We start from the raw sequence: 72,089 nt of genomic DNA on the forward strand, positions 1-72,089 counted from the left end.
TTAACGCTATCGCGTTAAAATGTCTTAAGCAAGTGTTGGAAATAATTTCACAACCCTCCTTTCACTGCTGTTTATTTATGCGACATACAACATTCGTAGTAGTTTCCCCCGGCGTCTTTTGTGACCTAAAAAAAGGCTTTAGCTTTTATATTTGCTTAAATAGCCGAGCTGTTCATGGGTAAATTTGTGATGAATTTAAAAGTCTTTGAACAAATTAAGGCCTTATCAGTAAAAACAAATGCAAGCGTTCCAGAGCATTATGAGTGTGGTTGCGAACAACGCATATTTTTGTCTGTGGCGCTGAGAGAACTGTGAACGCAATCTAGATAAAATTTAGGAAAATAGGGAGAGGAGGGAGGACTATGGCCACTGCTATGGCGAAGTAAACTTTCTGTTGCTTATTTACTGCCTTTGTAATAATCTTTAGCAAGTGCTCAAAAGCATTGTACAGGCCGGACCAGTCATATACGGGCACAGTTTTATTTATCTGATTTAATTACAGGTTGCTCAAATTTTATTGCAACTGGTAGAAAAAAGGTTATTTGCTGCAATTTTGGCTGTGATTCTGCAAAGTTGCAGTTGTATTTTATCCGTTTATATAAGCGTTTCCCTTCCATAAAAAGTTTACTCTCAGTATGGTGGATGTCTGTCTATTTTATTCATCGCTCCTTTATCTGGGTCTCGTGATTTAGCCCAGGCAAGCTGTGAATACATGCCCACTTGATTACCTTTCAGCTATGCTTTGCATGAGAGACTTGCATGTTGAAGGCCTCTTTCTACAGGATAACTGCTGTAAAGAAAGGGTGTCTGAGACAAATTTTTCATGAACCAGATAATTGTCTTTACAGATGGAGAACTAGAGGACCAAAGCTTAGAGGACCAAGATGTACACCACCACCAGAAGAGGGGCCATGTAGGGCTTTGATACCTCGTTGGTATTTTGACGTCAACAATCGCACTTGCAAGCAATTCATGTATGGTGGTTGTCTAGGAAACAGAAATAATTTTGTGTCTGAAATTGATTGCAAGGACCGATGCATTAGTGAGTTTTATTTTCTTCTTCCTGCAGTATCTCCTCGAGTTCCTAAAAACGATTCCTAAATCCCATGCTTCTCATGCAATTATTGCACAATATTATGACTGCTATTATTGCTATACTGTGCCCAGTAATGTGCTATCCATTCACCGCAAAAGCCTCCATCCACATAAACAATAAAAACCTATGTGAATGCTAAAGATTGCTAGGAAACAATCCATGCAGATTCCACGCACTGTGAGAATCGGTGAAAGGATGCTTTGTGTCAGCTCTGCCGTCACCGACCCAACACCGGTGCGTCATCTCACCCCAGACGAGCGTTTTTTACGCAGTGTGCTATTGCCGCATGACGATGTAACTGATGATGTGTGTGGTATTGCTAATACCACGAAGACACATAATCATACAATTAGTAGCATTAAGTCTCATACAATATCTCAGAGGTGACTTACCCAATAACACAATCTTTAGAACAGTGGCTATGGTGTTGGGCTGCTGAGCACGAGGTCGCGCGATCGAATCCCGGCCACGGCGGCCGCATTTCGATGAGGGCGAAACGTCAAAACACCCTGTACTTGGATTTAGGGGCACGTTAAAGAACCCCAGGTGGTCCATATTTCCGGAGTCCCCACTACGGCGTGCCTCATAATCAGATCGTGGTTTTGGCACGTAAAACCACATAGGTGTCAATTATGCATTTAATTTTTTTTGTGCAGGTAATGTCTGCCTCTTCGAGTAGACCAGCTCATGAAATAGAATTGTGCTATCTGTCACAGGCAACCTTCCGGTTTTTTTTTTCAAGCTAATCCTGTATAATCTAGCCTGGGCTAGATTATATCTACTACGCTAAATCTACTACCCGCATATCCAATGCGGGTATGAGCCAGGGACAATAAAGACAAAAGGAAGGAATGAAAGAAAGAACGAAGGAAAGAAAGACAGAAATGAAGGAAGAAAGAGCAGGTGCGGGGAAAGCTGCGCCGGCGCCAGATCACGTGACGCCCACAGACCAATCAGGGTCGTTTAGTGTGTCGCGGGGAAGAAAATGGAAGGAAAGGGGGTTGCCATGGCGCGCGCTCTGCCGGGCTTCCCTCGCCTCAGATCAGTTTCGGCACCCAGATGGGAAGGCCCGTGTAGTGCGCTCCACCGATGAGCTGGCTGAATTTCAGCAACGGCACCGCGAACTCGCTCGAGAAAGTGCTGTTTGTCAACGTGCCGATTTTAGCGTGAGGGGTTCCGAAGGCGACGCGAAACCCCGAATTGCGGACCCAGAGTTGAGGCAGCACGATGTTGAGGCCAAACATCAGCGAAGAGCCGCCTACCCTGAGTTTAGGCCAAATGAAACGGAACGCCGATGACAGCGTCGTCTTACCACAAGGTTCGCTTACCCGATTTCTCGACAGGGCAAGGGCTCCGAATTTTTTTGAAAGTGTTCGCTGAAACACCCTGTATGTACTTAACCGCTCTCTAAAAAATCCACACATGCTAAGTTGAAATACACTATCATCAGCCCTTGCCAGCCGTCGGCATCAAGTTATTGAGCCATTGTTAGCATTGTTCACTGGAGGGACTACCTGCAGCCGAGCGGTTCGTGCATCCGCTGCCAACGGGCTTGAACTAAAGGCGCGGTCACACTAGGGTGACACGACCCTGATTTTTGCCAAATAAGTTGAATGTAGTACAGGTGTAGCCGCAGTAATATGAAATTAACCACTCTTCACATCTTACGATGCGCCCGCATGAAGTGCGAATCGGCGACATGGCACGAAAAGCGAGAGCCCGGTACCAAAATCAGAAGCGACAGCCGTTTGCGCGTAGGCCTTCATTGTACGACCGCGCGTTGCCGGGCGTGCTCACACAACACAATTGTAGCCGCCGCCAGCTATCGCAGTGCATTTCACGCGCGCAGCGTGCCTCTGCAGTGAAAAATAGACACTAAGGTCACTTCATCATTGTCACACACCCCGTTATCGAGGCGCCAACGCCGGACCAAATTCCAAAGCCGACTTATCAGCTTCCGAAAATAATCCCAGGAAAGCAAGGACAATTAGTAAGGGGCACTCTGGTGCGCCAGCGAACGCCGGTTCTTGTCCAAAGACCGAGTCAGAGCCTAGAGTTCTCAAAAACACAAGAAAATCTATTCTTCACACAAGGCAGTTACACACACACGTGCACACTCAGGCTAGACACATCACAATAGAATTAAGATTGATATTCACAAAACACAGGAAAATAACGACAAGCACAAAGAGTCACACACGTAAAGTACAAAATGAATAGGAATGCTAAGTGTCCAATCGTATTCATACGTGCTAGTCTTGAGCCGGACGATCTCGGCGTAGCTCGAGGCAAATCTCGAGGAAGGAACTTCTTCCGGAGATGCAGTGTCTCAATGAACTTGTCGACTAGCTTGCCGGGGAATCCTCTTTTTCCACAGACGGTCAGTCTTCCCGTCACATCTCTTCACCGGCGCGGTCTGAACCCCCTTCTGATTCCCGCACGCCGTTTTTATAGCTATCACAGGCGTTCTCGAACCTTCTTATTGGAGTCGTGCTCCCGTAGCACGAACAAAGCCTGGGAATGTTCTACGTTTTTCTCGCATTTTCAGCTGCGGCCGTCGGAGCGTCGTCGAGGAGGGTGGTGACTGATCCTGTTGGCGCGGTCGGGCTTCTCGCTCTCTCTCTCGACTCGCCGGGTGAGAAGGTGTCTCTACGCTCTCTCTCTCTCTCTCTCTGGTGGTTACTGTACATTTCGCGCAAGTGGTGGAGGCTTCTAGACGGTCGGTCGCGTCGGCTGTTTGAGGCGTATGCGCTCGCCCCCTCTGCTGAAGCTGCCCTGGGGCCGGCGTGCTTCTTTCGCTGGCTTACGTGACACGGTGCGCGCTTTGATTACGCACTCTTTTATGACAATCATCCTCATCAGCCTATATTTATGTCCCCTGCAGGACGAAGGCTCTCCCTGTGATCTCCAATAACGCCTGTCTTGCGCTTAGCTGATTCCAACTTGCGCCTGCAAATTTTCTAACTTCCACATCCCACCTAGTTTTCTGGCATCCTCGACTGCGCTTCCCTTCTCTTGGTTTACACTCTGCAACTCTAATGGTCCACCGGTTATCCATCCTGCGGTTTACATGGCCTGCCCAGGTCCATTTTTTTCCGCTAAATGTCAACTAGAATATTCGCTAACCCCGTTTGTTCTCTGATCCGCCCGTTTTCTTCCTGTCTCTTAACGTTAGGCCTCAATATTTTTCGTTCCATCGCTCTTTGTGCGGTCCTTAACTCGTTATCTAGCTTCTTTGGTAACCTCCAAGTTTCTGTCCCATATGTTGGCACCAGTAAAATGCAATGATTGTACACTTTACTTTTCAACGACAGTGGTAAGCTCCCAGTCAGGATTTGGCAATGCCTGCCGTTTGCACTCCAACCCAATTTTATTCCGTAAATTTCTTTCTAATGATCAGGGCCCCTGTGAGTAATTGACCTAGATAAGCGTACTCCTTTACAGATTCTCGAGGCTTATTGGCGATCCTGAAGTCTTGTTCCCTCGCCAGGCTATTGAACAATATGTTTTTCTTCTGAATCATCATCATCATCATCATCAGCCTATATTTATGTCCACTGCAGGACGAAGTCTTCTCCCTGTGATTTCAAATTACCCTGTCTTGCGCTAGTTCATTCGAACTTGCGATGGAACGCAAGTTGATCTTCAACTCCACTCCTACGCTTTCTCGGTTAAGGTCCTCAATCATTTTCTGTAATTTGTCCCCATTGTTGCTGAATAGGATATTGCCATCTACAAACCGATGGCTGCTGAGATATTCACCTTTGATCCTCACTATAAGCCTTCCCACTCTAAGAGCTTGAATACTTCCTCTAAGCATGTTGATGCATAGTCACTGGCACACCTCCTTGCCACTGCGCACGTTCTCTCCGCACACTTCCAGCGCCTATAAAAAGCCTCTTTACCAATAAGGTTTTTCACTGTTGCATGCTCGTGTCTACACGCTTCAGTGGCGACGAGGGTCGTCGCTCTGCGACCATGGCTGCGCACGGGGGACCACAATGTTTTAATGAGGAGGCGGACAACTGGGAGGCTTACAAGCTGCGTTTGGAAGCATACTTCGAGGTTCACGACAACACGGACGGGAAGAAGCGCAGGGCAATTTTGATCGCAGCTTTGAGCACAAGGACAGTGGATCCATTTGCTGCGCGCTGCGCGCCGGTGAAGATACAGGACCTGAAATATGACGATGCCGTCAAGTTCCTCGGTGAGCGATTTGCTCCGACATGTAACGAAATCGCAGAATCGTACAAGTTCTTTACAAGGATTCAGCTTGTACGAGAGTCTGCAAACGAATTCATAGTGGAGATACGAAAGATTGCAAGCAGGTGTAATTTCGGTGATGCCCTCGACAGGATGCTAAAGGACCGCATTGTCTGTGGGCTGCGCGACGCGAATGTGCGTCGGAAACTGTTGGCAAAAACGGAACTCACGCTGAGGGTGGCGGAAGAGGCAGCACGCGCTGCAGAGATCGCGGCTGCAAACGTAGACGAGATGGCGAGTGCCCAAGATACAGGCAACGTGCGCGCTATGCTTATGATGAAGAGCAAATGCCAGGCAAGCAGATTTCCGTCACTGCGAGAGACTGCGAATAGGCGAGACAGGCGGCACGAAGGGGCGTGCACATGCTGCGGCACAAGCGGTCATACAGCAGGAAAATGCAAGTTCCGTCATGCTATATGTTTTAATTGTAAGTGGTAAGGACACCTAGCTCGGTTGTGCCAGCAGAGCCAGTATTAGCAGCACAGAGTAGCCCACTGTGAAGGACAATGGTCGGACAATGACGAGTATGAACAATTCCTGCTCAACTTGCAAGCGGCGTCTGTGAACATGGTTCCACTACTTTTTTGTACCATGGAATGGAATGGCGTGGGTCTCCGAATGCAAGTGAACACAGGTTCTCCTGTAACGATCATCACATGGCCCACCTACACCAAGTACCGTCACCTCTGGCCTCTGCTCCAGAAGACTATACTTAAAACTGACCTGTTTCCTCGGTCAACATCCCGTGAGGGTCAACTGAACGTCTCAGTAACATACGGCGGGACCACTCTGGAAGCTACCTTGGTAGTACTGGGATTCTCTGGGCCTGATTTGCACGGATGGGACGTCATCAAGGCCTCCGAACAGCATGGAAAGCAGGTGCCCGCCGTCGGAATCAAGACCGCCCCCGGTAAGCCGTCCTCTTCTAAGGACGCGTTATTAGTGCGCCAATTATTAGGCGAGTTTCAAGATTTATTCTATGAGGAGCTAGGTGTAATTAAAGGGCCGCCAGTTGAGTTGCGCTTGTGCGAAGGTGCCGTACCTCGTTTTCTTAAGGCGCTGTGCCGTGCCTTATGCAATGAGAGAAGCCGTGAGCCGAGAAATAGAATGTCTCGTTGAGGCTGGAATTTTGACACCAGTTCCTTGCTCTGACTGGGCAACGCCCCTTGTGCCGGTAGTAAAAGAAATGGGTCAATAAGACTTTGCGGTGACTTTAAGGTCACAGCCAACGCTGCGTACCACACGGAAAAATACCCGCTGCCCAAAACCCAAGACATCTTCGCTAACTTAAGCGGAGGTGAAGTGTTCTCCACACTCGATCTAAAGGACGCTTACAGTCAGCTGCCGCTAGATGATAAAACAAGGAGGTGAGGTGAAGTGTTCTCCACACTCGATCTAAAGGACGCTTACAGTCAGCTGCCGCTAGATGATAAAACAAGGAGGCTTCTATAAATAAATTTCGGGAATACCTACTGGGTAACACTTTCATGCTAATTACAGACCACAAGTCACTGCTGCGACTTTTCAGCCCAAAGAAGCAAGTACCTGTGCTGGCAGCTGCGCTAATTCAACGTTGGTCTTTACTGCTCAGCGGGTACACCTGCAAGATCGAGTACAAGGCAGAAAAGACTCTTCAGGTAGCAGATGCCCTGAGCCGCCTTCCGGCACGCCGCGCGCACGATGCCAGTACCGTGGAGTCCATCAACGACGACGCCCGTCAGTACGTACTTTTCGCTGACCAACTTGACACCACGCTGATGTCATCAAGTGATTTGGCCCGGATGACAAAAGCAGACAGCATCCTGAAACAAGTAGCTGGCTATATTCGCGATGGCTGGCCTAGGAAATTACCGGGCATAAATGCAGTCCTGCGTCCATTCTTTAAAAATAATAAATGTCACAGTTTCGCCCTAAGGGCGAAGAAATGAATGCGATAGCAACACAGCAATGTCATACGAAGTAAGGTGAGCGGCTTTGGTAGCAACAACACGCAGAACTGTTGTCGACGCCATCGGCGTTTTGCCCGCGTTCGCTCAAAATGCGTGCGGCGTTGGTGACTGTTGCCGGAGCCTCTGATATAAATAGGCACTGCGTGCCGCAGCTAAACGTCGCCTCCCTTCCCTCCCCCTCCCCCACGGCCTCTCGCTCGTTGGAAGAAGGCGCGTTTGCTCTACATACATGGTGATTGTGAAGGAGAACAGAGACGCCTACTTCTGCAGCCCTTAAGCGAGCACGGCGCAGAACGCGTGTTTGTTCTCCGCCGTGCGTTCACTCCCCGTGAAAGACGCGCCCCTCGCGCCCTTTCACTCGCACATACAGCGTTCGGCGCGCGGCGACGATTTCTTCTCCAAATGACGTCATACGGAACCTCACGGCGACGGCGACGGCGACGGCAGAAATCTGCTTTTGAGTGTCCATATAATTGCTATCGCAATAAAAAACACGAACTTGTATGCAGAAATGACATTGTCCACTGGGGCCATCGAGCAATAATTCCGGTCGCCGCGCGGAATGCCGTATTACGCATGCTGCACGAGACGCATCAAGGAATGACGCCGATGAAGAAGCTGGCACGGTCAATCTGTTGGTATCTGGGGCTGGACAGGGACATCGAATGGGTACAGTGTAGCAGCATGTCACCTGCCAAGGAGCCTGTGCCGGGGCCGGAAACTGGAGAACAATAATCAAGGGTGCACGTAGACTATGCCGGTCAGATTGTTGCACATCGCTGTTGACTCGCATACGAAATGGATAGAGGTGAGCCCCATGAAGATAGCCAGCACTGCACGTACTATCGAAGCATTACAATCAATGTTTAGTAAGTAGGTTTGGCCTGCCCCGAACCGTGGTTTCGGACAATGGACCAGAGTTCAGTAGTGCGCAATTTCAGTCGTTCATGAAAGAGAACGGGATTTGCCACCTTCGCACCGCGCCTTATCATCCTCATTCAAACGGGTTAGCAGAGAAGGCAGTGCGAAAGATTAAGCTGGGACTGCACAAAAATGCTAGTGGCACACTGCAAGGTCGATTGGACTGAATTCTTCTTCAATTTCGCCGCACCCCTCTGCCCAGTCCAAAAACACCAGCCTTCACGCTGCTTGGTTTCGAGCCTAGATGCAAGTTGGATAACATCGTGTCATGCCGCGCTTAATCGCACGCAGATACCGAGCACCCCGGAACAATCCGCTAAGTGGGAGACTCTGGTACAGGAACTACGGGACTGGAGCCAGACGGAAGGCCGGCGTTGTGCAGGCTCCCGAAGGCCACCGCATGGCAACCATCAAATCTGGAGATGGCGAGCTTCATCGTTGACACTACGACCAGTTAATAGCCAGGAAAGCTAACAACTCGGGTTTCGCCGCCTGTGAAACAGAAATCAAGCAAAAGCCCAGCGTTGACGCACAGCACACTGAACCTGGGGAACACGGTGCACCAGTGATCGAAAGCGAACAACATGAGAGCCCAGGTGCGCCAGACGCGTATAGCAGACCAGATACGGAGTACAATCAAGTTACAAGTGACGTCAGTGGCGCAAATTGTGATGCCAACAAAGATTCCGATCCTGGCGAGAACATGTTACGCAGGTCCACCAGAAACCGCCGCCCGCCAGATTGTTACCAGCCTTGAGGGGGAAGACGGCTGACGCATCGTCACTGGCACACCTCCTTCTCACTGCACAAGGCAGGCTGATGCATCGTCACTGGCACACCTCCTTCCCACTGCCCACGGCAGGCTGATGCATCGTCACCGGCACACCACCTAGCCACTGCGCACGTTCTCTGCGCACTATTTCAGTGCCTATAGAAAGCCTGTTTACCAATAAACGTTGTTCATTGTTGTACGCTGGTGTCTGCACACTTCATAAGCCTTCCCAGTCTAAGAGCGTGAATACTTCCTCTAAGGATGCAGTGAATAGCATTGGAGAGATTATGTCTCCTTGCCTGACCTCTTTCTTGACAGGTAACTTTCTATTGTTTCTGTGGAGAACCAAGGTTGCTGGGCAATCCGTGTAGATATTTGCCAAGATATTCACGTATGGCTCCTGTACTCCTTGATTAAGCAATGCCTCTATGACTGCTGGTATCTCTACTGAATCAAATGCTTTTTTATAATCTATGAAAGGCCACTTACCTGCCTTTGAATCCCGTGCATATCTATGCCTATTCTGAGGGTGAAATCATAGATGCGGCAGGCCATTTGCAGTCGGAGACGACGCGGTGTGCCGACACCATAGCAGCGCCACAGGCTCAACCAGTTCTGCTTTAAGACGCCGTAGAGATCTTCAGGTTTTTGAGATGTCAAGCGGCGGCAGCCATCTGTAAGGTATGGCTAATGAACAGCGTTCTTCCCGTAAACAAGCACCATCTGAAACGCGGTGTAACGCTTGTAACTTCATATCTGCACAAGGCACGCATCCCTGTGGCGTTGCTCCTCAGCGGACAAACATTAAATCACGGTGGCTCATCGGGCTCCATTACTCCAATATTGGGCAATTTGGCCTCAGAATGTGACTTTTCGTAACATAGATTTGGAATTGTGTGTGTAGCACATAATATTGTCACGTATCAGTGACGTTGAAGATAACAGTGCTAAAACTGTGAGTGACGAAGCTGATTTTTTATTGGGCGATCCTGTGCTAAGCAAAGAAACTAACTCACTTTACAACAACAGCGGCGAGCACAATCGTCGATCGTCGAAAAACTGATCAGCGGCGAAACGCGTCGGCTTTTATACATGAGTCATCGAAGGTTCCAGAGTAATGCCTGGTGCCCGCGTGTCTTCCAAAAAGTACTACACAATTCGCGTCGCGCATACAATTAGTATCGGCAGATAATAGGGCGATTTTTATTTCACACTGCACCGAGATGACAATAAAAGACTGAATATGGTGGCACCTTCGAGGCGACAGCTGGCTGCTTTGTATCTACCAAGTCGTCGTCCGGGACTGTTTCGCTCAGGTACCCACCGGTAAAGGTACCAATAGGTACCTATATTTGCTTTTGATTTGAATAATTATGCTTTGACAACAATTTATTGACAACTGCGCGCTGTTTCTGGTATGCGTTCTCGCCTTCCTGGCCTATTAGTTAGAAGCGCCGACATACCATAATTACACATCAACGGCTACACTAACACCTTCGGTTGTTTATAAACGTATTGCTATCGCTCAGGTGCGCGAGGCACTTGCTTTGCACTCCACAAAAAGAAAAAGCCACAGATACCTCAGAAGCCCGAGTCATCGACTGCGATATACAGCAGCTCTTTCCTTGATGTGACTTGCGAAGCCATTACACCGATGAGTCACTCGAATTGGTGCAACTGATACAACATATACCCATGCGAGTGGTAGCATCAAAATGCCGGAATACCGGTGGCGAAGTGAGCAGACGGCGTAATTGTTTACACGCTTGATCGCATACTCGCGACCCGGGAGAGAGACCAATCACGCCTCCAGGGAGCTGGCCGTGAGGTAGGATGCCGTGTTTTTGAGCTTGACGGAGCATATCTCACTGGTTACAGACACTCACGCGTTCGAATCCGGCCTCAAAACTCATCCAATGCTCATCTACTCTGTAACAACCTTCGGACCTTGACAGTATTCCCATAAATAACTAAATACTACTGTAACCATCCATATACGATACACCATTGCTTACATGTCTTTTCGTTTTGTATTTGCAGAGCAAATCAGGAAAAACAGAACGAGGACATCTCGCTCACCAAGGCTATGAGAACAAATTTCAGACAGGACAAAACACAATTCTGAAATTCCTGAAGCGAATAAATTTCATTAAACAGGAGGCCGTTTACAGGGTACTAACACGAGATGCTGGTTTCCCAATGTATACGACTGGATAACCTTGTTGAAAGGTTGTTTACGAAGACAACCAGCAGTCTAATTACTCAGCAGTGACGATCATACTACAATATGGCTATCCGGCAACCGTCTCTTTAAGCATAAACTCAGATTCTGTTACCCAGTCCAACATAAAAACCATCCGCCGTGTAGCATAACTAGTAACTAACCATTAACTGTAAAATACTCCTAATAACGACATCATAAGTTAGAAGTCACCGAAACATTCCCAAGCATGAATGCGGGGCTTCATGTAAAAGGAAACTACGTCTTCATAGTTAAAAATCCCTGATGTAATTTTGGCATACCAAAGATATTCGCATGCAGTAGTGAAACATTTGATTGATTATTTTTTCGTCTGAGAAATACTTGTGACCTGCTTATAAATTATAAAGAAATCGATTAGCAGTACCGACTCCGCGAACTCTATCTGTAGCGATGCAAAATATCCCATGTGTGCACTTCAGACTTTGTGCACTTGCGACACATCAACGATGGAGCACCACCGCAGCAATGGTAGTTGCGACACGACAATGACGTGATGATACAATGGTGCAGAAATCTCACTACGGTTCTCTTCGATGCTGTCACTGAAATTGATGTTACGGTTTCTAGCAAACTTATATCATTCAGGGAGTTTAAAAAAATCCCACCTGACTCATTGTAATGCGCGCGTGCCTGCGTGGTGTAAAAGATCCTGACAGACTTGAGGCAGACCGATTAGGAAAAGGCAATGTGCAAAGAGAGGAAAGTAAGGGCGTGCTACCAAACATAACACACACTGATCATTCGTTATTTGCTGAGAAAGTGGATGCAGTTAATTTCGCTGCTACTATTTGTTGTGCCTTTTCGTATGGCCTTCCGGATTGCATGTCTCCATTCATAGTTCTACTGTAGCCAACTGTTCTAGCGCTACACAAACTCCTTCGAAAGTATCAGCCGCTGTAATACCTAAACTAACTGCTGGTTCTTCGCATTCTGTCGTAACTCCCTCTTAAGCACTTTACAATAGCTCGCTCCTTAATACTTATAACCTTATTTAGTATTATTTCACGTTTTCGACCCTTTACTGGAGCTGCTAAGACAGGTACATATATAGACTATCGTGTACAAAGTGTTTAGGAAGGCAGGAAATAGGAATAACAAGCGGGAATTCTTAAAGAACTGGTGCAAGAATTCCTGCTGTCTCCATCGTTGTCCACGGTTTACGTTAAGTGCGTACAAATATTACTGGAAAACAGTGAAACATATTCTGATTTATTTTAAATTTTTATTGGACAAAGGGTGCAACAGAGTGTCGCTGGTCTGATAGATGCGGACAACATAGTGCTACTAGCGGAAAATGCCAGGGATTTAGAGACACTTGCGGACATATGTCGCACAGAGGTGACATCTAGGCAATAATTCTCACGCGGAGAAATAAGGAAATACGATCTATAATCAGAGACAAAAAGTGACGTATCCTTTCACCAGCAAGTCATACCCATAGTCAAATAGTACTGTATAAGTACCCGGATGAATACGTAAACGAAGAAAAGACTAACTGAAATATCTAGCAAGTTAATTTGAGGATTAAGGACGAGCGAAAATCAGTAATTAAAGAAACATAAAGCACTTTGCAGCTGCAATGAAAGTGAGGTGGGGCGAAGAATTTTTAACCAAGTAATGGCACCAGTGCTAACATTTCCAAAAACCAATCTGTGTTACAGGTCAGATATCTCGGCCCAATTGGAAGTTTATCTAAGGTAGGTAGGCGGCTCGGCATTGGAGGCTCACAGTAAAACTCAAGATGAGGCAGTGCTTATTGGGCCTCTTTCAAAGTCAGGGAAGTGAAGAGCAAAATTACTTTTTAAGAAACACTCAAGAACATAACAATTACGGCAGAACTCATATCGCGGTGAGTGTCGACAGTCATGCGAATGATAATCGAGCAATGTAGCACCAGATCATATTCTTGAAGTCACGTCTATTTACCAAGTGTAGTGGTAATGCTGACACTTTCGTTGCTGCGGCTAAATGTCACATACTCCGACACTATTCCACTTTACTATGGCAGGCACCTGCCAAGGTCGCCCATCAGCAAGGAGGCATGAGGACGACCGTATGACGCTGACGCAGTGACGACGGAATGACGAAGAAGGAGTAATATTGACCAAACGAGAAAGGCGCCTAACAACGATAGCATGACGACAAGGAGATGTTGATTCCTAAATTATGACGATGACATACCCACAACAACGTCACGACGACGACGACGACATCAGGGCAATGAGATGACGATGGTAAGACAACAATGGCGTGACAATGACGGCATGAAGAAGACCGGTTGAAGACGGTGAAATGACGACGATGGCCCGACAAAGAGGGCATGAGATCGAGGCTACGACAACGCGTGCATGATAGCGTCTGCTTGACGATCAAGCAATGACGACGTTTTACCGGAAATTACGGCATAATAACGACTGAATGACGACAGCATCATTACGACAGAATGTCGAACATAGAATGAGGCCCATTGATCGACTAAGGTAGTACGACGACGAAAGCATGACGACGATGCGATGACAGAACTGCAGGGATCGCCATGGTGTAAGGACAGTGTGGCGACAATGGCATGACGGCAACAGTGTGACGACGGCATGACGGGGATCGGGTGTTGAATTTAAAACGATGACAATGCAACGACCGCGATAGCATCCTGACGATAGTATGACAACGGGTGCATGACGACGATGCAGCGACGACGATGGTATGACAATGGGATGACGATGAGTGTATGATGAAAATTGCACGAGGACGACTCTATGATGAAGCCTGTATGAAGAAGCCGTGACAAAAATCGGATGACGAAGCTGGAGTGGCAATAATTGCAGGGCCACTACGGCATTACGATGAGGCTCAGACAATGAAGGCATCACAGGCACTGTCACGGCTATCATCATCATCATCAGCCCATATTTATGTCCACTGCAGGACAAAGGCCTCTCCCTGCGATCTCCAATTACCCTTGTCTTGCGCTAGCTGATTCCAACTTGGGCCTTCAAATTTCCTAATTTCATCACCCAACTTAGTTTTCTGCCATCCTCTACTGCGCTTCCCTTCTCTTGGCACCCATTCTGCAACTCTGATGGTCCACCGGTTATATACCCTACGCATTACATGGTCAGCCCAGCTCGATTTCTTTCTCTTAATGTCAGCTAGAATATCGCCTATCCCCGTTTGCTCTCTGACCCACACCACTCTCTTCCTGTCTCTTAAAGTTAGGCCCAACATTTTGCGTTCCATCGCTCTTTGTGTGGTCTTTAATTTGTTCTCGAGCTTCTTTGTAAAACTCCAAGTTTCTACCGCATGTGTTAGAACCGGTAGAATGCAATGATTGTACACTTCTCTTTTCAACGACAGTGGTAAGCTCCCAGTTAGCATTTGGCAATGCCTGCCGTACAAACCCCAGCCCAATTTTATTCTTCTCTAAGTTTCTTTGTCATGATCAGGGTCCCCTGTGAGTTATTGACCTAGATAAACGTACTGCTTTACATACTCTTGAGCTGAGTGGTGATCCTGATTTCTTCTTCCCCTTGCCAGGCCAATGAACCTTATATATTTCTCTGCATAATAATATTCAAGCCCACTCCTACACTTCATCGGTTAAGGTCCTCAATCATTTGTTGTAATTCGTCCGCATTGTCGCTGAATAGGACAATGTCATCTGCAAACCGAAGGTTGCTGAGATATTTGCCGTTGATCCTGACTCCGAAGCCTTCTCAGTCTAAAAGCTTGAATACTTCGAAACATGCAGTGAATAGCAATATGAGACATTGTGTGTCCTTGCCTGGCCCCTTTCATGATAGGTACCCTTCTACTTTTCTTGTGGAGAACCAATGTAGCTGTGTAATCGTTGTCGCTATTTGCTATGATATTGACGTATGCCTCCTGAACTCTATGATTACGCAATGACTTATGAGTGCTGGTATCTCTACTGAATCAAATGCCTTTTCATAATCAATAAAAGCCGTATAAATCGGTTTATTGTACTCCGTAGATTTCTCGATTACCTGATCTATGACATGGATGTGATCATTGTAGAATATCCTTTGCCGAAGCCAGCCTGTTCTCTTGAATGGCTGAAGTGAAGTGTTGCCCTGATTCTATTCGAAATTATCGTTTTTAATATTTTATGCAGTACTTAAAGCAAGCTAATCAGCCTATAATTTTCAATTCTCTAACGTTTCCCTTCTTATGGATTATTGTAACGTTGGCATTTTTCCAGTTCTCTGGTACACTTGAAGTCATGAGGCATTGCGTGTAAAGGGCCGTAGTCTTATCAAGCATGATTCTCCTCCATATTTTTATCTGTCTTGTCTTGCAAGGCCCTTCTAACTTCATCGCTAGTTACTGAAGGAGTCTCTGTATCCCGTTCTTCACTAGTTTGAATGAAAGTAGCTTGGCTGTACTAGGCACCGTACAGGTCAATATCGAATTCTTACGCTGCTTTTAATATGTCATCGAAATTACAGATCATGTTACCCTGGTTATCTTTCAGTGCATATATCTTGTCTTGCCCTTTGTAACGTTTTCTTCTCACTGATTCAATTCTGCGTCGATATTTTACAGCTTCCTCAAGCTTTCCCCCGTTATAATTCTCAAATACCCCTTACTTTATTCTTGTTGATGAGTTTTGACAGTTAAGCAAATTCCATCTAATCTCTTGCGTTTGAAACTTTCAGGCTTTGTTGTTATTGATTTTCTACATCCTTTGTTACTTGGGAGAGCTTACCTACTGATTGCCTTGGTGCCCTATCTCCCAATTCAATTGCTGCTTCTGAGATCAGCCTAGTTGCGGGTACATTCATTACCTCTATGTTGTCTTCATCTTTTTGTTCTAAAGCTGCATATTTGTTTGCGATCGCCAGCCTGAATTGGTCTGCTTTTACCCTTACTGCGTTTAGGTTGGCCTGTTTCTTCTTGATTAATTTTACTCTTTCTATCTTCAAATTGAGAGAAATCCTAGACCTCACTAACTTATGGTCACTGCACCTTACCCTACCTAACAATTCTACATCCTGCACTATGCTGGGATCGGCAGAGAGTATGAAATCTATTCCATTCCTTGTTTCTCCATTATGGCTTTTCCAATACTAGTGGCATGTATCTTGTTTAATTATGCTCGAATCGCAATTTTATATTATCTATTGTTCTTCTTTTCCAACGCCAATAGTGTCAACTTTAGTATTTAACAAATTGAAGATTAGTTTTTATCAAATTCATACTCTTGTATTTCTAACTTGGTTCCACCTCTCAAACAATAAAACAGGGTCCTACAAAAATTGACCCGCTGGGGTTGCTTAGTGGGTATGGTGCTGGGCTGCTAAGCACGATGTCGGGGGATCGAATGCAGCCCACGGCGACCGCATTTCGACGGGGGCGAAATGCGAAAAACTCCCGTGTACTTAGATTTAGGTGCACGTTAAAGAACCCCAGGTCGTCCACATTATTCCGGAATCTCCCACTACGGCGTGCCTCATAATCAGATCGTGGTTTGGGCATGTAAACCCCATCATTTTTTTTACAAAAGTAAATACAGTCGAACCCGGATATATCGAATCGGAAGGGGATCACAAAAAGTTCGATATATAGGTAATTTGATATTGTAATGAGAGAACAGACAGACAGCCGTCGGCCAGAATGCCTGTTTTACTTCTGCCTCTTCTCTCTGTCCGCGCTCGCAGTATGAGCGCGCGAGCCTAGGTGCGTCTTTCTACTTATTTATAATGTATAAAATAAACATTATATAGAAAAATTCTCAAGGGCATTTTACTTGTGTTCGCTTAGAGAATATTTCGCTATATGTGGGTTCAATATATCCCGTACGACTGTAACTGTGTCTCAACCTTTTTAAAGTGCCCAGGCAAATCTATTGATTAATCAATTATTCGACGAAAAACCCTGCATCGAAAGCGAATAATCGAATAAAGGTTAAGACGAATGATTAATCGTTACTGGAACAAAACAGTTATTGGACAATCCCTCTTCTGCACTCGGTATCCAGGCGTCTTGACATTATTTTCTCTCAACTATTTGCTGTCCTTCGACAGCACAATAGATAAAGCGAAGTGAGTTGACCATATCGGAAGCAAATGTTGTTTACTTGACTTGCCCAACCGTGGTATAACAAGCACAAGGCGCAATGTAGCTCGGCAAAACGTACTAATAAACACTGCAACACCAATTTTATCTAGTACCATTCAATAAAAGTTAGCAGCAATACGAAAGCCTTAGGACGGAAATGTTTATTGAAAAAATCTCCAGCGCATGACTAATACTGGTGTAGCCAGCTGCAAGCCGAAATCATCTTTGAGCTCGCCGGACAGCAAACACGCCGTCCTAGCCGCAATGCTCGTTTACCTCATACGAATCATTTTGTACATTAAGGCTCTGCCTTAACGCACTGTAGCTATATTTATTTATTGGCGTCATAAATGTTCGCGCGTGGACCGACGTCCAGCTTGTACCACCGTCGCGGGTGCTTCAGTGCCTTACGGATCCAAGACCGGTAACCTGATACTTCGGTGTATATTGCTGGATAAGGTATCTCCCCTTCTGACGGACATCTGACACCCATGGATACCAATCCCACTTGTACAGATTTTCCATTGATGTCGGGAAGTGTCAATGGGCCGCCGGAATCTCCCTAGAGTGAAGCACGAGACAAAATTCATACGAATAACTTAGTAAGTTGGGCAATCTCGATTCTGGGCTGTTAATTATGTACAAATATAATGACTGAAAAATAAGGGTTACTGACACCTGCATGGTTATTTGAAGAACTGCGCGTTGCAAAATATAAACTTAATTTCCACGTGTATATATATATATATATATATATATATATATATATACTCTTGAGGAAAGCCAGGCCCCGGCCAAGACGTCCAACTTAAGTGTTTTTCGCTGGCATTAACACAAAAGACGGAGTTCCGCCCAAAAGGCGAAGCATCGATTGCGATAGCAAATTAGTGGACAGCAATACGAAGTAAGGATAGTAGTTTTATCGGCCGTATTAACTTGTAAACATAGGTGTATCGTATCGCACGCATGTACACCAGCAGTGCGCGCAAGCTGTCATCATGCCGCTGTCGGATGTACGGTAGCGAACTCCCCTTCTAAAGGCGCGTGTACACTAGCGGCCTTCAAATCGCGCTAGACTGAACGTCCATCCCATGTTGTTGAAGTGAGTCCTCTGAGCTGTATGAATAGAAAGGGCTGCTTAAGGGTACGGCCACGCTAGCGGCAAAAACGCGCGCGTCATGCCGCGAGCGGCAAGTTGCCGCGCGTCAGCGCCTTGCCGCGAAGGCCACCGTGGCAATCGCGTCTCGCCGTGCGGCCGCGCGATAAGATCTCGCGCGCTCTTGGAACGCGGAATCACCGTGAGCGAAAGGGCACGATCGGACAGAGTCCACAAATCCCTCCATGGAACCGCGAGCGACGATTATCGTCGACTGATAACCCGGCGAAGAGCGGCGGCGGTCTGGTCGTTATGGCTCCGTGATGTCACCCTCGTCGTTCTTGATTGGTCATTCATCTCGCGGCAAGCGGCACTGCTCGTAGATTCTGGCACGTACACACCAGCGACAAAACGCGCGCGGCGCGCCGCAGGCAGCAAAACGCAGCTGAAGCAGAGCGGCCACACTAACCGGCGGCGCGCCACTGCGGCAGTCACGTGACAGCATGGACTCCTCCCCCCTTCTCGATCTATCCGTCAGGAGCTGACGCTTGCAGACGATAGTGCGAAACAAATTTCCGGCTGAAGGCCGTTACACATGCTGCGACTGGAGTGAAAAAAAATTGGTGCGGTCGCACGCGTCGCAATGCGATTTTTTGAGGGCTCATTCACATGACTGCGATTTCAACAATGCGACTGGTGCGACGCCCAGGGTTGCTTGCAGCCAGTTTTTGTCGCACACGATGCATAATCCCTTTATTGTAATGAAAAGGACGTGCGCGTTATAATTGACCTCTCTTTATTAGGACCAAATAATACGTACGTTCTGTAATTTAAAACGTTTCCAAATTTAATTTCTTTTGGAGTGCGCAACAGCGCTTTATGAAGTTCAATACGAGGAGAAATCGCGGATGTAAACAGCTGTTCACAGCTGGTCCTTCAGCGCTGTGTGCTTTCTCGCGTGTGTTTTATGCTCCTGTCTTTCTTCCTGCGGTACAACAAAATACAAGAGGACCTATCAACAAGCCGCTGTACCTGTTGTCATCGCATATGCAGTATTCGGAACTCAGCTGCAGCGAAGTCATCATGTCAACGCAGAGACCCTCGCGCTACCCGTGCTTAACGTCAGCTTCTGAAGAAAGGATGTGTGTATATTGTTCGTAAGTGCACATAAGCCGGTTCCTGCTCCTAGCAATATTCTTGCACCAAACTTAGCATCAAGCACCAACCCAGAAGCTCACGTCTGCCCCTGAAGGAAGCCGCAAATGATCTGTGTGTAATTACTGAACGTGCAATGAAATTTGTGTTGTGAAGGTTAATCTTAGCGCCAGCCTGGTTCGTCAGTCGCGGCGCGTGTGCTGTAATTATTCATACAAGTGCTCTCTGAATATTTCGAAAGGCGTAAAAGCCGACACCACATTTTTTAATAGCTGCAGTCACTTGTGTACGTACTATCATATCATTCTGACAGACATGGGCGTCGTCTATATTCTCGTCCTGTTTCTCGCGATGTCAGTGTGCTGTGAATCTGTATGAAGAAGCTTAAGTTAATATTCTGAAGTACGCGGCGCAGCCCCGTAGCCCCACGGCTAACATTAAATTACGTTGTTAGGACTACGTTTATTTGTTTAATAACAAAATCGAACGCTAAAACTTTGTATGCATAGTGGCAAGTGTAAAGTAAGAAGCTATCGAAAGTATCCGCTAATAGCATGCGTGTGCTTCTACAAGCATCAGCATATTATCTTATAAGTGAGGCTGAGAACCCCAGATAAACAAAAACATATGCAACTGGAGCAGGCGCTTTGGTTCCTTCCCTGGAAATGAAAACCTTCATCCCAGTCTGGTAAGCTAGTCATGTACTTAACCTACATTAGACCAATGTTAGAGCATGCTAATTGAAGCCATTTCAAAGTAGATTATTTGACCAAAATTAGAAAGTGCAAGGAAAGCGTCAAGGCGCAATCTAATCTGGTATTCCCGAACCGATTGTATTAGCAAAACTTTATGCCTCCCTGAATTCCCTGCCTTAACCCAATGCTGAAAACTGGGGAAGCTGATTCCCTTTCTTGCTGGTGAAATGCTGCTAGAATTTCAATAACAGACTACTTATGTTCCGAGGGAAAGTGAGGGGCACTGAAAGTATCTCTAAGCTTTTGTACGAGCTTTCACCTTCAACGAGAATGGAATAAAAATATTTACCTTTGCAAGCCTCAGAATCCAAACATTCTCAAAATTTTGAAGAGCTACATTAAATTTTTCAGATATAGACAACAAAAAGTGTGCCTAAGTACAAGTACACACTGAACACACTTAATTGGTTGAGTGGCCAGCTGCGAATGCAAAAGTGTCCATAGCTGCTACCTCGAGGTAACTGCTAGGTTGCATGTGTGTTTCTCCTATAGCCCATGTACCTGGCAAGGGGAATGGTTATACGTAGTCCCATTGCAGCATTTGTCTGTGCTTTAATTTTTTTTTTGGTGGTGGCTAGCTGATTCCGTCTGTTTATGCATTTAGCATTTGTCGTGCATCTTAAGTGCATGTGTTTTTATCATGTTTTGATTGTTATACTTACAGTGATGCAAGCATTTTTTTAATATATTGCACCACAGTCATTTCTCAAACTTTGCGTTGAAATGTACAAACCGTGGCCACCCAGTAATGGCCAAGACAGCCATCAGGATTGGCAAAAATTATGATGCAAATCCAATGCATTTGCTTGAATCGACATGAGGCGAAGCTTTCACGCAATGGTCAGTTAAACTCCAGAAAACTAACTGCATTGTGTACAGTTGTCCTTACTTCATCCGAAGCAACACGTATTCATATGCAATGTTTGCTTATTCACCGCACAGGTCACATAATGTAATGTATACATAGCTCGGTGAACTCACTCAAACGTCGGCTCACTAAGACTTCGAACTAACCATGAGTATGAGTGCGTGTGAGCCTGGCTGAGTAGAATTTTGGTGAATACGAGTAAGAGCAAGCTCGATTGAGTAAACATTTAGTGAATATTGTCACGTGGTAGTCAGGGCAAGCTCATCTGAGTAGAATTTTGGTGAAGAGGAGTCAAAGCAAGCTCGGCTAAGTAGATTTTTTGTGAATATAACTCAGTGTATGCTCGCCTGAGTGGCATTTTCATGAATGTAAGTCAGAGCAAGCTCATCTGACTATAATTTTGGTGATTATGAGTCAGAGCAAGCTCGGCTAAGTAGATTTTTGGTGAATATTACTCAGTGGAAGCTCGCCTGAGTAGAATTTTGATAAATATAGGTCAGAGCAAGCTCAGTTGAGTAGAATTTTAGTGAATATGAGTTAGAGCAAGCTCGGATAAGTAGAACTTTGTGAATATTACTCTGAGCAAGCTCGCTGAGTAACGATGGGATATGGTTATATGAGTTTATGCAGTAATACATGTAATGGCAGACTCATTAGCAAGACCTATGCCTCGTGATGACTCTGCACACTTTATAAGCTGTGGACATGCAAGAACCACCCATACTTGAAAAGATGCTATCATACACAAGAAGGAATGCAACCGGCTGACTTCACTGCACAATTTTGATCTGCTTTTGTTTAATGCGTTATCTACAGCTCATAAAATCAAGGTGTTTGCCTGATTTTTGCATTATTGCAAGTGTTTTACAGGAAGTAGAGACAGAGAAGCAAGAAAAGGCAAGCATGTTTATGGCGAAGTAGTTTCTTAGAGTACTGCGATATGTTATAACCAGCGTAACCAAAAGTAATTCGATGCACTGAAGTAAGCGAAATATGCAATTACCTTATAATGTGAGAGTTAATACAGATGAAGTAAGGATACAAAGTATGCAACACACTGAAGGTTTATTGGTTTTTGTGCAGGAGAAAAATGATACATCGGAAAAATGAGAAAAAAAAACTGTTTAAATATTGCTTCGAAAACAAATTGACAATACTGTTTATTCCCAGTCAAAGCGTTAAATATGCTATTGTAGAACATTCGTTACGATATACATTTTGTACGTTCGCTTTGTGAGCTCGATAAGCAATCGCGTCGGGCAGCGGAAGCAACAGAACCTTGAAATGTGATAATTCATAGGGGAAAATGCGCATGAAAGCAGAAACCAACCGACTGCAACTAAATGGTGTGACCTATTGACTGTAGCATTTGTCCGTAGTTGCATATTCTTTAACTTGTTCCGTCCGTAAAAGCATACCCTGCTACAACTGGGGCGTGAGGGTTTATACATCTGTATAAACCCTCACATTTAAAGGTAATTGCATATTTCGCCTACTTCAGGGCATCGAATTAATTTTGTTTATGCTGGTTGTAACATATCGCAGTACTCTAAGAAACTACTTCGCCATAAACATAATTGCCTTTTCTTGCTTCTCTGTCTCTACTTCCTGTAAAACACATGCAATAATGCAAAAAGCAGGCAAACACCTTGTTTTTATAAGCACTAGATAAATCATTAAACAAAAGCAGATCAAAATTGTGCTGTGAAGTCAGCCGGTTGCATTCTTTCCTGTGAATAATAGCATCTTTTCAAGTGTGGGTTGTTTTTGCATGTCCACAGGTCATAAAGTGTGTAGACTCATCACGAGGCATAGGTCTTGCTGCATGTATTACTGCATAAACTCGTATAACCATATCCCATCATTACTCAGCCGAGCTTGCTCAGAGTCATATTCACCAAATTCTACTTATCCGAGCTTGCTCTGACTCATATTCACCAAAATTCTACTCAACTGAGCTTGCTTTGACTTATATTTATCAAAATTCTACTCAGGCGAGCTTACACTTAATCATATTCACCAAAAAGCTACTTGCCGAGCTTGCTTTGACTCATATTCACCAAAATTATACTCAGATGAGCTTGCCCTCACGACCACGTGACAATATTCACTAAAAGTTTACTGAACCGAGCTTGTTTGCGTATTTATGAAAATTCTACTCAGCCAGGCTCACATGAACTCAGACTCATGGTTAGTTCGAAGTCTTAGTGAGCCGCCTGTTTGAGTGAGTTCACTGTGCTATGTTTACATTACATTATGCGACCTGTGCGGTGAATAAGCAAACATTGCATATGAGTACGTGTTCCATCGGGTGAAATAAGGACAACCGTACACAGTGCAGTTAGTTTTCTGGAGTTTACCTGACCGTTGCGTGAAAGTTTCGCCTCATGTCGATTCAAACAAGTGCATTGGATCTGCATCATATTTTTTGCCAATCCTACTGGCTGTCCTGGCCATTTACTGGGTGGCACATTTTGTAGATTTCAACACAAAGTTTGATAAATGACCTGTGGTGCAATATATTAAAAAAGATGCTTGCACCACTGCAAGTATAACAACCAGAACATGATGCAAACACATGTACAAAAGATGCACACAAATGATAAATACAAAAACAAACGGAATCAGCTAGCCACCACCTATTGAAAAATAACAGACAAAGCACAGGCCAATGCTGCAATGGGACTACGTATAACCATTCCCCTTCCCAGGTACATGCGCTATAGGAGTAACACACGTGCAACCTAGCAGTTACCTCGAGGTAGCAGCTTTGGACGCTTTTGCATTCGCAGCTGGCCACTCAACCACTGAAGTGTGTTGAGTGTGTACTTAGCACACTTTTTATTGTCTATATCTAAAAAAATTAATGTGGCTCCTCAAAATTTTGAGAATGTTTGGACTCTGAGGCTTGCAAAGGTAAATATTTTGATTCCATTTTCGTTAAACGTGAAAGCTCATACAAAAGCTTAGAGATATTATCAGTGCCCCTCACTTTCCCTAAGAACATAAGTAGTCTGTTAGTGAGATTCTAGCAGCTTTTCAACAGCAAGAAAGGGAATCAGCTTCCCCTGTTTTCAGCATTGGGTTAACACAGACCATTCAGGGACGCATAAAGTTTTTCTAATTCAATCGGTTCGGCAATACCAGATTATAATGTACCTTAATTGACGCCTTCCTTGCACTTTCTTATTTTGGTCAAATAATCTAGTTTGAAATGGCTCCAGTTAGCATGCTCTAACATTGGTCTAATATAGGTTAAGTACATGACTAGCTTAACAGACTGGTATGCTGGCTTTCATTTCCAGGAAAGGAACCACAGTGCCTGCTCCAGTTGCATATGTTTTTGTTTATCTGGGGTTTTCAGACTCACTTTTAAGTTAATGTGCTAAAGCAGGTAGAAGCCCACGAATGCTATTAGCGGATAGTTTCGATAGCTTCTTACTTTACACTTGCTACTATGAATACAAAATTTTAGCGTTCGATTTTGTTGGTAAACAAACTTACTCCTAACAAGGTATTTAATGTTAGCCGTGAGGCTACGCGGCTTTGCTACGTACTGCACCATATTAACTTAATGTTCTTGATACAGATTCACAGCACACTAACAGCGCGAGAAACAGGACGAGAAAATAGACGACGCCCATGTCTGTCATAATGATTTAATACTACGTACACAAGTGACTGCAGCTATTTAAAAAATGCGGTGTCGCCTTTTACGCCTTTCGAAATATTCAGAGAGCACTTGTATGAATAATTACAGCACACGCGCCACGACGGACGAACCAGGCTGGCGCTAAGATTAACGTTCACAACACAAATTCCACTGCACGTTCAGTGATTACACACAGATCATTTGCGGCTTCCTTCAGGGGCAGACGTGAGTTTTGGGTTGGTGCTTGCTGCTAAGTTTGGTGCAAGAATATTGCTAGGAGCAGGAACCACTTATGCGCAATTACGAGCAATATACACACACCCTTTCTTCAGAAGCTGACGTGAAGCACGGGTAGCGCGAGGGTCTCTGCGTTGACATGATGACTTCGCTGCTGCCGAATTCGGAATACTGCATATGCGATGACAACAGGTATAGCGGCTTGTTGATAGGTCCTCTTGTATTTTGTTGTACCGCAGGAAGAAGGACACAAGCATAAAACACACACGAGAAAGCCCACAGCGCTGAAGGACCAGCTGTGAACAGCTGTTTACATCCGCCATTCCTCCTCGTATTGAACTTTATAAACCGCTGTTGCGCACTCCAAAACAAATTAAACTTTGAAGCATTTTAAATTACAAAACGCACGTAATTTTTGGTCCTATTAAAGAGAGGTCAAATATAACGCGCACGTCTTTTTCATTAAAATAAAGGAATTATGCAGCGTGTGCGACAAAACCTGGCAGCAAGCAATCCTGGGCGTCGCACCAGTCGCATTGTTGAAATCGCAGTCATGTGAATGAAGCCTCAAAAAATTGCATTCTTTGGGTCCGTACAGGACGCCAATGGAAACTGAACCAGGCAACGTTCAACACGCGCACCCTCTCGAGTGAAGCTAGCTTAGCAGGTCTATTTGAATATTTATAAGGCATTGCCTGGGATATTATTGGCCTTAGTGAGGTTAGAAGAATTTGTGAGGCTTACACAGTGCTGACTAATGGCCACGTCCACTGCTACAGGGGTCTTCCAGATAAGAGAGAATCCGGGGTAGGATTTCTGGTCCATAACAACACAGCGGGCAACATAGATGCATTCTACAGCATTAATGAGAGGGTAGCAGTCGTCGTAATAAAGCTGAATAGGAGGTACAAAATGAAAGTAGTACAAGCCTACGCCCCAACCTCTAGTCTCGATGATGAAGAAATAGAACAGCTTTATGAAGATGTTGAATTAGCAATGAGAAAGGTGCAAACTCAGTATACTGTAGTCATGGGCGACTTCAATGCAAATTTGGAGAAAAAGCAGTTTGGTGAGCAAGCAATTGGCAACTACAGCATCGATTCTAGGAATGCAAGAGGAGAGATGTTAGTAAAATTCGCGGCAAGGAATAGGCTCAGAATAATGACTGCCTTCTTCAGGAAGCACAGCAACAGGAAGTGGACCTGGAAAAGCCCTAATGGAGAAACAAGGAATGAAATAGATTTCATACTCTCTGCCGATCCAAGCATAGTGCGGTATGTAGAAGGGTTAGGTAAGGTAAAGTGCAGTGACCATAGGTTAGTGAGGTCTAGGATTTCTCTCAATTTGAAGAGAGAAAGAGTGAAATTAGTCAAGAGGAAACAGGCCAACCTAGAGGCAGTAAGAGTAAAAGCAGACCAATTCAGCCTGGTGCTCGCAAACAAATATGCAGCTTTAGAAAAAGAAGATAAAGACAACATAGAGGTAATGAATGAAACCGTAACTAGGTTTATCTCAGAAGCAGCAATTGAAGTGGGAGGTAAGGCACCAAGGCAACCAGTAGTTAAGCTGTCCCAAGAAACAAAGGACCTAATAAAGAAACGACAAAACATGAAAATATCCAACTCAACAGATCAGATAGAATTCGGTGAACTGTCAAAACTGATCAACAAGAAGACCGTAAGGGATATTCGAAATTACAACGTGGGAAAGATTGAGGAAACCGTAAAATATGGACGCAGCATTAAATCAGTAAGAAGAAAGCTTGGCATAGGACAAGGCAAGATGTATGCACTGAAAGATAAGCATGGTAATATCATCAGCAATTTCGATGACATAGTAAAAGCAGCGGAAGAATTCTATACTGACCTGTACAGTGCCCAAAGCAGCCAAGCTACTTTCATTCGAAATAGTGAGGAACGGGATACAGAGGCTCCTTCTATAACTAGCGATGAAGTTAGAAGGGCCTTGAAAGACATGACCAGGGGGAAATCTGCTGGAGAAGATGGAATAACAGTTGATTTAATGAAAGATGGAGGAGATATCATGCTTGAAAAGCTTGCGGCCCTTTATACGCAATGCCTCATAACATCAAGTGTACCAGAGAGTTGGAAGAGCACCAACATTAAACTAATCCATAAGAAGGGAGACGTTAAAGAATTGAAGAATTATAGACCCATTAGCTTGCTTGCAGTATTGTATAAATATTCACCAAGGTAATTTACAATAGAATCAGAGCAGCACATGACTTCAGCCAACCAAGTGAACAGGCTGGCTTCCGGAAGAGATATTCTACGATGGATCATATCCAAGTCATCAATCAGGTAATCGAGAAATCTGCGGAGTACAATCAACCTCTCTACATGGCTTTCATAGATTATGAAAAGGCATTTGATTCAGTAGAAGATACCAGCAGTCATAGAGGCAATGCGTAATCAAGGAGTACATGAGGCATACGTGAATATCTTAGCAAACATCTACAAGGATTCCACAGCTATCTTGGTTCTCCACAAGAAAAGTAGAAAGTTACATATCAAGAAAGGGGTCAGGCAAGGAAACACAATCTTTCAAATGCTATTCACTGCATGGTTAGAAGAAGTATTCAAGCTCTTAGACTGGGAAGGCTTAGGGGTGAGGATCAACGGTGAGTATCTCAGCAACCTTTGGTTTGCAGATGACATTGTCCTATTCAGCAACTATGGAGCCGAATTACAGCAAATGATTCAGGGCCTTAATCGATAAAGTTTAAGAATTGGGTTGTAAGATGAATATGCAGAAGACAAAGATAATGTTGAATAGCCTGGCAAGGGAACGAGAATTCAGGATCGCCAGTCAGCCTCTAGAGTCTGTAAAGGAGTACGTTTATCTAGGTCAATTACTCACAGGGGTCCCTGATCACGAGAAAGAAATTTACAGAAGAATAAAACTGGGTTGGAGTGCATACGGCAGGCATTGCCAAATCCTGACTGGGAGCTTACCACTGTCGTTGAAACGAAAAGTGTACAATCATTGCATTCTACCAGTGCTAACATATGGGGCAGAAACTTGAAGGTTAACAAAGAAGCTCGAGAAGAAGTTAAGGACCGCACAAAGAGCGATGGAACGGAAAATGTTAGGCCTTACGTTAAAAGACAGGAAGAGAGCGGTGTGGATCAGAGAACAAACGGGGATAGCCGATATTCTAGTTGACATTAAGCGGAAGAAATGGAGCTGGGCAGGCCATTTAATGCGTAGGATGGATAACCGGTGGACTATTAGGGTTACAGAATGGATACCAAGAGAAGGGAAGCGCAGTCGAGGTCGACAGAAAACCAGATGGGATGATGAAGTTAGAAAATTTGCAGGCGCAAGTTGGAATACGCTAGCGCAAGACAGGGGTAATTGGATAACGCAGGGAGAGGCCTTCGTCCTGCAGTGGACATAAAATATAGGCTAATGATGATGATGATGAAGAACTACCAAGTCATCTCCAACATTTTCCGACATTTATTGTTTATTGATCGATTATCGATTAGCTATTGATTGGCTATCGCAAGGTGATGCGAGGTGCAGCTGTGCGCAGTGACGTCATCGCTTGGCAAGTTTTTGCGAACACTACGCGGGGAAGAAAAAAGCTTAAACAGCTCCGCTGTTAAAAATTTAATGATGCGTGCACTCAGTTCCTGAAAGCGCAAGGGGCACCCAACACGACTCAGCGTATTCTCTCACAGCTCTTCTAAGATGGCCCAGAACAGCTCACCAAACATCTCTCTGCGTTAGCCTTTTTTTCCCCGGTTGGTTCGACAGATACGAGGGAAGGTTCGGGAACACTTTCGGCACCGCACCCTTGGCAAGTGTCCACTTGTGTCGTGGCACGTCAAGCGTCTCTCCATTGATAATATGCACAAACACTTTAAGACGTCCGGCTCATGAAAGTGTAAATCACAGACCATGGATTTCGCCGAGAGTTCCCGGTCGGCACGAGGAATCGCTCTGTTCAACGCCGAGCGAAGTGTCGCATTGCTGGGAGCACACAAGAAGTGGCGCGCCGAACTGTCAACATCGTTCGACAGCCGCTTGTTGCAGTCAGGAACGCAGCACGTCGGCATCGTCTGCTAATATACTGAACAAACGCCGCGAAGGCTACAGTTTCGCGGAAGGCTACACTTTCGAGCATGACAACCAACCACAGAATACACCAACGCTGCATCGCGTGTTCCGTCCGGCCAGTTCCTGTAGCCGGTTAGTGGGGAAGTGAAGCTGGGTGCGACGGCAGCGCCATGAAGGCGCGGGCGCGTGGCGGTTCCGCGCAGCGCAGCCGAGTTTTACAACTGAAGCTAGTCTGCTAACGTTGGCCCCAGCTGCGTATTGCTGCCGGCGGCGCGCCGCGGGCGTTTTACCGCTAGTGTGTACGTGCCATTACACATTACCTGTCTAAGTTGGTACAAGATGATCTTGAAATAAAAAGCGGTCCCACTTATACTCCTGTGTTTGCGTATTTCAATGCCAGAGAAGCAATACGGTGCTTACAACACTTTAAGCTGGTCAAAAAAAACAAAAAAAACTTCATTGTCGTTGCCTGAAACTTCATTGCGATTTTCTGTTACATTATACGGTGGTCATTCAGATTAGCAATCCATAATTGCTTCACATGACCGACAAAATTTAGATCATAGAGGGTTTAAACCTTTTTCGTTCAACACCTTCATTGAAAACGATGCCATTACATTGCCCAGATACAGAGACACAATAGATAAGATTTCTATTTTATGCACGTGTTGTGACTATATTTTTAGATACATTAGTCCAAAAAGTGCTCGTTGATGTATCCCGTCCGTTTTTTCGTGAATATCCTCGGCGATTTCTGTGCAACTTCATACATAATGAGAAGCTCACATTTATTGAGCACATCTTGGGCAGAGAATACTGCCTTGGGCTTCTCATGAGGTGTCACATTTAAAATAACTACGAAGGCTTCAGTGTTTTTTTAAGAAATGTAGGAAAGTGACAGCGTAGATTTTTTTATGTTCAAATGGAGGCTCTGATCAATTCCTCGGTTCATATCAGCCACGTTCATGACTTGTTTCGTGACACAGTTTCACCTGCGACGTCATTTGCCCATCCCAAGAGCCTACTGCCTCTTGGACAGCTAACCGCATATATCCGCATACGGCGACGTCTACCAATGTGCAAGTGTTAGTGCTTTCCTCCTGCTCTACGGTTGTGGCTTACTAAAGGTGTACCTAGTGCGTGACTTATTGCACACGTCACGTGGTCAAAGACGGGCTCGTACCAAGGCTCGCGCGTTCATCCTAGTCTTCTTCTACAGCTGGCAGGATTTCGCCTTCACGTTTTACAAACGTGTAGCACTTGCTTTCTCTTATTAGAACAGCGGTATCTACCCAGTCCCGCGTCTACAGTGAGCCATGTACACAGGAAAGACGTTCATTGCAGAGGTGCACATATCCCCATATTGCCAATACTAAGTGTCCCTAAGTTGGTCCGAGGGTTTGTTTTGAGCACTATTATTCTAACACAGTAGCCCAATTCGCTGCCCATTAGACCACGGACTACCAGTGAACTAGGTAGGCGGGAAAATGGTTATATACAAACATACATTGATACATAGTTAGCCCCCAGAAACTTCGTGAAGTACCCCATCAATGCCAAATCATTAAAAACCAGCTGTTAAGCTTCAACCTTTGTGGAATACTCACCTTACACGACGTTCCATCTAGCATCTTCGCACACATCATTGGACCGCCACGTACGCCTATCCCCTTTCTTCGAGTTTTGCTTATGAAGCTTTTACATTCATCGGCTGGCATGCCAACCATTTGCGTGAGGAGAAGGAAAGGACTGAATCTGATATCTGTAAGGTTTGGAAATATTAGCCTTCGCCAGCACTTACCCATATTCGCCATACTCGAATACATTACACATTACTCTTATGGAATCTCTGGAAAACGCATGAGAGGCACAAACTTATGAGGATACCTCGACTTATCAAACAAAGGCCACACCATAGGCATTGCGCGCGCTGACATGAAAATCAGGTATGCATGCTTTGCGTCATTAAAGTAAGCCAGTCATTCAATTTCATATTGCACTGCAAGGGTTTGCGCTGAATACCATAAAGTGAAGACGTATGAATATGCTGATAAAAAGAACTGAGTTTTTAAAGAATAAGAACTGTCAAGTTAATGCTACCGAAACACACAATTACAATCGCACAAAACAAACGTGTTGAGAACTAAAACAAGTTCGAGAAGCATCAGATCTTGTTCGAAGGCATACAAAATAGTGAATTTGCGCAATTATCAAATAGAAAGTGCATAAGTACGCCGCGGAACATTTTAATAATGAAATTGACATTAGGTATAGCTGCTTACGTTTATTTGGCCTCCCCCATCCAGCCACAACAAGTGTTTTGTCGGCAACATCAATCTCTCCAGAAGGTAAGCATATTGGTTTCACAAATCTGTCAAACTTCAATCTCCTTCGCAACTGTGGGTGAAAAAAAAGCATACAATTGTATAGAACAAACATGTAAATGAAACAAAAAACAATGAAACAGGAAATGCACAGCCAATAAAAAGCCGTTGCGGTCCGTATTCTGTACAAAATAATTATTTAGATAATGAGAGGGACAGAGGCATCTCGGTTATTTTAAAACTTACAACTGGAATTTTCTACTGCGTAGTAAAATAACTTCATACACATGAACCAATTTTCTGCAAACGAAGGCTCGTAAAAAAATAATAAAGCTCAACGACGCAAGATGAAACATACAGCATTTAAACTTGCAAAGGCACCAACTTTGAAACAGTTAAACACCATTAGCATCGTTTATGCAACCACATTTTTGCCTAACATAGACACCCTTCTGCACGTAACAAATTTATTGCAATTTTAAGTACATACCAAACACGCAAGTACAAAATTAGAAATATGGCTTTTCTGCAGAAAGCCAAATGTGAGAATTTCTTGGCTATCTTGTATGTGTCTTTCAGCAACACTTTTCACAAGAGATTGTTCCTGTGTGTTTCTTTTTTCATTATGAGCTCGCAGCAAAAAAAACTGTTTTTTTTTGCTTGTTATATCATGTCGTTTTCAGTTTAGCGAATGCATAATGTAATGCAGAATAACAAAAATGTTATTTTCTTACGCAGCAAAGCAATAAACCTCATCCATTTCCCCAAATTTTATACACAATTACCTCCTGCCATCAGTAATCTGTTTGACATAAAAATGTTGCATTATTTTTTGTGAAATCCGGATTAATCAGGTTTCATGATAGTTTCCGTTTTTCCACAAGAATGAAAACGCAACCTGCATCGCTACACGAAAGAACAAGGGTACTTTAGAAACAAAACGCTTGCTTAGACATTTACAATTTTTTGCCGTATCGGGTATGTGTGTTTCTAGATAATTTTCGTGGGCTGATCTTAAAAATAGTGCAGTCAACAAATTTGGACTGCATCCAAAAGCATGCCAGTCTAAAACGGCAGGCCCATCCCAAAGATAGCGCCGACAAAATATATGCAGGTCCAACACAAACGTAATTTTCGCGCAGCGCATCTCTTCTAATGCAGGTAAGAAATGCTTCACACATAACCATTGCATGCACAATATTGTTACGTAAAACGACACAAGGCGGGACTACTTACACTGTATTTACAGTATGTGAGCGAGACAGTAGCAATATGGTGGACAGCCACCAGCACCAGAGAGAGCCGTCTTCTTCGTCGCCTGCCCCAGGCGGAATGTCTCTCTCGTAGCATTACCCCCGGCGGTGGAAGCGCCGTCTCGGCGCACTTCAGACATTGTCGCTAGGAGGAGGGCGGTAGGCTTTCAGTCTGCTGACGTGAAAAACGTCACTGGGAGCGAACGCAGGCGGTAAAGTCGGAGAGACGGGAACAATCTCGTAGGTGACGTCCGTGACTTGGCGGACGATTCGGTAAGGACCCGTGTATCGAGATAACAACTTCGCGGACAAGCCAACACGACGGAATGGACACCACAGGAGAACTAAAGCACCGAGTGAGAAGCGAACGTCGTGATGCCGGCTGCCATAGAGGCGCTTCTGGGTCGCTTGCGAGGCCAGCAGCCTAGAGCGGGCGATCTGACGCGCGTGATCGGCACGAGCGATGAGATCACGTGCATATTCGCTATGCGGCGCGGCAGCAGCCGGAAGTAGGGTGTCCATTGGTAACGTCGGTTCACTGCCAAAGATCATATAAAAGGGTGAATAACCGGCGGTATCGTGACGCGATTAATTGTAGGCGAAGGTCACGTAAGGTAGCGCCAGATCCCAGTCATGGTGGTCAGATGAAACATACATTGAGAGCATGTCCGTGAGCGTGCGATTTAGTCGCTCGGTGAGGCCATTTGTTTGGGGATGGTAGGCAGTCGTCAACTTGTGCTGGGTTGAGAAGGACTGCAAAAGATCGTCGATTACTCATGATAAAAATGCGCGGCCTCGATCTGTGAGCAATTGGCTAGGGGTGCCATGATGTAGAATAACATCGTGGAGCAAGAAATCGGTAACGTCAGTAGCAGTGCTGGTGGAGAGCGCTCGAGTGATCGCATACCTAGTCGCATATTCGATAGCAATGGCGACCCACTTGCTGCCGGATCGTGACTCAGGAAAAGGACTGAGAGGGTCCAAACCAACACGGAAGAATGGTTCGGTTGGGATGGAGAGCGGCTGAAGGAATCCAGCTGAGGATGCGGCAGGATGTTTCCGACGTTAGCATTTGTCGCAGGAGGTCACGTAATGTCGATCAGACCAGGTGAGACCGCGCCAAAAGAAGCGGCGCCAGACACGGTCGTACGTGCGGGATACACCAAGGTGACCAGCAGTTGGCTCGTCGTGAAGCTCACGCAGTACCGTTGAACGCAGATGTTTAGGCACAACTGAGAAGCAGCTCAGGGCCGTCTGATTGGACGTTACGACGGTAGAGTGTGCCATTCACGGGGACGAACATGCGCAGTGAGGCGTCGTTAGGTGCTAATTCCAGCCGGTCAATGAGCGATCGCAAAGAAGCATCACGACGTTGTTCGTCACCAATCTGGAGAAACTCAGACATAGACATAACGCAGGGGTTAGGTTCGATTTCCGGTCCGTCTGGTGGGTCAACAGGGTAGCGGGACAAGCAGTCCGCGTCCAGATGGAGGCGGCCAGACTTGTAGGTAACTGAGTAAGAGTACTCCTGAAGGCGCAGCACCCAACGACCAAGTTGTCCAGTAGGGTCCTTCAGTGAAGAAAGCCAACAGAGAGCGTGATAATCAGTGACAACATGGAAAGGGCGGCCATACAAGTAAGGACGGAATTTCGAAACCGCCTAGACAAGGGCAAGACATTCCCGTTTCGTAATAGAGTAATTCCGTTCAGATTTCGATAGGAGACGACTTGCGTACGCAATAACACGATCAACGCATCGTTTGTTTTTGGCTAAAACTGCACCGATGCCGTGACCACTAGCGTCTGTGCGCAGTTCCGTGGGAGCAAGCTGGGTCAAAATGGGCAAGAATAGGTGGAGTCGTTAGGGCGGCGATGAGCTCAGAGAAGGTGTCAACTTGTAGAGGACAGCAACAAAACGGGTCGTCTTGTTTGAGAAGGTCAGTGAGTCGACGTGCGAGCACCGCAAAGTTCTTCCCGAAACGGCGAAAGTAGGAACACAGCCCCACGAAACTACGAACGTCATGGACAGACCGTGGAACGAGGAAGTTCGTGACAGCGCGTAACTTCGCTGGGTCCGGTCGGACACCGGATGCGTCAACGAGGTGACCCAGCACAGCAATTTGAGGAAGAGCGAAGTGGCACTTCGAGGAATTTAGCTGGAGGCCAGCTCATCGGAAAATTGTTAGAATGGTCGAAAGCCGCTCAAGGTGTGTTGCGAAAGGAGGGAGAAAATTACCACGTCGTCCAGGTAACATAAACACGTCGACCATTTAAATCTTTGAAGCGGTGTGTCCATCATTCTCTCAAAATTGGCTGGTGCGTTGCAGAGACCGAAAGGCATTTCCTTGAATTGGTAAATCCCGTCAGGGATCACGAAGGCGGTCTTGTCGCGATCCAGGTCATCTACAGCGATTTGCCAGTAGCCAGATCGAAGGTCCAGGGATGAAAACAAGGTGGCACCATGGAGGCAGTTGAGGGCGTCGTCAATACGTGGAAGAGGGTACACGTTCTTCTTTGTGATTTTGTTGAGGTTTCGATAATCAATGCAAAAACGCCAGGAACCGTCTTTCTTCTTTACTAATACGATGGGAGAGGCCCAAGGACTAGATGATGGTTCGATGATGTCCTTCACAAGAATTTTAGCCACTTCTTTTTTAATCACTTCGCGCTCTGATGCGGACACACGGTACGGTCGACGGCGAATGGGCAAAGAGTCGCCAGTGTTGATTCGGTCGGCGACAATCTTAGTCTGGCCCAGGGGTCGATCACGAATATCGAAAATGTCGCTGTATGAGGCCAAAACCCGGAAAAGAGCGTCGACCTGGTCAGGCGGAAGGTCTGATCCAATAATGTTGCGAAAAACGCTGTCGTCAGAACTTGGTGACGGGGAAACTTCAGCTTCCTCATGTGCAGTTATGGCGACAACCTCGACGTCATGGTCTGTTATAGCGGTGAGATGGGCAAGCGAAATCTCGTGGAGCAACACTTGGGCGGTCAGACCAAAGTTTAGTAGCGGGAGGAACACACAGTTATCAGCTTATGTGGCGATGGTATGTGGCACAGTAACATTGCGCGTCAGGCGGACGTCTGTAATTGGAGAGACGATATAGTCGCCGTCAGGAACGGGAGGGGTCGATGACAAACACACGTACGTGACGGCACGAGGCGGTAGGCGAACAAAAGCGGTGGGGCTTAAGCGGCTGACGGGCGTTTCGCAGGCACCTGATACAAGAGGAAGATCAAGGCAGAGTGTTTCAGAAGAACAATCAATTAAGGCCGAGTGTGCCGAAAGTCAAGGCCAAGGATAAGGTCATGGGGGCAGTGAGCAAGGACGGCACAAAGGACAACAGTGTGACGACCGGCAATGGTGACACGGGCGCTGCACATTCCGATCACTTGAACACCACCACCATTGGCAACACATATTGTCTGTGTCGTACACGGCGTCATAACCTTCTGCAGGCGGCGGCGTAAAGGGGCGCTCATAATAGACAAGTGTGCGCCAGTGTCGATGAGGGCGGTCACAGGAACATCATTCCCGCTCCCATGTGTAGGGTAGCAAACCGGTTGTGCTGAACTGGTTAACCTCCCTGCCTTTCCTTCTCCACTCTTTCCTTCCTTCCTTCCTTGTCGACTTTGACTTCTAGGAGGCTATGGTGAGTGCGGAGCGTCAGTAGAGGATTTGCAGGGGACGATGGCATCGCAGCTTCACCTCCATAAGCTGCACTATCTAGTTTTCCTGCGGAGATCGCCAGAGAAGGACGGCGAGGAAAAGCGGCGAGGCTGCGGAGAGCAGGATTGGCGGCCTTGCGGCGACGGGGAGCGGGAGAAGTGGTGAACAGGAGCTGTGGCGTCAGAGGGAAGAGGCTAGTGGGAGGACGACAAGTAGTAAGTAGGGGAACCCGCGGCTGGACGTCTGAAAGGAGTAGGGTGCATGGAGGACTGGCGAGATGCGTAGGTCCAACGGCGACGGCAATAACGAGCAATGTGCCCGATCTGATGACAGGAGAAGCAAATGGGCTGATCGTCGGGCGTTCTCCATTCCGCAGGATTGCGGAAGGAGATGGGAAAGGTGTAGGAGCGTCGAGCGGGTCCAGAGGAATAAGGCCGAGCGTCAGGACCAGTCAGTGGGCACGCTGATGGAAGGCCAAGATTGGCAAACGCCTGCCTGACGACAGCTTGAATGAGGGACACCGATGGCTGTCACTGACGTGGGTTGTAAACACAGGGGGTTGAATAGGTGCAGGACAGGCGGCTTCAATCTCGCGACGAACAATGCGAGTAACGTTGTCACAGGTGGGCGGCAGGCGAACGGCATCACACGATGAAGTTACAGCCGTATTGGGCAGCCGGGTAAATCTCTAGGTAATACGGCGGCTCTTCGCGTGTTCAAACCGCCGGCTGATTGTGTCGACGGTATCAACGCTGGTATAGACGAGCAGGTTAAAAGCATCGTCGGCGATACCTTTGAGCACATGAGAAACCCTCTCGGACTCAGGCATGCGCTCGTCAACCTGGCGGCAAAGAGCAATAACGTCCTGAATGTAAGAGACGTATGACTCGGAGGATGTGTGTGCACGAGTCGCAAGTTCATTCCGCGCAGCAAGCTGCCGACCGGTGCTGTCACGGAAAAGGTCGCGGATCTTCTCTTTGAAAGAGCCTCAGCTGGTAATGTTCGCCTCGTGCGTCTCGAACCACACCCGTGGTGGGCCATCGAGGTAAAAAAAAAGCACGTTGGCGAGCATAAGGGTCGGGTCCCACCTGCAGCCGGCGCTGATCCGTTCGTAAGGTTGAGCCATTTGTCGACGTCAACCCCATCCTGGCCGGAAAATACGCCAGGATCATGAGCTGGAGGCAGAACGATGTAGGTGGGAGCCACGGGAGGGGCAGGGGGTGAAAACGATGTGCCTGCACCGACTGACATGGTCGCAAGCGTGATGAGGTGGCTGTTGCGCGGCTCCGTGATCGAAACAGGGAACTACCCAGCACCTCCACTACAAAGATGTTACGTAAAACGACACAAGGCGGGACTATTTACACTGTATTTAAGGTATGTGAGAGACACAGTAGCCAAGATGGTGGACAGCCACCAGCACCAGAGAGAGCCGTCTTTTTCGTCGCCTGCCCCAGGCTGAATGTCTCTCTCGTAGCAATACTGTTCAGATTTATGCTGTCAGTGTGATGGTATGTTTTGCCTATCCACCATAAAAGTCGTAACTGTATTGTGCCTCCAACGTTTTTATTGCGATAGCAATTATATGGACACTTAAACCGGATTTCTGCCGTCGCCGTCACCGTCGTCGTCGCCGTGAGGTTCCCTATTGATAAAATCTTCGCCGCGCGCCGTATGCCCGAGCGGAAGCGTGCGGGGACGCGCGCTATCACGGAGAGCGAACGCACTCAATCACCCACGCGCAAGCAAGGAAGCGGGAAGCCAGCGCCGGAGGGAGCGCGGGGGGGGGGGGGGGGGGCGCACTTCTACTCTGCCAACAACCGCGCTCGCCGCTCGCCGGCACCGTCTCTTATCTCCACACGGCTCTGACCTTTATGCGCCGTGCATTCGCCGCTCAGTTTCCGTTGAAGCGATAGACCGCACGTACCTTCGCCCGCTGCGGCGTATGGGCTCGCTGCCAGCGTTTTGACAGTCGTTGTCTGCAGTCATTCAGTGTGATCTATTCATGTTTGTTTGTGCGCGCTCACACCACGCTTTTTCATTCAGGTAGTAATAGTCGGGCCACATTTTCCAACGCACGCTACACATGCAATGCTGCCCGCATCGGCAGTGCAGCACTACAGGTGTGTCCCTTCGCACGCGCTGCCCACGGGAAGCGCTTCTCATCAACACCACCGTTTCACACGCGCCTTCTCATGGTCATCGAGTCTCTCTTCATGTCGGTCTACTTACGCCGCAGCACACCTGCTTACTTAATCAGCTCATGTTTACTACAATTCATATTGCTACCAAAGCCGCTCACCTTACTTCGTATGACATTGCTGTGTTGCGATCGTATTCATTGCTTCGCCCTTAGGGCGAAACTGTGACATTTCTTTATGCGCTACATAGCTGACAAGCTATGCCTAAATACACACTCCAAAGCTGACGAACGCATCGCCTGGGACGCATCCGCAGTAATGTCGCAACGACGAAGAAGATGTATGATGCTGTACGAGGGACGAATGGAGATCACGGGTGTATGCGCAAAAACATTCAGAGCCCTGTCGAGGAAAGGGGGGTACGCGAAGCTTGTGGCAAGACGACGCTGTCGCAGGCATTTCGCTTGATTTGCCCTAAACTCAGGGTAGGCGGCTCTTTGCTGACGTTTGGCCTCAACATGGTGCTCCCGCAACTCGGGGGTTTCGCCTGAGCTTTGGAAGCCCTCACGCTAGAATTGGCACGTCGACGACGAGCCCTTTCGCGAGCATGTTCGCGGTGCCATTGCTGAAACGCAGTCTGCTCCTCGACGGAACGCAGAACGCGCGGCCTTCCCATCCTGTCGCAGAAACTGATCTCAGGCGAGGGAAGCCCCGCGAAGCGCGCGCCAGCCCCCTTTACTTTCCTTTCCCTCTCAGCTACGCTCCAAACGACCCTTATTGGTCGCGTGCGTCACGTGATCCGGCGCCGGCGCAGCATTCCTCACACGTGCGCTCTCTTTCTTCCTTCATTTGTTTCTTTGTCTTTTTTTTTCTTTTACTTTCTTTCCTTCCTTTCCTCTGTCTTTATTTCTTGTCCCTGGCTTAAACCCGAATATCCCTGGCATATCATACCCGCATTGGATATGCGGGTATGAGCCATAGTAGTTTTAACGTTACATCGCCGGCGCAGGCTAGCATATACAAGCTTCGCTTGAAAATTTCCCACACGCACAAAGCAACATTTATGTATTCCGTGCCGCTTGTGTCACAGTTGCACATACCCATTCTGAAAGATTGGTCAAGAAAGGTCCACTTACTGTCACGCAAATGGAATGACTAAATCTAAGAAATTATTATAAATGCTAGAACGCATGAAATATAAGCTATCATTTCATTAACACGTCGGTGTGCTTTAGTGAAATCAATCACCTGACATTTCATGTCAAACTTCTTTGTAGAAATTGTATTAGTACATACCCATTCTGAGGGATTGGCTCTGAACGGGCGCAGGCTATTGATGGAAAACTATCGGTAAATTCACTATACCTGCTATTGAGCTTGATTACGACGACTGCTACCCTCTCACTAATGCTGTAGAATTCATCAGTGTAGCCCGCTATGTCCTTATGGATTGGAATTCCTACCCCGTATTCTCTCTTATCTGGAAAACCTTATCTGACTAACGACGTGGCCGTTAGTCAGCACTGTATAAGCTTCGCCGTTTCTTCGAACGTCAACAAGGCTAATAATTTCTTAGGCAATGCCTGATAATACCTCAAACAGCCCTTTAGCTAGCCTCACTAGAGAGCATTCACCTGTTTAACGTTGCCAGGTTCAGCTTCCAGTGGCGCCCTGTCCGGATGCAGATATTCTTAGCAACCTCTGCAGCGTCGCAAGTCTGAGCCGCCGCCTTGGTCAGATGCTCCGCAACCGCTGGGGACTGAGGGCCATGGGTTAATAGCACGGGTCATGAGTTAGTTAGCGGTTGAATACTGCACCAGGGAGGCCAACTTCTGTTTTGGTAAGAGAGTGCCTTTGTTGAAGTTTAGTGGGCCTTCCTGAATTGGTTGCGCCTGCACTAGTATATCCCCGCTGGTTCTCGGCAACTTTTCTGCCGGTGTCAGGCGTCACTCCAAGCCTGAAAATTTTGTGAACTGGAAGATGATTCGAACCTACGACCCTCGGATTAGAAGCTCGTTGTTCTACCTCTGCTCCACGCCACCACGTTTTGTACATATATGTGCTGCTTATTGTAAGCGATACAACTACGCGGAAAAAAACAGCTTCTTGCCTTGAGAAGTGCAATGTCGTACCATCCACCGTATACAAACGAATATTTCGGATGCAGCTTCACGCTCTCAATGTAGATCTGGTCAGATTTGTCTCGTTTTCCCATTGCTTCCGTTGAGTTGTAAATGGCCTTAATACTTCTCGCCTTTTCTGTCCTGATCAAAGAAAAAAAGAGAAGGGACCACACAAACACAACAAATGCGCAATTATTTTATTACTCGGAAGTCACGGTACATTGTCAATCACTCAGCAATATTTAAACAACTGCTCCTGATATAAAGCAAAGTAATGTCAGAACATACATCACTTAACCGAAAGAAGCACATTCTTATGTTTGCCGTGACCAACAGTTACGATCCCACAAAAAAGCAAGGCAAGTCCTGAGAGCAAGTCCAATGAGCATAAATCCCAGGGAAAAAAGATATGGCATGGTACTTGACGGTTGCAAGGAAGAAGCGACAAGGGCATATTGCAATAAAAACTGTATGTACTGCTCTTTGAAAGCAACAAGTGGTTGCTCAAAAGTGTGTTGCAAGGGCACAGTCTTTGATGTACTATCGACCAAAATAGTTTACGGACCAAGGGATCTGACAAAAAGCTGAATATCTCCGCAGCCTCAAAACGCAGCGTGGTATTCCAATTTCCAGACTCTACTGGTATATGAGAACATCATTGTGATGTACGGTTTTACTGGCTACTTTTAAAGGCTGCTCGGATATTTAGCGTTTCCTGAGATCCCATGGTCTGTAAAATTTTTGGCTGATAGTACATCACCGACGCCATAAACGTCTATCTTAGTTTCTTTTACTTGCATTTCTAAAGTTGCTCTCCTTTTGTGTAATGTCATTATCTTATTCATCTTGATGTTCAGCTTTGTGTGCAGAGGCAAATGTTGTTTCTGGCTAAACTTATTACACTAAATCTAGTCCTAGCTAGAGCAGCTCGTATCGCTTTCAGTGAGATATTGGCGACCAGGCCATGAGTGCTAGGGGGCTTACAACCAGCAGTAAAAGACCGAAATGTTGTGCGGTCAAGGGACAGTTGAGGAACATTTCTTATCTGGCAATCCGCGGGAGTGTTCAACGTAGAGAGACAAAAAATCAGCGAAGGAAACATTCTATGAAAGCTTTTTGAGAACGGGTTTGAACACCTGAACTAAAAGAAAAAGCTTTTCTTGCTCATTATAGCCGGGCTTTTACAAAACTTATTCGAAACAAGCTTTATCGCAAAAACTTTTGCCACCAACACGTCAGTCGAACACCGATCATTTACACGTACCCGTGTACCTAACACTCCGCCTTAAAAACGTTATCCTGCATTTGCGAGATCTTGTTGATCAGTCGGAAAAGTATTGGTTTACTATAACCAACGTGGTAACATGATCTTCATTGGAAGGACTTATTTATGCATCATAAGTGAGTATTTCGCCTGGGAAGACCAAACCCCGAAAGATATCGCTAATCATGTTACTGCACCACTAATAGGACATAGGGCTTTAGTAGATCGTATCTGATTTGGCAGATTAACGGCATACGGATAATAGGTTTCATAAGGGTGTCTGTGGCATGTAGGATTAGATTTTGCAGCATTAGGCTTTATTTGCATGAAACCGCGCCTTTATCCGATGTTCGGAAACGAAAAAGTGGGAAAAGCGAGTAGTACGCAACAGCTACACCATTTAATTCATTGAAACTCTGCTCGTGCAAGGACAATTTAAAAACGTTCGTCACGAAAGATTTGCGAAGAGGTTACCGATAATGCCGAATACATTGGACACCATTCGAGAAAAAAGTTTGAAGTACGATTCCACTGCCCAATCTTCCATCAAGCGTGTGTTGACACGCTACAATTTACTTCGTAGCATTGACATCAAATGAAAGCAGATGTTGTACGAGTCATTAATTTTCACCGGCCACTACGGCCACATTTGCCGCTTTAGCCAGTACTACGCTTAGATGGTTCCAGTGCAAAGTCAAATATGTAAAAACAAACCGAGACAGTGAGGAAAGAAAATGTCCATTGTACACGTTCTATATCACTCCTAAAAAGTCCTACGTGCTTCGTTGGAAACTCCAGACTTCTTCTCCGGGGCACCTAACAACACTCTATACACCTTTCATAACGCTGCCAAGTCATCAATAGCTTACTTTGTTTACTGCCGGTGGACCATTGGAGTTACCGAATGGGTACCAATAGAAGGGAAGCGCAGTCGAGCATGGCAGAAAACTAGATGGGATGATAAAGTTAGGAAAATTGCAGGCGCAAGTTGGAATCAGCTAGCCCAAGACAGTGTTATTGGAGATCGCGGGGAGAGACCTTCGTCCTGCAGTGGACATAAAAATAGCCTGCTGCTGATGATGATGTTTACTGCCACGCAAATTCCTTGATCAGGCGTTGCAGAATAGCCCCTGAAATACACAGGCACACTCGCTTCTAGCTTGCCAATTCCCTTATTTCAAAGTTAGAGCTAGTTCTCTGCGATCCTACATAGAATTTATCCTGGCAGACCAATTCTAATTCCAACAGACCAATGGTTGTCTTATCTAGGTAGTACAGCACCTGCCCAAGTCTATATATTTATCATTACTTAAGCTAGAATATCGGCTACCCCAAATTTGGCTCTTATCCAAACCGTTGTCTTGCTACCTCTCAACATTATTTTTCGTTCCATCGCTAGTTGAACGCTTCTGAAATTTCTTTGTTTTCCTCCCCATATGTCTGCTGTTTGTCCTTGTACGAGTGTAAGGCTGCGATTGTACATTTTTGCTTTCAAGGATATCAGTAAGTTGGGGTCTGGACCAAGCAACTGCCTGCCGTATGCATTCCAACCAATTCTGGTGTGGTGTGACTGAATCGTCGATCCAAACACAGACAGATACGCAGGTTCTAGAGGCTGCCTGCCAATCAAGAACTATCGTTTTCTTTCCAGGCTATTAGCCAGTACGCCGATCTTGTGTACTATATTTTTGAAACCTGTTCTTACACTTCTGTCAACCAAGGTCATCAATCATGTTTTGCAATTTGCTATGTAAAGTTGTGCAACAACACATTATCATGTGCACACATCAGCCTGCTGAGATGCCCGAATGTGCCCTGTTGATTAATGTACTATATTGTTACAGGGAGATCTCAGAAAGGGTTTATGTTCGAGATTTACAAATGACAGCGAGTGGCACCACAACAACAAACATGGCGAGCAGGGACACAGCTCTTCCTCTTTCTCGTTTGCTATGCTCAGTGGTGCACCGAATGGGGGAAGGGAGTTTCGAGTGCGGTAACCGCCCCCTCCCTCCTGAGGCCGAGTTAACCCGCCCCCCCCCCCCCCCCTGCACGCATCCAGCCCCACCAGCCTAACGTGTAGCGTCAGTACTCCGTTCACATTATCATTATAATTCAGGAGGTGGCTCGCGGTCGAATTTGCCTTATTAATAAAAACACTCCATCACTGTCTTGAATTTATTCTTTCACTCTTAAATTACTTTGAGTAAAACACTAATGTAATAAACATCGTCATTATCCTTGGTGTCATCATTATTATAATTCTTAGGCATTTTATTTGTTGTTGGATTCCTTTGGCTAAAGCAAGAAAATTGCATATTATGCAAAGTGCTTGCTTCCCCCTCCCCACCAAAAAAATTAGGTGCGACGGTCAACGCAGAATGTTTAGGTATCCTGTGATCTGTAAACACATGCATGTGTTCCGCAAAAACAAAGAGGACTATCAAGCAAACTTACAGCTTAACCAGCAAAAGATGACTTTTGAATGTTATTAGGCACAACACTATGCAGAGATTAATTGCCACGCAAGACAAGAAAAATTTGTAATTAGTACGCTGAATCAACAGTTTTTTAGCATTCATCCTTGGTACCTTAATCATGAGAAGAAAATTCACAGTGGTCGAATTGAAGAAGCCTTTTTTTCCTTACCCGCTCGTTACCATTATCGGCCACCTTCGATAATAATATTTTCAACGTTAGAACTGGCCCAATGTTTCTCCCACGAATAATTCCAGCGTAAGAATTTTTTGTAAATACAGGCCCAGAAGAATAAAATCGGAGCTGGAATGCATGTGTTTTGTACTTCAAAGGTATAAATAGCAGTTTATTGAACACATTGATCTCTATACAACGGCTTTATTTACCGCATGCATTTGCATCATATTTAAGCAATGTTTGAAACAGCAATCAGAATCTACCACTCATTTGCTAAACTTGATGAAATAGCAGAAAAAAAGACAATAACGCAAGGATATGAGAGTATTATACTTACGGTTTCATCACACAGTGCGCGGCGGTCAGCAACACGTTGCTTGTTATAATGCTTGAGCCGCAGTGCGTAGATTGTCTCCGCCAGTTCACTAAAAGGTGTACCTGACAAGCACAAACTGTTTTTAGTGCACTAACGGCAATGCTTTACAGGCAAGTATGCCTTAACTCTTCTGAATTGCAGTGTATAGTAAAAAAATGTACTAAATGAAGCAAGATCCGTCAAAGAAAAGAAAATGAAAAGAAAAAATCTTCCTCTGCTATAAAATTCAGGTCTCCTCGTTTACAACTCAAGTGAAAGGTAAACGTTATGGTGCTAGAACTTCTCTCACGGCAGGTTCCATCGAATTGGGATATTGGAAATATTACCGAAGGAACCAGGCCAACAGTACCCAGCACATTAGGGCAAACATTTGGTGAATTCGCCCGAGACTACAGCTCAACCTGGATGCCAGGCTGATTAGCGTGCGTATGCTCGGTGGCTCGTATTGTCAACTGTAGGAGCCTAGGTTACGGTAATGGTCATTCAAGTAACTACAGGAGACAACCGATGCGGAATTTTAGTCTCCAAGATGTTCTAGATTTATTGATGCGTGGGACATGGAGTTTTCTTTGGCAGCAGCATAACATCCGATAAAAAATCCTTCTGACTAGTCATGTTTATGTTCTTCTAAAAATGTATTCTCCTTCTGAAATGCGTCTCTATGTGACGTCTCTACCGTTGTCATGGTCTTCTATGAGCAAGAAAGCAACGCTCGCGCGACAATTCTGATGGTTCGTGGGTCAAGCAAGCACCGCTCACGCAGCAATTTTGTTGGTGCGCGGGTCATCGTCGTCATCGTGTTAATTAAGATAGAGTTAATTCAGGCACTCAAACCCACGACTTCTTATGTCAATTAGGGCCAGGTTAATGAAGGAACCGGTAATTAAGGTAGCGTCAATGAAGGCGGTCCAACCCACGCACTTTGGTCGGAAAAAACAAGCAATAAGATTCTCATTCGAATGATAATGTCAAGTAATATAACGAATGTCTCTTGAGCACGCCGGCTATCGCCTTCAACCTCTTTGGTGTATGGTAAGGTGATTGTCAGTTTTTCAGAAGGGATTCAGTCTAACGCGTAGCATAATACCTAAATTTTCAGATGGTAAACAACAGTGGTTCTCGGTTGAACGAAAACAATCATGCAGATCCGAGGTGCTATGAAAGTATTTATGTGAAGCATTTTGCAGGTATCTGGCTTAGAGCACTGCACGGGCTCGGGCTTACCCGAAAGCCAGGGCCCGGCCCGTGGGCCGGGTCGGGCCGGGTAGGGCAGTTTTTTCACGGGCTCGGGCCGGGCTTGGGCACGGCATGGGCTTTTTGACTCGGGCCCGGGCCGGGCTCGGGTATTTCGACACGGGCCCGGCTCAGACTTTCTGGTGGTGTGCATGTAACTTGAGGCGAGTTAGCCTTGCACGTCTCGACTCTGAAATACCTGTTGCCGCGACGCAACTGGAAGCTAGCAGTGCTACTCCTGTGTACATCCCTTCTTCCGTCGTATATTGCGCTGTTTCACCAGAATGCAAAAGGCCACAAAGACCGAAGTCACCTCAAAACAAAGGATGCCAGTGTATTCCTTACCTAAATCAATGTAATTAATGCTTTCTGCGCGGTGTAAGCGCGTTCACGACTTGCTGATTCTTAAAAGGCGAATTTGTAAAACGATGTCTGGTAAGATTAGATAATTCGTCACGCGGCGGAAATAAGGCACTGCGTCTATCCGTGATTAAAGGCATGTTCTCAGCCTGCCTCCTAGCAGCAGCGCATTACGCTGCACCATGAAGGAACGAGAAGCTTTCTTTCTCCATTTACTCTATCGATGCGCTACGCTCACGACCGGTCGTGGCTACAGTTGGGCTATAGTGTACTAGAACGCGGTTGGGTGGGACGAGGGGCTGAGGCGACGCATGCTTTGCAGTGAGGCGCCCGACGTGGAAAAATTCTGTGGCGGCTCTGGGATAGAAGTGGAATGGGCCGCATCAAGGTCACGCCGTTGGAAACTGCTGGCGATAATGCTCGGCAGGGTCATTGGTACTACTTTGCGCGCTGGTATTTGCGTTCAAACTGCTCAAATGGTGTTCATAATTGCATATGGCATACATTTATGCCTTAATAATAAATAATTTCATTCTCTTCTATTCATTTTTAATGCCGCTCGGTGGTCTTTTTCAGTCTCGGGCCGGGTTCGGGCCGGTTTCGAGCAGGGCCGGGCCGGGCTCGGGCCTAAAGTAAAGGGGTGGCGGGCTGGGTCGGGCGGCTAACGTAGATTACTCCCGGGCCCGGGCCGGGCCCGGGTCTCGCCATAAAACTTTTGATCGGGCTCGGGCGGGCAGGCTGATGTGAAATCAGGCCCGGGCCGGGCCCGGACTGAAAAAATCGGCCCGTGCAGTGCTCTAACCTGGCTATTCAGCATTGTTCGGGGCTCCGAAAACAATTTCAGGTGCACCAATGTGTTCCTCTAAGTTGAGTAGTTGTGTGTGCGGCTCCCGATCTACGTGTGTGTGACGACGTCAACACGATGACGACTACGTTGAAGACGATCTAGTGGCGTCACCGACTACACGTTAGAGGGAGAAAGAGACGACATTTATTAAGGCGAAAGCCTTATATGTCTGATGGTTCAGTCGACCTTAAACGCCCTTGAGCGAAAACCGTGTCGTCGACGCGAAATCGTACACGATGACGACTCGGTGTAGTAATTTACTTACTACACCGCCCCGGCATCGTGTCTTAACCATATGAAAACGCTCACGCAACAATTGTAAAGGTGTGCGGGTCACCGTCGTCATCGTGGTTAATAAGATAGAGTTCATTCAGGCACTCGAACCCACGACCCTCGGTGGGAGTCAAACCCTCGATCTTATGTGGGAGTCGAACCCATTGCCTTTGGCGTTAAGACTAAGTTAATTCAGACACATTTAGTCTAATATACAGTTAATTAAGTAACTCCTACCCCCCACCTTTGGTGGGAGTCGCACCCTCAACCTTTGGTGATAATTGGGACGAGGTTAATTAAGGCACAGTTGATTAAGGCAGCGTCAATTAAAGCACTCGAACCCTCTACCTTTGGGCGGAAAACACAAGTAATAAGATGTATTAATGCATTCGATTGATGATGTTAACTAATTTAAATAATGTAATGAGTGCGCAGGCTCTGGCCTTCACCTTCTTTGGCATATGCTAAAGTGACTATAATTTTTTTATGTGGTGGGGTGCCTTTTTCGTAGGGTGGAGCCCTAAGTCCAGGGCCCCATTGGCTCGCGCCACTCGGCGTTTCCGCAGGACCAGCCGTCAGTGCTCTTGCGAGTCCAAGCTGGTCAGCTCTGTCTTCCAGGAGGAAGGTGAAGGTGAAGGAATAGGGGAGTAACCGAGAGGATGGGGAGATTCCAAGGTGCAGTGATATACTGTGGGCTTTGGTCTACAGTAGGGACAGTATGTGGGATATTGAGTGGGGTGGAAGAGGTGAAGGTAAAAGAGACAGGGGAATGAATCAGTTTGAAGCTGTCGCCATGCGACGGAATCTTCTCGCCTAAGAAAATTATGTGGTGGGGGGAAGCATCTCTTGCTATTTCTGTAATGTTGTAGAGTGTCAGTGTAGTTCAGTTCTTCTGACGCGTTAGACAATCTTACGTACATATGGCTATATTGAACGGCAATAGCATTGGTACTTCGGCGAATGAATACTGAAACTCAATTAACTTGGGCAATCATTAAGTCTGTACAGCATCGCAATGTTTCTACGTAGCGTAAGATGCTATGAAGAAAGTACTCGGCAAAGCGGGCCGGTCCCAGAGATCGCACAGTCTAACACAAAGCCTCAAAATGCGAGCAAGGAAGGAAGACGACGAAGTACTGCGGCACGGACGCACCGAGCTAGTGCCGTTTAGAGCTGCCTATTACTAGGAATAAAGGCAACAAAGTGGCACAATTTGCATGCACCAAGTGTTTCAAAGTGCTGGTTGGCTTTGGAATGAGAGAGAGAGAATAAACCTTATACAAAACAGCACGCAAATGAAACGAGCGTAGGTAGGTTCTCCGCTCGGTAGTGTGTGGTCTCCACAGTCCAGGAGTGCAGCGGCCTTATACCCGTGCCACAGGGGCAAAGTAAAGTGCACTTTGAGCGAGTGCACTTTAGCGCGCTGAGTGTCAGTTTGGCGATGCGCTGATACACGAGTAAGAAAAGCGTTCTTTCAAATTGATGATGGCCATAGCGACCGGGAGTAAGGCGGGAAAGCATATATTTATTAATATAAAAATGCGTACAGGAAAAGAGTTCATTATTGTTAGAAACAACATTTACAATCCACCTTTACAAGCGGCGGCCACGACGGCAACTTGACCAGCAACAGTCAAAACGACTCGATCCGCCAAACAACTGCACATCCATTACCCGGCGTGGTCGTGAACAGCCCGAGAGCGAGAGTAGTTTTTTGTTTTTCTTGTTTTTTTTTTGCGGTGTGGCACATTTTATTATCTTGTAACGTTAGCAATTTAAAACAATGTTATTAAAAATTACTCCTGACTCTTCTTTGGGTATCACTTTATGTATCTTCTAAGCATTGCTAACGAGGCTACACACTTCGCCGCCGCCAAGTGAGTTCGCCGAACACACTCACCGGCGAGTGCGCTCTGCAGTGAGTGTGACTAAGCGTTCCCGTGTTGCAGCCTGCGAATCAGACTAGCCGCGAAGTGCACTTGCTCCTTTACTTTGCCCATGTGGCACAGGTATTAGCCATTCTTCTCGCTCAGTGACTAATTAGAGCTTGTCCACTGAGTCGCAGCTGGACTGCGCTGCCTCCCATAAGAGTGTTGTGGGGTGTGTTATGGGTGCGAGCTATGGTTTGCTTGCTCATGCCCATACAATCTGGTTGAGCGTTACGCATTCATGACAGTATGGGCATTTATAATAACACAGCACCGGGTGTATAGCCTGGTAAGGACTCAAGTGTGGATTTCAGTTTGGTTGGGCTTTCCGTCATACTACGGCTTCCGATCCGATGGGACGGTAACAGCGAAATTCGTGACAAGTCGTAGTGTTGTAGGGTGTGCGTGTACATTATCAATATCGGTTCTGAGTGCAACTTCTCGCCGCTCCCTCTCGCGGCTCCCGGTCTGGACACACTCTGGCGCAGACGTGTGTCTGTTGATTGCTACGTAAGGACTCATTCCCAGGATACCGCACGATGTGTTTCTGGTGGGAGTTGGTGTGCTCCACTGGGAATTCGATGTGCGGCCATCAAGATTTTGGCCCAGAAATATATGCATAACGTCGGAGAGTCCTTCTGGACTATGACGCACCTTCACTGCAGTCTCGGTATGATGGCTAACGCTGTCGCTAGTTCCTCTGTCTCCGCAGTGATCGCTCTGGAAACCGACGACGCATTTATTTCGTTCCTGCGATTGTTTACGACGCTGCTGACAGATGCGGAGCTTCTTGCAATGTTGCCCGCGTCTACGTACTAGGCGTTTGTACGGTTATTATACTTCGTTGCGAGCGCCGGCGCTCTGGCTTGGGAAATGTGAAAGGTTCGGTGCTTGATCCTGGGAATCACTGAGGCGTGCATATATTCCTGCACTCGTGTGTGGGTTTTTGATGGTGCGCTGACCTTCCCTACGGAATATCCGAGACATTTTAAGAAGCAGTATCCCACTGTTGTGCGTTATAACATTTCCTTCTGGTTACCAGGTGGGTCTCTATGATTTCCCGTGCCTTCTTGAACAACCCTACCTCCTCGTGGCCGTTCCATTTGAGGGTCTGAGCAGCAGTTTTTCTAAGTTGGCTTCCCACGTTAAGAGTTGCAGTGAATGAAGCCTACTTGCCGTATGCGAACGGCTCCCGATAACGCTATCGCGTTCTACTCTTAAAGGCGAAACTTAAGCGTCCTCCAAGTTTTTTTCGTGGCTCTTCACAAAACACCCGTTTGTTCTGTGGTTTAGCCCTCCAATTTTAACTCTAACTTCGTAGACTGCCAATTAATACCGTCCTGAATGCTACTCCTTCTTAAGTAAGATATGTTATTGGGCTTGTTAGGTGCTCAACTAATGACATAACGTAGCGCAAGGGCACAACCACAAAGAAGACACATGCGCACCTGTGTTTTCTTTGTGGCTGTGCCCTCGTGCTACATATTGTCAATGCTTTTTCTGGTACACCTTTTTTCGCTGATACATATCGTATATCTGTCTGGTGACAACATCACTCAAGAAGTCTGTTTTGTTTGGGCTATTGTTCATAGACTTCTGAATGACTGTTTGGCAGAAAATTGTTGGCAGTAGCCGCCTATAGTGTTCCTGAGTAAGTCTACAAGATACATTAAGCAAACACTGCATACAGAATGCTATACTGAGATTTCACAGAATGCTAACATAGGTGTTCGAGAAAACATCACAGCGAAGGGAAGTTGTATCATAGTTTCGATACACATGTTCACCGTCCTTTTTATGACTCACATCTTTATATACAGGGTGACATTAATTTAGAGCACTTTTTTATGTGACAAATGCACAAAGGGGAAGATTGGACATATTGCAATAACACTGCTTGAGCATATTAAGCCCCCAAGGTACTTACAATCCACGGAATTTGCTCTCTGCTGACTTGCTTGCCTCCGAATATCCTCCCTGTCGGTTCCGACTCACCACAACCTGTGTCAAGAAGTTTACACAGGTGTCGATGAACATTTCACGGCAGTCACTTCTCACAAAGCTTTAAAAAATGTTTTAGTTGCATTTGGGCAGTGTTGAAGTGGCACCATATCCGAATGTTATGTTGGTTTTGCATTTAAAATAGGACGATCAGACAGCACAATAACATACACAGGATCTTTGGAAGGCTAGGCATGCAATATCAGCGCGTCTTATGCTCTTATTAAACCGTCAAAAAGGGTGTGTTCGAATTAACATCTGTGCGATTCTTTCTTTTCAGAAACTGAGGGCATGACGACCTGTTATAAATGTACATTTTCAGACCTCATTGTCAAAATATCAATAAAAGAGCGAATAAATTAGTTGAAAAAAAAGACTGAAGCTGGCGCCGAATCTGCGCAGAGCTGCATCACATTGAACAGATCATTTCCTTTTTCTTATTTTTCAAATGCACTTGATTGCGATTAGTTAAGAACAATAACGTTCAAATATACATTTGTATTCACACATTGCATTTCTAAACACGGTATACATAAACTTTGCGTAGAGTGCTCTCGGTAAAAAAGAGGCTTCTCGCCATATTTACATGGCTTATTTTAAGACAAATTGAAATGTATGTGACGGCAATCGCAAACTAGTCCCTTGTTACATGAGGATCTTGTACATAATTAACAAATGCATTCAGTTTCCTGAAGTATCATGAAAAATACAGTAATATCAAAAAGGAGAACAGTGCGTTACCTAACGCACACATTGTTGATTTCATTCAATGAGAGAAGTGTGATTAATACCGCACCACACATTGTTTTAAAGGCACAAAAACATGGAGCGAAGGGTTAATGAACATTTTCTTTCTATGAATTGAGACAATGAAGTGTTATATCGGCTGCATAAGACTGCAGCATTATTAACAAATGACTAAACCCGATTCAGCAGATGCTATCAGCCCCGTGCGTTTACCCCAGAATACGCGCACCCTCTCAGCAACCACGGGACACATGCAGCAGTGTCGTTCGAAACAATACTCGCTTTGATCTCTCTTTCCTTTGAGACTAGGGTAAGTGTTGTTATCCGTCCCATATCACAAATAAGTGATTAGCTGACAGCATGCAACGATGAATTGTCAAATTGAATAGGCATCAAAAAGCAGACTAGAGAATTCGCCTTCAAAGTTACGATTAGTCGTACATGTCTTCAACCGCTATAGGCCCCTTGCGCCACTTTAACCACACAATCAGTTGGTCGCAATGAAATAATGGGGCGGCAAAAAAAATCGTACAGGTTGCGTTATAAAATGTAATATTACAACTGGAACACTGCGAATAAACCGCGTATCCCATCTCAACTACAACTTACACTTTCTTAGCCCATGCTGCATGACACGTGCAAAACAGTTCGCCTAAATACACGGTAATAATTTCATTGCAATAGCAATAACATTATTACCACTCCAGGCGTCCGTTTGCCGTCGGCTTCGCCGTCGCCGTGAGGTTCCGTATAAAGTCGACGGGCGATAAAATCGTCCCAGCGCGCCGTATGCTCTATGTGTGAGTGAAATCGTGCGAGAGTGAGCCGGCAGTCGCGGCTCAATATCGCGCACACAAGTGCGGCAAGCGGTAAAGAAGCGCCCGGTTTTCCACTCGCGCTCCACGGGAGAACTTTTTTTCACTCCTTTTGCGCAGAAAGTCGATTTCGCATGCGTGACTTTGACAGGGGGGCAATTTGAACTGAGTTGCGACTGCGCCCTCCTCCGTGGGATTTGCCCTGCGGCTCCCTTTCTTCACCCTAGCTTCTTTCTCTAACTCTCGTTCGCAGGCGGAACCGCAGGGCACTTAGCATAACTTTGTGGCGGAGACACCACCTGCTAGTTGTACGCGTGGACCGTGTCTAATCGGAAGCTTTTAAGTTGTATTTGCTGCCCTTCCCATTCAAACGTCTACAAGATTTGTACATCAGTAATGGTTTGAACTGCTATCCGTAACATTGGTTTTCTTTACGGCTGGCCAAATGTGTGCATGTGTATGCGTCCGCACAGGTACCTGTGTATCTGTACATCGACCGTGGTACTCGTGTCGATGCGTGTGCGTGATTATTTGTGACCGAGCATATTGTTTCGTGCTTGGTACGCCTCAACAAGCTTGCTCTTATATGCTTAGCTGCTAATACAGTCCAGTTCAGTAAAGTTGAATTCGCCTTTTATTTCAAGCGTTTTCAGTACCCCGATCAAAAATTGCACAAAACGTATTGGTTAATTTTACTTGCGATGAGGCAATTTAGTTACTGTAACATATTATATTAAGTTTATTTTCCGTGAGCATGAAAGCGTTTCAATGATTAGCTTCTTTTTCATGCGTAAGCATTCCGTGGCGAGTACCCCAACTCCGTCCCGCGAAAAGTATAATGCCTTGTCATCATCATCATCAGCCTATATTTATGTCCACTGCAGATGAAGACCTATCACTGTGATCTCCAATTACCCCTGTCTTCCGCTGGCTGATTCCAACTTGCACCTTCAAATTTCCTAACTTCTTCACCCCACCTAGTTTTTTGCCGTCCTCGACTGCGCCTCCCTTCTCTTGGTATCGATTCTGTAACTCTAATGGTCCACCGGTTATCCGTCCTACGTATTACATGGCCGTGCCCAGCATCATTCTTTCCGCTTAATGTCCACTACAATATCGGCTATCCCCGTTTGTTCTCTGATCCACACCGCTCTCTTCCTGTCTCTTAAAGTTGGGCCTAACATTTTTCGTTCGATCGCTCTTTGTGCTGTCCTTAACTGGTTCTCTAACTTCTTTGTTAACCTCCAAGTTTCTGCCCCATATGTTAGCACCGGTAGAATGTAATGATTGTGCACTTTTCTTTTCAATGACAGTGGTAAGCTCCCGGTCAGGATTTTGCAATGCCTGCCGTATGCACTCCAACCCAATTTTGTTCCTCTATAAATTTCTTTCTCATGATCAGTATCGCCTGTGAGTAATTGACCTAGATAAACGTACTCCTTTACAGACTCTAGAGGCTGCTGGCGATCCTGAATTCTTGTTCCCTTGCCAGGCTATTGAACATTATGTTTGTCTTCTGCATATTAATCTTCAACCCCAGTCTTGCGTTTTCTCGGTTAAGGTCCTAAATAATTTGCTATAATTCGTTGGTGAAATTATTGTATTGTAATTATGGTTCTAATTCGGTGTTCGTTGTTGTAATTATTGCTAATTTTCCAAGCACAGCACCAAGTACAAAATAGTTCAAAGGTGCTCTTAAGAAGCAGGTGAACCTCGTTGCTTGTAATGGCGTGATAAATGGCGCAGTCGTCTTCGCAAAGTCAAATTTTTTTATGGAACATGTAGTTGCATGAAAAATGAAACATTTTACAGCAATAAACATAGTGGAACCAAAACCAAACCCTACGAGCCCCGCTGGGCTCATCATGACCAAACAAATGCGAATACACCCGTGTACTTAGATTTAGGTGCACGTTAAAGAACCCCAGGTGGTCCAAATTTCCGGAGTCCCTCACTACGGCGTGCCTCATAATCAGAACTGGTTTTGGCACAAAAAACACCAAAATTTAAATTTAATTTTTTTAATCATGACCAAACGTGGTCATGTGGAGACCAGCAAGGCTTAGCACCATATTCTTCTCAAAGTCTGTATGGCCTTTTTCGCGCAAACAAACTCTATATGGCACACCACTGCCTGCTTCCCATACTACGTAGAAATGTCAACGCTTCAGGACCTAGATTAACGGGTATTTCCGGTGTTGTCACACCTTGACGAGAAAACATAGATGTCACTCACCAGCACGGTTGAGTTTTTTGTCCAGTTTCTGTAACAAACAAGAGTGAAGCAACCCTTCACCATGGAAAAAATAAGGTGATAGCGCCAGATGCTGTTCATGAATTTCCAGAAATCACTATAGGCACTGATAACGCAATTACTAAAAGCACATCAGACGACGTGCTAAATGTGGCCCCACGAACGAGCAGGTTACGTGGATTTCAGAATTCATTCATGAGGCTGCACGAACTGTGCCCGTCTATTTGCTATTTGTAGAGGTCGATTTTGTATGGGAAAGTCATCCTATTTTACAAGCACCTTGCTTGTGTCCTACGTCTGCAGCAGACGTTTCGCACTGCTTTCTTCATATTTTTGTTTTTCGGAGAACTGCTACATACACGAAGCATTTGGTTTTTTTGGCGGTGAAGATGCAAAACAATTCCTTCTGACAGTTTGTCCCTCGCGCGTAAAATACTAGGACCTGATTTAGTCATTCGTGGCTATGGGGGTGGATCATTTTGGTGTTTGTCAAGGTGTGTAAGAATAGCTCTGGCAAAGCGGATCTTTCTTCGCCTCTTCTCTCAACCTTTCGGGTGCTTGTTGGTGGCGGCTGCTATATTGACGTTTCTGCAACAACATGGGTCACTGGTGATTTGGCACTGATTATTATGCAGTAATATACAACTTGAGCCACTTTGTATATAAAAAAGGCCATTTTCCACTGGGTATGTGGGACGTTCTTGCTCAATCTCCGAGAATGTGCATGTGCGACGGAGTCGGCGCCCGAATAGACATGCAGAACGCGAGGCAAAAATCAAAAAGTCAGCAACAAATGCATCTGAGTGTGAAGGAAGAATAAAAGGGAACAAAATGTGACTAGAGACCGCATGTATCGATGAGCTACATAGCAGTGAAAAAAAAAGACGACAACAGAAACTTGTTGTCGGCTACAGAGAAGTGACCAAGATACACACTAAACATTTTCACACCCTTAAGGGAGTTAAATTGGGTGTTTTCCGCATTTACACCCCTGTGCACACCCTTTTAGCACCCATTTTGTTAAAAACACCCTATCATATGGATGTATACGACACATAAGGTGTGAAGTTGCTCAAAGAAGGGTGTTAAATCGACGTCTGAAGGGTGTTGAACACAAGGATGCATGCATAAATCTGGCCATAAGAACGCGCATACGTCCGCGCAATGAGCCATGTGTCTATGTATGTCATTTTTTTCTAAGATACTGATGTTACTGGCATGACGGGCACTCCAAAACGTATTACCTTGAAAAGTAGACACATTCACTTGCAATTTCATGAAATATCATTAGATTTAGTTCTCACTGTGATACTACAGTGCAATTAGACACTTTTAATACAAACTGCAGTAATTGAATGAAAACGCGAAAGCAACTCGCAAAATTTTGCAGGAATTTAGCGGTGCCTTTAGCAGCCCAACAAAAAGTTGCGAACCACGGTGAGATGTCTTTTTAAGCGATGCAAGGTAGTAATTAGACACGCAGGCATAAAAATTAGGCTAATTCACTTGTCAACCAACCAAGTCAGACAATCCTGCTTACGTAATTGAAGCCCATCATCGATATAGTTCATAAATGGTTCTTTGAATGCCAAGAACTGATGCCGCTAATTGCTTCAGTGTAATGAATTCCGGACTATGGAAATATGGAAAACCGAAACATGTACTGCGGAAGAGCACAACTGTCACTCCTTTGGCAGACGCCACGAGTGATGTGAATGCTTGCGCCTCACACTGTGGCACGACCAATAATGTAGCGCTCTTATCGAGCCACGATCTCGCTGAAACTTCATGCTGTGACCTGGCATGGTCTCCTTGATCGGACGCAGCTGGTATGTTGATCGTACCTGTAGAAGCGCGCTGATCAGATCACTCACGGTCAAGATTTCTGCGATGCACTCAAAGTCATGCAGCCCAGACATCGTAAAAAAAAAAAACCGTAACGCTCGACACGAAACGTATTCGCCACTCCCAGCTCACCGGTACAGCTAGAGACAACAACGAAGTGGCAGCAAGCACGCGGCCACGCCAACAACAAAGCTGTGAGAATAAAGGGGCTACGGCAGAAAATTTTTATAGTTCGACTGAGTTCGGCGCAGCGCGATTTACGCGGCTGCGCCCTCCCGACTGAAAAGCGACCGGAACTAATGCTACGACGCTTTACCGTTGCCTAGACAACCCGGCGCGCGGCAGGGTGGGAAGGCGGAAGCTGCTACGTCACCTCATTGACTCTTGCTTCAAAAGATGCGTTGTCTCTTTTTTGTCTGTGTCCGCGTCTCGCGCTCTGGGAAATAATTTTAAACGTGTGATTGGTTTTATGTGCGGTCTAATCAGAGACGTGGTCCGTGCGTTGTGTATTAATCGTGCCCCACCTCAACTCAAAGCCTTGGCACGCGCTGGAAGATGGATCCACGGAAGCAGATACGAGCAGTTGCAACGTGCCCGGTGTCGGCGGTCGGTATACTACTGTCAGTATGGAAAGTTTCAGGCAAGTGTCCGTTCATTTCAGGGGCGTAGCCAGAAATTTTTTTCGGGGGGGGTTCACCGGCCCGACCGGGGGAGGGGGGGTGGAGGGGGGGGGGGGGCAAGCTTCTGCTTTCCTCAAGGGCACGTGATCGATAATAAATATCGGTAGTTTAAGCAGACTCTATACATGTATATCAAAGACATGGGACCCCCTCGCATGTGCGTGTGCTTGTGAAGAAATTAAGTAAAAAGTAAAGCAAGCTCAGTAAATACAGTAAGTACGACAGACAGGCACAGTGGGCGTTTGGAGCAACGGTCTCTCATCGCGCCGCTGAATGGACCAGTCTTCGAAAACGCATCATTGAGCCGACCCGTGCGATCGGAGAAGCCATCATTAATTGTTAATTTCCGTTAAGCGTAGATGGCGTCGTCCTCGTCGGGGCGAAGTGCGTTTCACAAGTCAAGGACGGCTATACGCGTGAAAATGCACGTGTGACCAGGCTATACCTACTCCCATAGCAATAGCTTGTTCGCTGCGTCTTTGCGCTAGAAAACTTAAATGCGCGCAAAAACGCGTAAGAATTTTTTTTTTCGAAGCTTTCGTCGCCCTGCTCCCTCATACGAGTGGGTTGCATTTCCTGCGGCAAGTGCATGGGCCGCTGTGTCTTCCGCTGTGTGCGAGCGTGCAGCCGTCATTTGCCTTTACGTCAACAGATTCAGAATTCTACAGAATATTTCACCGCACAGCATAGATATGGCATGAGTACGCATTTTAAGTAGTGCGTGCAACTCATTTCTGCTTCACTTACGCCTGGTGCAAACAGGAAGCGGCCTTGTACCTCACAGAATCTCGACTGATTGGTGTACTAGTGATGCAGGAATGAACTCCGGTATTGTTCAGTGCATAGTGCACATAATCAATTTCTCAGGACGCATGAACTCCGACGAGAACTGTCAGCGCCTGCAACAAGAGTTTACTTACGCTGTACTGCGCCCAGCAGTAATTCATGCTTGTCGGCTGTCTGTTTCGTGCATTCTATTGCGAGTCGGTGGAATTTCACTGCTGTCATCAACCCCTTCGTGTGTACATTGCTGGTTTGGGATTCCACAACAAAACAGCAACTACCAGCCTTCCGTAATTGCTGGTTTGGGATTCAACAACACAAGAGTAATTACCAGCCTTCCGTAGGGGCGCAATCGCAAACAAGAGACGTTTCTCGCGCAGACTAAGCCTACGTTCACACTTGGGAAGCGGCAAGCGGGCGGAAAGGCCTAAGCGGCCGGAAAGGCCAAAGCGGCCGGGAAATTTTTTCCGCGCCTGTCCAAATTGTTCACATTTGTTTTGCTACCGCCGCGGCCGCCGCTGCCGTTTTCGTCCAGATCCATCTAGTCTGCGTACGTTTATCGGCGTGGTGGCGCTCATTATCGCATTATTTCGAGCGGTATGTTCATTCTTTCACCCACGTACCGTCATCAAAAGTGATCATGCTACGCAACTTCGCGTGTCATCTGCGACCTTCGGTTCGTAATTCTCCGCATGCGTTCCGTAATTCTCCGCACACGGGCGCGGTAGCGCTGAGTCACAGGTCGGTGCCTAGGCGTGATAATATTTCTTTAATAGCTTTTGTTTACAAGTTGTAATAACATTTCATCATTTCGTAATTGTCGGCGCCTCCAGGACACCAAAGGGGCAACGGGAACACCACAGCTAAAACCCGGGCTGGCCCTTATGTTGGGGCTCGCCAAAGCCTGCGCGTCCTACGTGATACCTACGCTCCCAATCTATCGTCGCGACGAGAAAAGCACCCCGCGACTTCTGCAACATACCCTACACGTGCGAGGAGAATAATGGAGCGCCAACGAGGAATCTGCCTAACTACTGTCTGCCATGGAAGTGGAAGAAGAAATGGCTTTTATACTTCTACCTACTTGTTTTCTAGAAATGGACAATGAATAAACGGAAGACGCGGACACCTCGGAAACGGCGCTGGTGGGTTCGCCTGGCTTTGCAAAAGCGCGAGAAGTTAGGTCACGCCAAGGCTTCGTTGCCGCACCTCCGGTCGCACGACGTTGAATACTATCGCGAGTATTGCTGACAGTACGTTTTTGTGCCACTCTTGTCGTAGAGCAAGGGCTGGTTCTTGATCGCGTCGATCAGCATTACAGCCTACACTTTTGGTGCCATGTTCAATTTTACGACCAGTTGTTTACATGCTAGCTAGTGTAGCTTCCAGTGAAGCAGAACAACTTTCCGCCGCGTGGCCCGAGACCGATTTGGCTCGCAGCCTGTTTTTCTGCCTGTTTTGCCGCCTAGGCGGGCGGATTTTTGCAAGATTTTGCCTCTTCCTACAGCTTCGAGACCAAGTGTGAACGTAGCCTAAGATCCTGCGCGAGCGCGGCCTAATCGGCACCTGAAGGGAAGCGGTGGAAATGTATACCGGAGATTTCGACCACTTGGGGTCTAACTAAATCTAAGTAAACGGGCCTCGAGCGTTTTCGCCATCATCTAAAATGTGGCTGCCGCATTTGTTGCTTCATTTGTTGCGCATTTGTTGCTTCAGAATGCGGCCGCCACATTCTCGCCCAAAACTTCACAGAGTGTCAAAGCCTTGACAAACACCGTGACAGTTTTTTCCATATGCAGACATGATTCGCTGTAAATTACCAACTTAAACGGAAGCGCCCAGGAATGAAATTGTGATAGTAGCACCGGTTTCATGAATTATGTCAGCGCGAAGCGACGAAAACAAAGGGCGGGTAAGTGGGGTTGGGGGGGGGGGGGGGGTTGCGGAAAAAATTTCGGGGGGGTTTAAACCCCCCCAACCCCCCCCCCCCCCTGGCTACGCCCCTGGTTCATTTGGTGTTTCTTTATTTGATTACGTGTTATTGTTGGCTGTAAAAGTATCTGATTGTGATCCGATAGCATATTTCACTAATGTAAGCGCAAAAGCAGTTGCACGCAGTACTACGGCAAGATGGCTACCTCGATTGCCCCCGTGTCACTAGCAAGATGGCTACCTCAATTGCCCCCGTGTGACTAACGTTTCTGTGGCCACGTCGGGCGTGGTGCGCCTGCATAATCGCCGCTTTGTTTCTGAGCGCTTGAACTTTCGGAAATGTGGTGTTCTTGCGAGTTCAGCGCGGCTTATAACATGGTCGTTCGTTTTGTGTCGAGTAGAAAAAGAAGTGACGACTGGCTTCGCCTTTCGAAAGTACCGGCGCAATATTGGCTCTCCCTCGCGCGCCCGCGTACTGCTGCTGCTGCTGCTTGCCGGACGCCTTCTTCAGCGTGTTTTGGGCTATCTTTCTCTCTCCGTTTGTGTGTGTGTGTGGTGTGTGTTCGCGCGCGCGTACGTGTTTTGTAAGCGCTTTACGTGTGCGTGCGTGCGTCCGTGCGTTTTTTCTGAGCGCTGTGTACGTGCGTTCGTGCATGTTTTTTGAGTGTTTTGTATGTGTGCGTACGCGCGCGCGCGTGCTTGTATGCGGGTCTCTATGTGCTTGCGCGTGCGTGCGTTCGTGCGTGTTTTGTGAGTGCTTTGTATGGGCGCGCGTGCCTGTTGTGTGAGTGCTTTGCATGTGTGCGTGCGCGCGTGCGCGTTGCTGCTTTGCGAGCGTTTTGCTTGTGCGCGCGTGCTTGTATGTGGGTGTCTGTGTGCTTGCGCGTGCGTGCGTTCGTGCGTGTTTTGTGAGTACTTAGCGTGTGTGCGGGCGCGCGCGCGCACGTGTTTTGTGAGCGCTTTACGAGTGCGCGTGCTTGTATGCGGGTCTCTATGCGCTTGCGCGTGCATGCGTGTTTTGTGAGTGCTATGTATGTGCGTGCGCGCGCGCGCGTACGTGTTTTGTGAGTTTTCTGCGGGGGCGCGCGTGCTTGTGTGTGTGTGTGTGTGTGTGTGTATTGAATAAAGTCGGTAGTTTTACACGCAATAAACCTCTTCAAAATTGGTGCAGCGGCGGTCCCCGCCCTGAAAACCGAGTTTGGTGTCGAGCCACTCTAGAATATATGGATGCGCCGGAGGACCAGTGGAAGGTGTAAGTTTCCTCCTTTTTCCCCCCTCTAGCCTGATGAATCCACTTCCTTGATTGTTATTGTGAAATAAACGTTTCATCAACAGCATAAATACATAAATCAGAAATCCGGAAAGTGTGTTTCACGATTACACTAATTTCGATCGTGAAACGTGTACCTTGGGTTAGCCCACATTTCCTTGAAGTAGGCAACTGCTTATGAGGCAGCGGCAGGCGAAATGCTGCCACCCTTTTCGCCCGCACAAAAAATGTTTTGCCTACAAATGCAAAAACGCCCGTGTCTCGTGCATTGGGGGCACGTTGAAAAACACCTAGGGGTCAGGATCAATCCAGAGTCACCCGCTATCCCGTGCCCCTTAATCAAATTGTCGTTTTGACACGTAACACTCCCGAATTCAAGGAGACAACTGCTTAAATTGTGAATAGCTGGTTATTTGCGATATTCCGCATATAGCAATTGGTTTAAGCAGCTTTTACTGAAGATATGAACTGCTAAGATTTAGGTCTCTCTGGGGTGGTTCTCATGCCTTTCGAAAATTGTCCTCTATAGCCCAATTATAATTCGTAAAAATAGAATTTATAAGGCATGCCCTCCGACTCGAGAATGTGTTTGATTGAGCTATAGGTTTAATTGAGAAGGTTGCAGTGAGTCCAATATTTTTTTTAATGCTTTCTCAGTAGGAGTGTCAAAGTGTAAAAAAAAGCGTATGTGTGTGTGTAAATTGTTGAAAGCGAGTCATGTGGTGCAGGTGTGCGTGTGTGTGTGTAAGACTTCGCTCCTCGAAAGGGCAGGACTTGTGTAAAGTGACTTGTTGAACAACACTTTGCAAATGTGGTGAACATGGTTTAAATAATGGATTTGAGACCTGCAAGAAGTTGCGACATTCTAACACATTGCTCTTGCATTTACCACGGATTTGCCACTGAATTTTACAACTCTCTGGTGCTGTTTGGCCAGAAAAGGCAAGGAAACAATAATTAATCAAATTTGCTTCATTCACACTATTTATAGCCAACATAGTAGCCCAAGTCACTAGTGTGATGGAGTATATATTTGCAATGTGGCACTAAGATTACTCATTACATTCAACTTAGCCGCTTTCATAGCTGGTAATAAACTTAGTGAGCACTAAAAGAAATATTAAACAATAGAAATACCGCTGGCACAGCACTGGCAACAGTGTATGAGCAGGCAAACGTATATGTGTGTGGAAATTTCAATGCAATGAACTTTCACTACAACATCTGTGGTATGAGGCTTTTTTTTTTCTCAGTAAGCTGTACCGAGTCCGTACTTTGATTTTTCTCTTGCCAACCAAAATCACCTTTATTGCCAGTGATCTTGTCTCTCGTTCTGGTAGCATTTTTTTATGTGGAACTAAAAATGTCATTTCTTGCAGGTCATCCAGATGACAGCCTCACAATTCGCAGCCTTTGTGCTCTCCATCAGAAACCCATCAGGGGCAAGCCACTTATGTTTGCCTTCAGACAAGACAACATTGTAAGTAGATATAGGCGTGTAGTCGAATATTCTGAAACAAGTTTCCATTTAATACTGTGAGGCTCCTTTGATAGCCTTAGGTTCATATTTTGTGCAGTTGTGTGTATGCTGTTTTTAGATATTGTCGATGGCACAATGCACATTGCAGATATGACGACTATGAAGTATATACTTGCAATTTCATCATTGCCTTTCATAATGTTTTTCTTTTGTGCAAGGATATTCAGAGATTGGGGCATTTCAGCATCATATTCTGTATTGTGCATTCAGTGCTCATTTCAAGTTACCCTCCTCCTGCCAATTTATTTGCGAGAAAAGAGTATTTGTTTACCCTCTTCAATGCGATTCTTATTTGCTCATTGCGTCAAACTCCTCTACCTTTAATTATCACATAATTATCACAACCTCAAAATTTCGGCTGTTATTGTTTTGAAAACAGTATCAAAATCAAAATGTGCTAGATTGCTATCAAGACTGCAAGGGAATTGATGAAATTGCAAGAAACCGTGGCTTCTTATGGTAGTTCAAAACCTCTTTTCAGCAAACCATGTGCCTATTTCGTTTACTGAGCTGCTCATGAAATTCGCAAGCATGTTTGATTTAACACAGTCGTTACAGGGGAAGAGAAAAAAAAAAGATTAACAGGAGCACTTTTCATGAGGATGCAATGCTTTTGGATATTCTCCAGGTGGCAAAATCTACATTTCGGAGAGAGAGTGACCTGGAATCGGAGAGGGTGGGGCAGGGAGCCAATTTGCAGCCATTGTGACTCATGCATGTAGTGGCAACACAGGATGAGAAATAGTTGTGGCACTGCGGTCTAGTAAATAGGTCAGCACTTACATAAACTCCCCCACAGTGAGGGGGAAACGTAGGATATGTTGTCCAATAAAGATGGTGCTTTTAGGAGACAGCAGGAAATTTTAGGCTCTAGTTGAGCAGCTACAATATGAAGGACCACGTAAATTGTAGGAAGCCAACATAAACTGAGTAGAAGGACGTACGTCACTGTTCAGAGCACGAAGTAGAAATTCGGAGCATCAGGAAGGATTGTAAGTATAAATAAGGAAATAGTACTTGTCAGCGTATTGCCTAGCTAACAAGGGCAAAAAATAGTTGGCAGGACGTTCTATATTTTCCAGGGAAATGTGCTGAAACACTTATTCTTACTCAGTCAGTAAAGAAATATACAATAAATAAAAAATAACTACGTATACAGAAAAGGCCTTATAGACTGCAGTGGAGAGTTGGACATTGTTGAGCTAGATGCAAGTACTGCTTTGCTACTGTAATGCAGGGCAGGTGAGAATGCAGTTGGGGGTTTCGTCATTTTCGTCTGTTGTGCACTCTCTCTGTACAATAGTGCTCTTCGTCTCGGAGTGTATAAATGTTGCATTCAAAACAATTCTCATGCCTTGAGCACAGCAGTCTTATTGTGTCTTCTCCCATGAAGTCTTCTGCTGCAGTGCTTCTGAAGTGTAATGCACAACTACATTGCAGATTTTATATTGTGAGTTTTATATTGCGGTCACATCCATGCTCCTGGAGAAATGCCCATTGCTAAGAGATGTCGTTAGTAGAGTCTACATTTTATGCTCTTATTTTCCATAGTGAAAAGGCTACTGTATATTCATTTTTGCTTCTATGCCATTTTGTATTTACGATGACTTAGTGATCGCGGTTTCTAAATTTGAAAACTGGAACTTTTGCCCAATTGAGCTGTGCCTTGTGTTCGGTCACAATAATTAGGGGTGTTGTTTTCAGAAGCTTGTTGCCTTATCAAATTCCCCGCAGTGTATAGGATCGTAATGAAATGTAGAGTCAACTCTCATGATTCTGTTATTTTGCTAATGCAGGAAGCAGGATTCCAGCACAGCCATCTCCTGCACTTATGGTCAAGATGCTCAGACAATGGAGTCCCTGTTCCTTGTGGATAACCGTGAACAGTATTCTCGCTTTTATGAAAGCTAAAGGTGATTTCCTGCATAAATTAGGATTTTGCAGCTCAATTGTATACACTTTATTCTAATTTGAAGCAACTAATATATGCTGTTTAATACTTTTATACTGTTTGATACAATCATTTCTTGTTGGAAAATATTAAGCATGATGTTTAACATTTATTTATGCATTACTGGCTGATGCATGATGGCCTGTGTTTGAAAAATGTGAACTCACACATTTGAAGCTTCATTCAGTAACCAGAGTATGGCTGATTTAAGAAACATTATTTGCTCATTTATGTACAAGCCCTAATCTTCCATTATCGCACCAAGTACAAATAATTTAGAAATTGGCAATGTATCATCCGCATGTGGCCAGTAGAGTACCTTAATGAACAGTGGTTTGTTTTTATAAGGCCGCCATTGATACGGCACTTCGCACCTAAACAGTAATAAATCTGGCATATTTAGGCTGTCTTGCAGTAGAAAAAAAACATTTTCAAGCAACATATTTTATAACAGACCATGCATTGCCTTCGCATTACAAAATTTAAGGAAACCAGAATTGTAATCGGAAAATCTGCTACACAGCATTTTTAGCTTAGAGAACTCTATTTACATTTGAAAAAAAATGACTTAGGTGGGAAAAAAAATTTTCTTGCTCAAGGAATCTTGTTGAGGAGCGAAAATTCATCTTGATGCTCCTGGATCAAACCTTATTTAAAGCAAGTTCATGTGTGAAACATACGGCGTTTCAGTATATCAAAAATGTATGCCAGTCAAGCTTTATATCGACTTTCCAAATCAGCTTTTCACAATGATTTGCCATGACATTGGTGTACAAAATAACAGGGTGTGTTTCTTCTGTGCGTGCTCTACTTCCCTAATTGACCTTTGCAATATATATATTTTTTTCAAGGCCACCAAAACTAGAATTTTTGTACCTGAAATTTAATATTGAAAATTTATTCCTTTAAGTGGCACCAAACAGGCTGTGTTAGGGTTACCATATATACAGGTTGTTTCAGTTAACTTAAGCTAAACATTAAATAAATGCAAATGCTACATAGCTGGACAGAACCAAGGTAATGTTGTTCGCCGTCGCTTGGAGATACTCAGACTATTTTTTGTACTCGGCCTAATTTGATAATTAGACCTAATTATTTATTCAACTTCTCAATTATAATTAGATGAAAAGTGTCAATGAGTAAATTGTAGAGCAACATGAGAAACTCCCAATACAGCTTTCTGTTGCTCAATACGTGCAACATAAAATGCTTTTTCCGAGCGTGAAAGAAGGCCGTGAATATACGCAAAATTTTCGTCCGGCTGGCCGCTCGAGGCACTTTATGTGTACTCGCGGGGCATCTTTCACGCTCGGAAAAACACTTTTGTGTTGCACGTATTGAGCAACAGAAAGCTGTATCGGGAGTTTCTCATGTTGCTCTATACAATCTTCTAATTGACACTTGTCGTCTAATTATAATAGTCGAGAAGTTGAATAAATAATTAAGTCCAATTAGGCGGAGTACAAATTATAGTCTGAGTATCCCCAAGCGACGGCAAACAATATTACTTTAGTTCTGTCCACCTATGGAGCATTTGCATATTTTTAAAGTTTGTCCCAAGTTAACTGAAACACCCTGTACATAGGACAGATTTGATCAGTTATACTTAAAAAAAAACATTTTTGTAGGAAATGTAAATTTTCATGTACTTACAAATGTATTTGGTGATTGCACATTTTAGGTTGTTATGTATGTATTATGTAGTTATGTATTCTAGCATGGAATAAATATATTTACTTTCCTTGAAAATGCAGTATCATATATGTCTTGCTGCTTCGTATTACATTTTATATGGATATGTAAAGCGTAATAACCATTGATGTACATATACACGCTCAGACGTTATAGTTTGCTAGGTTGAATTTGTGCAGTGAAGACAGGTTTGGCCCTGAATTACTAATATTTATTGTCATCCACACGTATAAATGTTGTGTACACCTATCGAAACTTCAAGCTTGGCTATTGGACGCCGTGCTTGGCAGCTGAACTTGAACCTTCTGGCACACACGAGTTATGCCTGGATCGCTCTATATAGTCATAATTCAAGGTATGTACAGCTGAGCCTGCCTTCCATATACTGTAGAAATAAAGGGTGTACACCCTTTCAACACCTATGAAAATGGGTGTTAATGAGGACTAACACCCTAACACCCTTCATAATTTTTGCTGGACACCCTTCCTCTAGGGTGCTATATAGCACCCCAACTGTAGGGTGTAGGAAACAGCACCCTTAGGGTGTCCGTCTGGCGACAAACTGATTTACACCCTTAAGGGTGTTAAAGTGTTTAGTGTGTGGGTCCCCTAGAGAAGATCCAATTCGTCAAAACACTTAACTGCTTAATGCTATCGCAGCCATACCCTCCAAGTTCGATACAAGGCACGCAGAGGTTATGCATGCGCGTAGCCGGCTAAAAAGAAAAAAAAGAAGAAAAAAAAGCGAGAAAACTTAATGAGCCATTCCACTCTGTCAAGCTGGATGACAAGCGAAGCTGTTTATCACACGACAATGAGGTGACACCGACTCTTGAATAAATGTACGAACATATTTATTGTACTGATCGGTGGTCATCGTGGTGATACGTATACGCACACACATTCGCATATCACCTCTGTTGTTAAATGCGTCCGTCGCGTAAGACAATGAATGGCTCATACACCCTTAAGCAATGACTTATACCTAGAGCACTGCACGGGCTCGGGCTTACCCAAAAGCCCGGGCCCGGCCCGACCCGGGCTTCTGGGTAAGGCCAATTTCTGATTACGGGGGTTCAACAGACCAGTAAAAAATATATATAACTAGGACAGCAGACGTGTGCCACTTAGGAAGCCTACATGCAAGTACAGTGCGACTTTGTGCCACGCGTATTTCACCAAGGAGACGGTGAAACAGACACTGCGTGCCATGTGTAACGTATACAAATTTGAAATAGACGACACTTAAGTAATTATTTCAAGGCACATATTCGTAAGAGGCTAGATACTTCAAGATTTCGGTACATCCATGTCTCACATATAGTGTGCTCCATTTCCTTTAAATATTAACTCTCTGCTGTTTATTTTCCTTTAAGAGAATGGGGCAGGCTTTCTAAGCGTTTCATATAAAGCCTCCAAAGGCGCTCGAAACGAAAGTTTAGCAATTCGCATTTAACCTCTAATTGACACTAAGCTATAAATATGTCACAGTTTCGCCCTAAGGGCGAAGCAATGAATGCGATAGCAGCACAGCAATGTCATACGAAGTAAGGTGAGCGGCTTTGTTAGCAATATGAATTGTAGTAAACATGAGCTGATTAAGTAAGCAGGTGTGCTGCGGCGCAAGTAGACCGACATGAAGAGAGACTCGATGACCACGAGAAGGCGCGTGTGAAACGGTGGTGTTGATGAGAAGCGCTTTCCGTGGGCAGCGCGTGCGAAGGGACACACCTGTAGCGCTGCACTGCCGACCCGGGCAGCATTGCATGTGTAGCGTGCGTTGGAAAATGTGGCCCGACTATTACTAACTGAATGAACAAGCGTGGTGTGAGCGCGCACAAACAAACATGAATAGATCACACTGAATGACTGCAGACAACGACCTCCAAAACGCTGCCAGCAAGCGCATACGCCGCAGCGGGCGAAGGTACGTGCGTTCTATCGCTTCAACGGAAACTGCGCGGCGAATGCACAGCCCATACAAAGGTCAGAGCCGTGTTGAAATAAGAGACCGTGCGGGCGAGCGACGAGCGTGGTTGTTGGCAGAGTAGAAGTGCGCCCCCCCCCCCCCCCTGCTCCCTCCGGCGCTCGCTTCCCGCTTCCTTGCTTGCGCGTGGGAGATTGAGTGCGTTCGCTCTTCGTGATAGCGTGCGTCCCCGCACGCTTCCGCTCGGGCATACGGCGCGCGGCGAAGATTTTATCTATACGGAACCTCACGGCGACGGCGACGGCAGAAATCCGGTTGAAGTGTCCATATAATGGCTATCGCAATAAAATTTTTCAGCATATTGTCTCTGATGTTTTCCAGATTTGCTCAAAAGATAAACTTCGTCAGAAAACCGTTAGAACCGTTTCTGGGGGCTTCTATCCGCATTAACAGCTTCTCTGTAAAAACGCGAGAGGGCATCTAGTCCTCAGTCTTGCATCGTGTGTTGATAATTTAATGTTACTCCATGTGAGTGCTATGGTAAAAAAGGACGCACAAGACATTTTCGCGCTAAATAATACACAGTAAATCGCGCATGTGATAACAGGATTGCTTTCACGAACTTGGTCCCAATACATATTATTCCGAGTCCTTACCGACGGCATCGCGTTCGAAAATACTTCGACATGGAAGCACCCATGCATCGCCCATGTACGAGTCACGCAATATTGAAGAGAAAATCGAACACGTATGCGTTCTGTCACCGCTATAACAACGAACGCGACCTTCTTCCGACTTCGTTCAACCGGCTAGATCGCCGAGCGTTTTCCAAGACATATTTTTGAACCTAACGCAGCGCGGGCATTACTACTGCTTCCAAAATTCACTGGCCCCAGCGGACTACTGCAGGCGTGAAGGGCGGACCCATTTTGTTGTTTTTGTTGCTGCCTCCACACATGGCTCGTACCCACAGGGGGGTTTGGCCACATTTGTAAATCTATGTGTTCGTGCATCAGGCATTGCTTTCTTCTTTTATTGCGATATATGGACACTTCAGCCGGATTTATGCCGTCGGCGTCGCCGTCGCCGTGAGGTTCCGTATACATAAAATCTTCACCGCGCGCCGTATGCCTGAGCGGAAGCGTGCGGAGACGCGCGCTATCACGGAGAGCGAACGCACTCAATCTCCCACGCGCAAGCAACGAAGCGGGAAGCCAGCGCCGGAGGCAGCGGGGGGGGGGGGGGGGGGGGGGGGGGGGGGCGCACTTCTCCTCTGCCAGCAACCGCGCTCGTCGTTCGCCGCACCGTCTCTTATCTCCACACGGCTCTGGCCTTTATGCACTGTGCATTCGCCGCTCAGTTTCTGTTGAAGCGATAGACCGCACGTACCTTCGCCCGCTGCAGCGTATGGGCTTGCTGCAAGCGTTTTGCCAGTCGTTGTCTGCATTCATTCAGTGTGATCTATTCTTGTTTGTTTGTGCGCGCTCACACCACGCTTGTTCATTCAGTTAGTAATAGTCGGGCCACATTTTCCAACGCACGCTACACATGTAATGCTGCCCGGATCGGCAGTGCAGCGCTACAGGTGTGTCCCTTCGCACGCGCGCTGCCCACGGGAAGCGCTTCTCATCAACACCACCGTTTCACACGCGCCTTCTCGTGGTCATCGAGTCTCTCTTCATGTCGGTCTACTTACGCCGCAGCACACCTGCTTACTTATTCAGCTCATGTTTACTACAATTAATACTGCTACCAAAGCCGCTCACCTTACTTCGTATGACATTGCTGTGTTGCTATCGCATTCATTGCTTCGCCCTTAGGGCGAAACTGTGACATTTTTTGTATAATTAATATTTTTACAGTGAAGCTGTATATGGCTAGGTTCCTGCGGATCGCGTCCGCGGACAAAACGACGCGTAGCACAATTTTGGCTCCATGTGGGTGGTGGTTTGGCTCCACGTGGGTGGCGTTTTTCCGCCAGTTGTGCCTTAGCACAGGTGTCAAAACGGATGATGGATGGCCCGTTGTTATACCCGTCGCCGCTGATGATGCCACTTTTACAAGTGTCGCGATACTCGGCGGCGGCTCCTCCCACCAATCGCTGTGCCTCTTTGTCTCGTGACGTAGAGATCGCGCTAGCGCTGTTATTAGCAGCGCTGCTCTGGGACAGACGCGCCTTTAACCACATCTTCCAGGATCGCGCTAGCGCTGGGACAGACGCTCGTTTAACCACATCTTCCAGGATCCTGACGATGGGACGGAGTTATACGCTAGTCTATGACGATGGGGCGGACTAGGCGCAGCAAACCGACTACTTGGCCATCGCGCCGGGCGAAAACAAGACGCCGGTGTCCTTGCTGTTTGATGAACATGCCGAAGACGCTCAATATAATCAGTAATAATAATATGTAAACTCACTATAGCAATATTCACTATAGCAGACACACCATAGTCATAACTTCGTTAGCTTCCATCTTAGCAGTAGCCAATGAGCTCTGAATTTTCTCTTAAGCAAATCTTTCGTAATTCCCTACGGCATGCGCCACAGATAGCACAGGAGTATCTCGCTTCACTCTGGTTCGGTCGACCAAAGCACCACGTGGTTCGTAAGTAAGGCACTAGCGCTCGGGGACCATGCTGTTCGCGACCTCGTTCCGTCGTGACCATGAACCGTTCTTTGTCTCCCAATCCATAATTTCTCTCTTGCCTATACACAGTACTGACAGGTTTCTTTTTCTTTTTTTCTTCTTAATCCTTAGTTTGCACAAAGAAAGCAAAAAGGCTGTTGCCCACCTGTTTACTCGGCCTCATTCGCGCTTTGTCTTTCTTCGCAGTTCTTTCAAGGCTCGCCTTTTTTTCTCGTGGTTCCGAGTAAGGAGGTTTCTAAGTAAGAAAATAAGAGCGTTATCACGGATTGCTCACCAAATCTCTCTCTCCCTGTGTTCGTACTCCCCTGTCGATGAGTTACTGGGTCACAACGGCCGTGCTGTTTTCCTTGCAATACAACGCAG

The 72,089-nt window shown here is 45.9% G+C and overlaps 1 protein-coding gene and 2 long non-coding RNA genes across 3 annotated transcripts in view; 1 reads left to right on the plus strand and 2 right to left on the minus strand.

Moving 5' to 3' along the window:
- Nucleotides 1–17,504: 17,504 nt before the first annotated feature.
- On the minus strand, nt 17,505–31,584 carry LOC119465042 (uncharacterized). Its single transcript, XR_005194700.2, has 3 exons — nt 31,474–31,584; nt 30,799–30,953; nt 17,505–17,904 (listed from the first exon to the last, which is right to left on the minus strand). It is a non-coding gene; the product is annotated as an uncharacterized LOC119465042 (long non-coding RNA).
- An 8,082-nt stretch (nt 31,585–39,666) lies between these two features.
- The window catches only part of LOC125939915 (brain-specific serine protease 4-like), a 114,762-nt gene continuing 82,339 nt past the window's right edge, over nt 39,667–72,089 (minus strand). The window contains exons 2-6 of the mRNA XM_049655441.1: nt 55,441–55,468; nt 51,569–51,642; nt 44,962–45,062; nt 40,693–40,846; nt 39,667–39,687 (exon numbers count right to left, since the gene is read on the minus strand). Coding sequence (XP_049511398.1) covers nt 39,667–39,687; nt 40,693–40,846; nt 44,962–45,062; nt 51,569–51,642; nt 55,441–55,468 — 378 coding nt within the window. The remainder of the gene's footprint in view (nt 39,688–40,692; nt 40,847–44,961; nt 45,063–51,568; nt 51,643–55,440; nt 55,469–72,089) is intronic.
- On the plus strand, nt 61,775–66,116 carry LOC125940176 (uncharacterized). Its single transcript, XR_007463408.1, has 3 exons — nt 61,775–61,950; nt 63,348–63,448; nt 65,305–66,116. It is a non-coding gene; the product is annotated as an uncharacterized LOC125940176 (long non-coding RNA).

Source organism: Dermacentor silvarum, chromosome 9 (assembly GCF_013339745.2).
Source record: "Dermacentor silvarum isolate Dsil-2018 chromosome 9, BIME_Dsil_1.4, whole genome shotgun sequence".
NCBI lineage: Eukaryota > Metazoa > Arthropoda > Arachnida > Ixodida > Ixodidae > Dermacentor > Dermacentor silvarum.